We start from the raw sequence: 72,089 nt of genomic DNA on the forward strand, positions 1-72,089 counted from the left end.
GAAGCTTTATTCTAATTATAGTATTGGCATTTCCTATTGTAGCTAAGCAACTTACTAGAATTGTAAGTATCAAGTATATTAGTCCTAGACCTTAGTTGGATCCTAGTTTATGCAAGATTTTTGACCTAATTTATACTACTAGGTCATGGCATGTTGTGCATGAATGGTTATTATAAAGATGCATGAGTCCAAGAATGACCTGAATTGGCAGTTGTCACACTGGGTCTCGTCCCTACTCGGTGAGTCGGACCTATGACTCGCCGAGTCCAAGGCTAAAAATGGAAAATACTCAAATAAGATTTACATACCAGGAACCAGGTGCTACACAACTTCTACAATCAGGGCATTATCTAGTTTTTCTACAGGCAATGCTAATTTCCCACCAAATTTATGCGACACAAAGGAGTAGTTGGCTCCGGAATCACATAGTATATTTACAGGCAAACCATTTACAAGAAAGGTACCTGAAGCGACGTCTGCTGCCTCCTTCGCAGCCTCGAGCGTCATCTGGAAGGCTCTCGCCTTTGGCTTCGGTGGTATGTTGGGTCTTCCTGCCTCCTTCTTCTTCGGGCAGTCCTTCAAAATGTGCCCTTCTTCATTACACCCATAACAGGCCTTCTGGTTGAGGGTGCATTCATTGGCATAGTGCCCAAGCTTTCCGCATTTGTAACAAGTGACCCCTCCATCACACTTCCCAGAGTGCTTCTCCTTGCACTTGTCACACCACTTTGCTTCTGATCCTCCTCCTCTCGAACCAGACTTCGAGAATCTACTCTTCTTGTTGGACTTCGAGGATCCATCGAACTTCCGTTTCTCACCAACCTCAGCCCTTTCCAGACCTCTTTCCTTTTGTTAGGTCTCCACGTTCTTAGCTGCTCGAACAGCTGATTTCAGAGTGGTTGCCATCTTGACTGTTGGGCCAAAGTCAGCCGGTAGTCCGTTTGCGAATTTCTCAATTTTTGAAAGTTCGATTGGCACTAGGTATGGAAACAACTTCATCTTTTCCGTAAATGAAATAGCATAGTCATCGATGCTCATTCTCCCCTTCTTCAAATTTTGGAACTCATTGTTCAGATCAATTAGGTCTATCTTTGTACAGTACTGCGCCTTCAATTGTTCCAAGAACCCATCCCATGACATTTTCAGAGCTTCTCCTCGTGGCATTGTATCTGCCAATAGCTTCCACCAGCTCAAGACTCCAATTTTCAATTGTCTCATAGCAAAGACAGTCTTCTGCTTCTCGCTATAGTCGTAGCTCTCAAACACCATCTCTATCTCGGAGATCCAGTCCATAATCTCAACAGGCTTTGGGCATCCTGAGAGACTTGGTGGTTTCGCACCCAAGAAATTTTTGTACATCCGCCCATCCTTGTTGTTTCTCCCTTCTGGGCAATTCCTTTGCTCACCTTGAGTCCCTACTTGACTCACTTGGCGGTTATAGTTCCCTTCCTCAGATGGCTCGGGAACTGGCTCCGTCAGTTCAACATGTATGGTAGGTTCGTCCATATTTTCGTGGAGCATCCGTCTCATTTCCTCCCTTTGTTCAGCTAGCATAGCTTGAATCATGGCTTGAACTCCAGCCATGGTGACTGGCTCAGGTGCAACTTCTTCAACAACAGGTATTTGCTGAACCACTGGGGGTTGGTTCCTACCTCCATTCGCGTTCACGTTTTCGCTATGGGTCCTTGCCATCTTGATCTATACACCGAATAAGGTGAATTTAGATCTTTATTTAGGATAGACGTTTAAATCGTCCTTATCACTCCGAAACGTTTACATGTTAGTTCTAATATCGTAGTCGTACGTTTAGAATCCTAAACACATAAGGTTTCCAGATCCGGTCGGCAACAGACCATAGATCCGAACAAATAACCGCATATCATGCACAAAGCATTTAGCACATAAAAGCATTTTAGGCACAGTTCCTAAAATAAGCTAGTGCTCATACCTCACAATCATCGCTTAGCATTCTAAGTTTAAGTCTAGAAATCTGTCACACCCCCAAACCAGAACGGCGGAAACGTTCGGGGGCGGAGGACGTCATCTTCAGTATCATAACAGTTCATAGAAAGGAAAGTACACACCACCATATACATTAAAGTTTCCAAAATGTTTACATAATTGTATTCGTTACATGTTCAAAAGTTAACAACATAAACATCTTTCAAAAGAAGTAATTAACGTCAGTACGTTAATTCCCAAAAGTTGATTTTCAAATCTGCTTAGCGGTTCCCTGAGAATACAAGTCATTTCAAAGAAAAAGTGTCAACAATTAAGTTGGTGAGTTCATGAGTAGTGTTTTCAGAAAATGTACGCCATTCGAAAGTTTGTGTATGTTTTCCAGACAACGCAGTATTTCAAGTGTAAAGAGTTGTGATTTGGTGTGTTGAAAGTGAACGTATTAGAACCAGAAAATCCCATATTTTCCCTAATAGTTGAGATACGAATTGTTGTGTTTTCCAAGAAAAACCCTTATTTTCTTATAAAAGTATGAAATGCATATGGATGTTCGTGTTATAAGTAGTAAATAATTGCACAAGGAAAATCCCTTATTTTCCTATTAGTTGTTTGGTTTGTATATAGGAAAAACCCTTATTTTCCTAACATAACTGGCAGTCTCTAAGACCGAAAATCGAAAGAAACCGACGTTCTTAAAAGTTGTGTCATAGTTTTATATAATAAAGCTATACGAAGATCGCATTTGTTAGATGAAGAATTGTTTTAATAGCTACTCGTTCATAAAAGCATAATACCATAATAATTGTATATCCGATGAGTTTTATAACCATACTAAACATAATATGCCTGTAACGACGTTCCTCAAGCGTCGCAGCGTTATGACAACTGTCACCCCAAAAGACGGACTGTAGCTAACAGCCAGGGCGCGGGATCATGAATTCCCGTATAGATCTATACACATTTGACACGTTCTCCGAACGGGAGACTCTGGTTATAGACAGGACTTGCAGCATTACTTTCTAATAAAGAAAAGTAACGTTTGAAGATATACACGTCTCATGGATTCTCAACTAAGCCTGTATTAAAGTGATAGTTTTTGTATGCAAAGTTTATCCTTTTTCACAATGTTTGACAAAGCATAAATCATAAGTTTTTAGAATGTATAAAACGACTTAACAATGAAAGGTACTTTGAAATCATTATATACTTTGCATAAGTCTAATGTACACAAAGTATGACAAGAGTTTTCACATAGTAGTAATAAATCACAAGTGATTCGTTTGATAAAAACGAGTAAAGTGAAATTTTTGATGGAGAAGACAAGTTTGTAAACAAAACCTATATATGTATATGGTTATATATATGTATAAGTTTTAAAAGATGATTTGGTATGTTTCGTAATTGTTGATCATATTCTTACGTTTTTATTAGAAACTTTGCATGAAATAATTCTTAAGTTTGATACTAAATACCTTTTTGTACTTATCATTTTTGTAAAAATGGTAATTAAACATATTTAAATGATTGTGTTTTAACTTCCTTAATGTATAAACATTGCTCAAAAATGTTAGAAGGTGTTAATAAATCTATAAACCACTTTTGACAGTTTTACCCTTTACTGTCCCTGTTTTTAGAAAGCTCATAGAAAAATCCTCGTAAGTCAAAAACTGAATCCGTCACCTCTGAGAGTTTATAAAATGAGTCTACTTTGTTCCTAATTTTTATTATGATTTTTAGTGGTCTCAAACTAGTGTGAAAATGAACATCTTCACAGACTGGTCCGAAATCACTTCTGAAATGACAGACAGTTTTATAAAAATCACCATAAATTGTAGAAAAATCGTATGAACGGGTGCGAGTAGTCATTAGAAAGGTATAAACTTGAACTATTTTCATATTAAACAGTTTTGAAAGATATTAAGTTTAAGATGGTCAAAACAATCCGTGAACAGGACTCAACTTTTCTGTAGAAAGCTGTCATTTAAATTTAAGTTATGTTTAGTGTTCTAACTTGTATTCCCTGCCTTAAAACTTGAAGAAAACATGAAAATGTAGGGGTATGAACTCACCTTATGTGAATACTTGAAGAATGGAAGGTTGAAGATGAACTTTTGGTTGTTGGTTTGATGCTCCAAAACAGCCACTCTTTTGGCTATGTTGCTGTCACGAAAATTTCACAGCAAAAGAGCAAGAAAAAGGGTAGTTTACTCACTGTTTTGAATCAATAATTTTGAGTATCAAAACAAGTAACTTCCAGGGGTATTTGGTGGTAAAAATATCAAGCAAAAGGAAGGTGTAGATGGGTGAAATGGTGGCTGAAACACAAAAGGGACAACAGCCCTTTAGTTCATGGTTTTGATGGCTTTGGAAGGAAGTTCTTATGCTTGAAAATGAGATGAAGGTTGAGAGAAATTCCCTGGAGTATTTGCTGGTCAAATGAGGGTAAAATGAAGATGAAATTTCGTGATTATGAAGGAGAAAAGAGTGGAAGAGGATAAGGGGACAAAACCTAGACTAGCTTGTGATGGGATGTGAGTTGAAGTGATGTGATCTTGTCTAGCCACTTGCTTGGGTGGTTGTTTAGAGATAGAGTTAGTTAACTAACTAACTACTAGTTATTTAGTTAGTTAGGAGTTCTAGTTAAGGAGAGGGAAGGTCTTAATCTCGAAAATTAGAAGAGGGATTAATAAGCATTCTTAGTAAAATGTCTTAAGTGATTAAGCACTTATTAGTTAAGTTGGCACTTATCTCCACCAATTCTCTTATCTTAATTGATTTAGACATCATAAAACTTACATGAAATCACTTTAATTCATGACTCATAACTAGTCATTCACTAAATAATAATGCATATATAGAAATACATACATGTATACTTAGTATAAAATAACAATGTAGTTTTTGTGTATTTGAACTTTAATGTTTATGTTTTATTCTTTTTATTCAAAAACACTTAAATACATTTTAATTATACCTTATAATAATTCATTTTATATTTTAATTTATTTAAATATAAAATTTATTGAGCAATGTATAATTTCGTGACATTTAACCGGTTAACCATATCGTTAAACACGTTTTGTCACTTTGGTTCGCATATTTGTCAAATTTAGATCCTTCACATCTATTAAGCAAACGTTTTACATAGAACCTAACTTACTTATCAACTAGAGACATGTTGATACAAAAATTAAGTTTGTTGCGTTTAAATGATGTTATAAGCTAATTTCACAAACCGGTGATGGTTCGTAGTCATACATCATAACGAAATTATCGTTAGTTACTTGTTTTATATTTCACAAGAACTTATTTAAATAAAAGAGGTTAAATTCTTTCAACTATTCTTGATAAAATACTCATATTGTTTAATAATCAAAACATAGCATCGTACGATTGTTCTTATTTTTACCAATTGTTACATTCTCCCACCGTTAAAAGAATTTCGCCCCGAAATTCAACTTGTAGACGGGATATCACTAAACAATTGGGGGTGTTTCGTTTTTTTTATTTTTTTTTTATTTGATTCTCGCGTTCCCTAGTGAATTCAGGTCCTCGCTTGGCGTTCCAATGGGCCTTCACTATGGGTATGCGGCTTTGTTTCGTCCTTTTGACCTCCTGATCCATGATTTCCACCGGTTCTTCGATGAAGTTTAGACTCCCGTTGATTTAAATTTCATCCAGAGGAATAACAAGAGTCTCATCAGACAAGTTCTTCTTCCGATCCTGGGATGCCTTCAATTATTCACGTTTAAGAACAATCTTGTCTGTAGTTTCTCGTATGATCTGGGGGCTGGTGAGAGTGTTGTTAGGAACTTGCCTGTTAGCTATTTGTGTGTTACCTACCTCATCCCATCAAAGAGGTGATCTACACTTGCTTCTGCAGAGAGCTTCGAATGACGTGACCTTGATGTTAATGTAATAGTTGATGTTGTATAAGGATTCGATGAATGGTTCTTCCTCTTTGTCTTTCAGTTTGAGGGTGATAAAAAGGATTTCTTTAACGACTATTAAAATCACGAGGCGAATCGCCTGTCCCTTCTCCAAAATGATAGATAGTGGTATACTATGCAGTCTCGCAATCTTCTTGTGATATGCCCGTGTCAGCTTTTCTATTTTTCTTTGTAGCCTTGGTCGGTAGAAAGTGTGTGGGTTTGGTTGATTTGTCTACGATTGCTCAAGTGGTAGCATGTCCATCCACTGTCTTGGGTAACTTGTCATGGAGTTCATTTGTATGACTCATAATTGATTCATCTATCATCTCTTTGTGTTTATAAGTCGTATATAATTAAGATCGAAAAGATAGTCGAATCGGTGATTCTATTCTAAGCCCACATCCAAACAAGGAAAAGGATTTAAAGAGAAATTACCAACCCTAAGTCCGTAGAATCTTAATTATATAGGGGTCCAATACTTGCGGGCAGGCGTGAGTGCTTATGGTCCATTTGTTCCTCTTGTTCCTTTATGAAACTAGATCCTAATGTGCGTGTTTCAGCAGACCTTCATTACTCCGCCTATCACTTCGACCGATCGGGATCGTGCGGTTTTGGGTTTATTTACTTATGTTCTTCTAAATGTTAGCATATTCACTCGATGAATTAGGGCAACTATATTTTGAAGTTCATGGTTTTGATTCACTGCTAGTTTCTGAGCTTGGATTTGACTTGTTGTAAGCGTGGTATTTCTAGATGATCTGTTGGGGAATACTACGGGAACGTTGTAAAGATTCCTCATATGAGTACTTCGGGGTTTTGAAACTAGAAACCAATTGGGGTTTTGTGCCGGGTTTGTCATTATGAATCGATCGTGTCTCAATAGTCGATGTTTAAAGTGAAAAGGGTCTTTTATAACACATGGAACTGGTATGGGTAGGAGCACACCAATCCACGTCGAATGCCGATGTCGGTACTTCTCATTGTAAGCCGCTTGTTAGTGGGATAGTGAAATATACATATGTGTTTTTAGTGCTTTTTAGTCTATCTCTATTATTACTGCTATAAAGGTTTTGTTGAATGATTGGGGGTGTTTGTTCGAGTAGATTTCTAACTTGTGACTCACGGAACTCCCCTGCGTCCCTACTATCAATTGGAATGTATGCAAATAAGTTATCGAGGAGAAACGTACCCAGAATAGTCGTGGGGTCTGCAATAGCCTCCCCTTGGCCCATTGCGAATACTCGGCCTCCTTCACCAGCATTCATGACGTTTGACTCCGGGCAGTCCCTTCGGAAGTGTCCTGTTACTCTGCACTCATAACACACACGGTCTACTACTACATTTGTGGCTGGAGCAGTTGGTTGGGCTAGTTCTCTACAGTAGCGTACGGTGTGTCCCTTTTTATTGCACCTAACGCAATGCATTTCACGGCAGGATCCGTGATGATGAAAGTTGCATCGGTTGCACATAGGCTGGTTGTCGTTGTATGACCTTTTGGGTGTAGGAGTATGGTTTGTTGATTGCTTTTTGGCATTTCCTTGAGTTGATTTGCCTCCCTTCTTGCTCCAGGGTTGTCGTTTCATGTTCTTGTGTTCGCACCTTGCGGTATTCTTGTAGGTAGCTACTGGTAGGTGGATTCGATTGTTTCTTTGATTAGAATTTTTGATATCGTTTCCTTCCCTGCTTGAGTTGACAGAGTTATTGTATGCTATAATGGCTGCCACTGTGGCTATAACTGTAGCTTGCAAAGTGGCGGTGTCCAACTGTAGGAATGGGGTTGCGTTGGTAAGTAGGTTATTTCCAGTCCTTGCTGCGCCGCTAACGTTTGCTTGAGACAGTGCAGCTGTTACTGCCGCAGCGATAGCAGATTGCACTATGTTAGGGTCATATTGAGGAGGTGGTGGTGGGGTTGCGTTTCTACGTGTTGATCTACGAGGAGACATTGTTCTGATAAGGAAATAACAAGAAGAACTATAAGTTTTAATGATTCGAAAGTCGCGCATTAGTGATTTGTTATATCAGAAGTTTGGTTTACCCCTGAATAGGGTTTTGAGTTCGACTCATAAGGAGAGTAGATAAACTCATGAATTGGAGGGGTATGGAAAGGGTTTAATAAAGGAAATACATCACATATTATAAAACATGGTGCATTACATTTTGTAGTTAGGAAAATTTGACCTATCTAAAGGTTTCCGATTACAAGGTTAAGAAAAGTAAGGACTTTATCCGAGGTCTTATGCTATGACAAAATTTTGGAAGTAAGACAGGTATTATTTTTTACGTGAGCTGGCTACATGGGCCTTAGATTATGACAACTGACGCTCCATCTCGAGCATACGTAGTTCATGTCTTGCCTGGCGTGCCCGAAGTTCTATCACTTCAGTTTGAGTTGCCGTTAGCTCTCTCTGCAACGCTTCATTTCGATTTACGATTCTCCCGTGAGATAATCCTAACTATCGGATGCGAACTGTGTTGACTCCAGTGTTTGCATCATTTTCCTCAGTTTGATGGATGGTCGTCCGTCCTTGCTCACCAATGCGAGAAATCCGACGAACCAATATAGGAAGGGCTCTGTCTGCTGAGCCTCCCTCGCTTAGGTTGTAGAAGCTTCGATCTCTATTGAATGGAAGGGGTTGATCCTGTTCGCGGCTCCACCTATCCAGGTTAGTTGCCCAAAGGGGCGTCGAGCCATGAAATTCCGGTCGAGGATTAGGATTTTGAATTGGAGCCGTTAAGGGTAGGTTATTGTTCTCTGGATCTGAGTCTGATTCTTCTTGCATTCCTTCTTCAGGATCATTCTCTATCCCTTCTCCATTACCATGGTTGGGGTAGTAGGGGTCATCGGGGTGATGGAATCCAGCCATTTGAGTCTATACGAGAATAGGGTTAAGAATGGACTATAAGCTAAAGCACATGGAATTTACTCTTAAGTTTAATGGTTGAAGGCACTCGAATACTCCCTTAGTATTCTTTAACGATATGCTTTTGGTAAGTTTTAAATTTGTTGTCCATTGCAGACACTCCTTGGCATACGTTAGTCGGCTCTTGGACAAATATAGTTGATCAGGCTATATTCTTCCCAGTTCCGATTACATGTTCCAAGGCATACTTGCACTGCACAACTTATTTATAATACTTCTATATTGTTTTAATTATGATACTGACCATGTTATTAATATGGAATGAATGCATGCCTACTTTACAAAAACTAAATAAATTTAATTTTAAAAGTATGACTCTTACTTAGAGTGTTTTTGCCCAGTTGTGTTTATAGTTGTATACCAAAAATGGTTTTGATATACTTAATTCACTATAAACAATGCTCTGATACCAATCTGTCACACCCCTAAACCAGAACGGCGGAAACGTTCGGGGGCGGAGGACGTCATCTTCAGTATCATAACAATTCATAGAAAGGAAAGTACACACCACCATATACATTAAAGTTTCCAAAATGTTTACATAATTGTATTCGTTACATGTTCAAAAGTTAACAACATAAACATCTTTCAAAAGAAGTAATTAACGTCAGTACGTTAATCCCCAAAAGTTGATTTCCAAATCTGCTTAGCGGTTCCCTGAGAATACAAGTCATTTCAAAGAAAAAGTGTCAACAATTAAGTTGGTGAGTTCATGAGTAGTGTTTTCAGAAAATGTACGCCATTCGAAAGTTTGTGTATGTTTTCCAGACAACGCAGTATTTCAAGTGTAAAGAGTTGTGATTTGGTGTGTTGAAAGTGAACGTATTAGAACCAGAAAATCCCATATTTTCCCTAATAGTTGAGATACGAATTGTTGTGTTTTCCAAGAAAAACCCTTATTTTCTTATAAAAGTATGAAATGCATATGAATGTTCGTGTTATAACTAGTAAATAATTGCACAAGGAAAATCCCTTATTTTCCTATTAGTTGTTTGGTTTGTATATAGGAAAACCCCTTATTTTCCTAACATAACTGGCAGTCTCTAAGACCGAAAATCGCAAGAAACCGACGTTCTTAAAAGTTGTGTCGTAGTTTTATATAATAAAGCTATACGAAGATCGCATTTGTTAGCTGAAGAATTGTTTTAATAGCTACTCGTTCATAAAAGCATAATACCATAATAATTGTATATCCGATGAGTTTTATAACCATACTAAACATAATATGCCTGTAACGACGTTCTTCAGGCGTCGCAGCGTTATGACAACTGTCACCCCAAAAGACGGACTGTAGCTAACAGCCAGGGCGCGGGATCATGACTTCCCGTATAGATCTATACACATTTGACACGTTCTCCGAACGGGAGACTCTGGTTATAGACAGGACTTGCAGCATTACTTTCTAATAAAGAAAAGTAACGTTTGAAGATATACACGTCTCATGGATTCTCAACTAAGCCTGTATTAAAGTGATAGTTTTTGTATGCAAAGTTTATCCTTTTTCACAATGTTTGACAAAGCATAAATCATAAGTTTTTAGAATGTATAAAACGACTTAACAATGAAAGGTACTTTGAAATCATCATATACTTTGCATAAGTCTAATGCACACAAAGTATGACAAGAGTTTTCACATAGTAGTAATAAATCACAAGTGATTCGTTTGATAAAAACGAGTAAAGTGAAATTTTTGATGTAGAAGACAAGTTTGTAAACAAAACCTATATATGTATATGGTTATATATATGTATAAGTTTTAAAAGATGATTTGGTATGTTTCGTAATTGTTGATCATATTCTTACGTTTTTATTATAAACTTTGCATGAAATAATTCTTAAGTTTGATACTAAATACCTTTTTGTACTTATCACTTTTGTAAAAATGGTAATTAAACATATTTAAATGATTGTGTTTTAACATCCTTAATGTATAAACATTGCTCAAAAATGTTAGAAGGTGTTAATAAATCTATAAACCACTTTTGACAGTTTTACCCTTTACTGTCCCTGTTTTTAGAAAGCTCATAGAAAAATCCTCGTAAGTCAAAAACTGAATCCGTCACCTCTGAGAGTTTATAAAATGAGTCTACTTTGTTCCTAATTTTTATTATGAGTTATAGTGGTCTCAAACTAGTGTGAAAATGAACATCTTCACAGACTGGTCCGAAATCACTTCTGAAATGACAGGCAGTTGTAGAAAAATCGTATGAACGCGTGCGAGTAGTCATTAGAAAGGTATAAACTTGAACTATTTGCATATTGTACAGTTTTGAAAGATATTAAGTTTAAGATGGTCAAAACAATCCGTGAACAGGACTCAACTTTTCTGTAGAAAACTGTCATTTAAATTTAAGTTATGTTTAGTGTTCTAACTTGTATTCCCCTCCTTAAAACTTGAAGAAAACATGAAAATGTAGGGGTATGAACTCACCTTATGTGAATACTTGAAGAATGGAAGGTTGAAGATGAACTTTTGGTTGTTGGTTTGATGCTCCAAAACAGCCACTCTTTTGGCTATGTTGTTGTCACAAAAATTTCACAGCAAAAGAGCAAGAAAAAGGGTAGTTTACTCACTGTTTTGAATCAATAATTTTGAGTATCAAAACAAGTAAATTCCAGGGGTATTTGGTGGTAAAAATATCAAGCAAAAGGAAGGTGTAGATGGGTGAAATGGTGGCTGAAACACAAAAGGGACAACAGCCCTTTAGTTCATGGTTTTGATGGCTTTGGAAGGAAGTTCTTATGCTTGAAAATGAGATGAAGGTTGAGAGAAATTCCCTGGAGTATTTGCTGGTCAAATGAGGGTAAAATGAAGATGAAATTTCGTGATTATGAAGGAGAAAAGAGTGGAAGAGGATAAGGGGACAAAACCTAGACTAGCTTGTGATGGGATGTGAGTTGAAGTGATGTGATCTTGTCTAGCCACTTGCTTGGGTGGTTGTTTAGAGATAGAGTTAGTTAACTAACTAACTACTAGTTATTTAGTTAGTTAGGAGTTCTAGTTAAGGAGAGGGAAGGTCTTAATCTCGAAAATTAGAAGAGGGATTAATAAGCATTCTTAGTAAAATGTCTTAAGTGATTAAGCACTTATTAGTTAAGTTGGCACTTATCTCCACCAATTCTCTTATCTTAATTGATTTAGACATCATAAAACTTACATGAAATCACTTTAATTCATGACTCATAACTAGTCATTCACTAAATAATAATACATATATAGAAATTCATACATGTATACTTAGTATAAAATAACAATGTAGTTTTTGTGTATTTGAACTTTAATGTTTATGTTTTATTCTTTTTATTCAAAAACACTTAAATACATTTTAATTATACCTTATAATAATTCATTTTATATTTTAATTTATTTAAATATAAAATTTATTGAGCAATGTATAATTTCGTGACATTTAACCGGTTAACCATATCGTTAAACACGTTTTGTCACTTTGGTTCGTATATTTGTCAAATTTAGATCCTTCACATCTATTAAGCAAACGTTTTACATAGAACCTAACTTACTTATCAACTAGAGACATGTTGATACAAAAATTAAGTTTGTTGCGTTTAAATGATGTTATAAGCTAATTTCACAAACCGGTGATGGTTCGTAGTCATACATCATAACGAAATTATCGTTAGTTACTTGTTTTATATTTCACAAGAACTTATTTAAATAAAAGAGGTTAAATTCTTTCAACCATTCTTGATAAAATACTCATATTGTTTAATAATCTAAACATAGCATCGTACGATTGTTCCTATTTTTACCAATTGTTACAAAATCCTACAAATTCCTAGTTCGCTTAAACTATTGCTCTGATACCAACTTTGACATCCCCAAAATCACGGCCAGAAAAGACCGGTTTGTTTATGCTTTGTTTAAAAATCAGAGTTACATTTTAAATGAAAGTGTTGCGGAATTTGTCCCAAAACAAAATATGATAAAGATTTATCAAAAGCATTTCCATAGAAATGTATTTCATTAAAAGACTTGGGATGTCATGTTCGTACAGATCAAAAGCATAAACAGTACAATATAAGCCTTACTACATTATTTCATATCTACAGGCCTATATCCGTAATCCCTTGTCCAAAACATCACACCTATGCTCATGCGCCACTACCTGTAATACAAAAAACTGAGTGGGTCAGGCTTGGGAGCCTGGTGAGCACATAGGGTTTTCAACCCACAATAAATAAGTTTATTAATTTCATCGATCAACAATAACCCGATTACCCGTTCCCGTTATCCTCACTTTACATCCCTAAACACCTATCATAAGGGACCTAGCCTAAGGATCAGCATCGGGACGGACACTACTGCTAAGGGGATTCCTCAGCAATAAATATCCTAAAGGCAACCATGTGGGGGATGGAATACACCGGTGAACACATCGTTCACAAACACCTACAGGTTGCGAACCTGCTAGTGTTCCACTGGACTGTCTAGAAGAGTCCGTGGTCATCATCCATACTTCGCTAGATGACAGAATCAACAACATCAACATCGAGGCCTCTCATCATTTTATCACACATCACCTATTACATCTACCCATGTTTTACCCCAACATTTTCGTAGATATAAAATACATATACAGTTTAAATCATTTAAAACATGTATAACAACGTTCATCTAGCATAGATAGCAAGTATTCAGATACTATGCACACATAGCATGTAATTTATATAAAATACTTCATATTTACGTGTAAGTTGAAAGTAACTATGCACTCACTTGGAAAGGTGGTGATTCCGAACTCAGACAGCGCTTCGCTTCTTAAATAGAATTTTCTTCGACGAAACCTAGTATTATTACCACTAGAGTTTAGTCTATTATTCGCCGAGACTAATTAATAGTCTAGCTATTATTATTATTATATAAGCGTTAAAAAAATACTTATATAACCCATAATAATAGCCCAAGTATTTATTATAAGTTCATAATAACAATACTAATTTTAAATATAAGCTATATTAAAATAAGGTAAGCATAACTTACTTACAAGGGGGTTTTAGCTAGGAGTCGGGCTCTGTAGGGGCAGAACTTCATTGCTGAATCTTTCTAAGAAAGATTCGTGCATCGCTTTAGCGCTCACCTTACTATACTAAACTATAGAAAGAGAAGTCGAATCACGAGGGACCGAAATGCTCGGGGGATAAGAAGAGAAAGACTCTTGAATCAAGAGAATGGTGCAAGAAATATGAGAGCCCAAGGCTCTTATTTATACTAATTGAATTTTCAAAAACTACCCTCCATAATTACTTAATGACCTTTTAGTTATATAAACAACTAAACACCCCTTTATAATACTATTTTAAATGGATTTAATGATATTTGTACTAAACTAATGTCGAAAGAACTCAACATTAGTCTTATAATGACCGCATCGTCGATACCTTTCTAATGATATATACATATGTATATATATGTGTACGTATACATGATTTATACTTTATTTTAATACATAAATATGCTATTATAATTTGTAACTCGTTCATACGAACTCCGTTTTTGACGTTCTTTATATCCACGCGTAGGTGGAGACGTACTCTACAACTTTCGTTTAGACTGCTAAGGCTAAATCTTGCTCTATCGTAAATTCACTATTCACGCTTCCCGGTATCGTGTCGGTTCTGTCGTGAAACTTCGACAGGTCATAACTTTTTCGTTATAACTCGGATTTCGGCATTCCTTATATGCACGGAAACCTTGAGACATATTCTACAACTTTATGTAGAGATATCGGGATTATCTCACACTTTAATTTTGACGCTCAGTTTTATTCTTTATTAATTATACATTTATAATTAAATAATAAACACATAAACACACATAATTCACATAATACTCAAATATTTCATCTTTATTACTTCAAAAAGAGTTACAAGAGTTGACCTAGACTATTACATTGACAAAAATGCTTAGCCCTGAAACCCGGGCGTTACATAGGAATTGTATGATTTGATGATTGTCTGTGTGATATTCATATAGGGTTGTCAGTACTTGTGTTATGTTTATGTGTTTGTACGATATGATGGTATGTGCTAGCGATAGTAGGGGAGATAGTCCCCAGGTTACCGGTCGATAGGGCCGAAGGGGCAGTCATGCCAAGCCATGCTAAACAGATTACGTGATACGTGTTATGTGGTAGTAGTAGGGGTGAAATAGTCCCCAGTATCCGGTCGAAAGGGTCGAAGGGGAGACTAGCACCCAGATATGCTAGTCAGTATCCGGTCGAAAGGACCGAAGGGGAGGCCAACACCCATATATGCTAGTCTGTATCCGGTCAAAAGGACCGAAGGGGAGACCAGCACCCAGATGTGCTAGTTATTATCCGGTCGAGAGGACTGATGGGGTAGGTCGGGCACCCAGATATGCCTGACAATACTTGTATGTTATATGGTTATTTGGTATGCGGTACGTTGGGGGAACTCACTAAGCTTCGTGCTTACGGTTTTTAGTTGTTGTTTCAGGTACCTCTTCAGCCAAGGGGAAAGAGTTGGCGCGGTAGCGACATATCACACACACGCTCTTGTTTTTCCGCACTATGAGACATTATGGGATTTGTACTCTGATATTATTATGATTTATGTTCTGATTTACAAACGAGGGACATGTTTTATTAAATGATATGGTTAAATGATATTTTATTATTAACGTTTTGCAAATCACCTTATTAAAAATGAAATTTTTGGTCCATAATTTTTGGGATGTTACACACCTAAATAAATACGCGATAACTACGATGAGCCAATATACAAACTTTGGGCTTGGAAGTTTCAAATCATGCTTGTTGGGCCTTGCTAGCCCATTAACATGATCTTTGGGCCCAAAGGGAATATGCTTATGTGATATTCGGCCTCCTATGACCCGATTTCATGTAAAAGGACTTCAATGGCTCTAATGTGCTATTGGGCCCTAGTGGCCCATTAGTGCTGCTAGTGAGGTCAAGAAATCAAATGCGAGTTGGGCTAACGTGCCTTTCACATCCCCGGCAACCTAAAATAACTCATGGAAATAACGAGACTTCGTACTCCCTATTTTCCTCGTTTGTTAGGCTTACGAGCAATCAAGATAAACAGATTCAGGACGTTATTCAAGAGTAATCATGGTTATGGATTAAGTGAGGAGTAACAGGGCGACGCCTTTAAGGATCGTTCGAAATCTGTAGTTATAAACTAGTCATTTTCTAATGCGTGGTTATAACAACTCACAAACCCAAATTAATCCAACGCCACCCGAGTAATCAAAATCATTCGTCGTGACGGTAAAATATTTGAGAAATCACTGTATTTTATGTATTGGGAAAACATCGGGTTTTCCTAAGAAGTTCAACATTTTCACTTGTGTGATTAATACTAAAGTTCAACATTTATACATGTTTTGAAAATCAACAAGCATATATTTATGGATCTTCACACTTTAATTTTATAAATGATGATCTTTTAAGAAAATATTGGATTTTCTGGGTTTTACAACTACACCAAATCATTTTATCACAACATTGCTTATGAACTCACCAACATGTATCTATCAGATAACAGGTAAACCGAATAATAAGTACCAAGTAATTTTTGGGTGTTTTGCTTATGATATCTATCAGATAATCTATGTTATGAATTTGAAATGTTCAAAATAATGTACTGGATGTAAACAATATCAGTTGTATTATTTTAATGCATGGTGATGATTTATGTTAAGATTCATGTATATTCATTGTGATGGTATTTAATTTAAGTCACAAGAGCCCTCAGACGTTCCGCCGTCTGGTTCGGGGGTGTGACTGTTGGAATAGTGTCTAAGGCTATAACTATATTCGGTGGTGCATGGTCCTTTTGGGTTGCCTTCACCATAGCAACTTGAAGGATGATTTATTAAGAGAGAGAGTAAATATTATAAGGAATAATATTTAGCTATTTGATTAATATAAGTCATAAATTAATTGGTACTAATTTGGTGACTTAAAGAGATTAATTAAATAAGAGGGTATAAACTGTCAATTGTTTGATAGTTAGACTTTAGACTATAAATCCATTAGGATGGACTTTGGACGGATTCTAAGAGCTTTAGGATAGCTCAAAATCGTCCATAAGGATATCTATGGAATGGATTTGGATAGCCTTAAGAGAAGATTATCCAATTAGGGTTTAGGGTGAAACCCTTAAGGAGTCTAAAGGTATAAATAGGCCCTTGGGATGTGGAATTCGTGTACAACCTTTTAGAACCTAAAGCAAGGAACCTCTGGTCAAATTCCACCCCCTCTCCTCTCTCCTAAAATCATTTTGCTTGCTATTGGTGTTTGTAAGCCATTAGAGGAGTGACAATTGTGACTCTAGAAGCTCCAAGACAAGAAGATCAACAAGGAACTCAAAGGTATGATTCTAGATCTGTATTAATGTTGTTGTTTAACCTAATTAGCCATTAGAAGTCTTGGATTCAAAAGCATGTTTATTAGAAAGCCTAGATCCAAGCAATAGGGTTTTGCATGCGCACATAGGAAAGTTCTTATGGCTAAAACCCAACAGTGGTATCAGAGCCTAGATTGGTTTTCTTTAAATTGTTGCTTGAATAACTGAAACAAACCTGCAAAATTCGATTTTTTGGGTTTTGAGTCACTGACTCGTCGAGTTCCAAGGTGGACTCGTCGAGTAGGCCTGACTCGTCGAGTCCCCTTGTGCACTCGGCGAGTCCAAGCGTTAGGAATGGCCAGATTCGGGATTTTTTCATAATTATCTTATGGAAACTTACCTTAATCATATTAGATCAATGTAAATCCGATTTTTTGATAAATATGACTGTTATCTTGATCTAATTAAAGATATTTATCATCTAATAAAATATTTAATTTCCTTATATGATAATAATTAATTATTTTTGGTAATTATCTTCAAAGAAATCAAGATAAATCAAATAAAGATAATTAGAATATTAAATTGTTAATTGGAATTATTTGTTATTTGATCCTCCATGTTTTTAAATGTTTAAAACCTACCCTATAGTTTTGAAATTTATATTTGTGATTAAAAGCTTTAATTTAGACAACTTAAATTTCAAACCCTAGATTTTGAAAAGTTTAAAATGCAACCCTATACTTATATGATATTATTAGAATAATATATATATATGTATAACTAAATGCTAGTCTTACCGCTAGTAGGCCTCATTCACGAAGCCGATCTATAAGGTGGGTATAAGGTTGCGGCCTATAAAATGGCGCTTAATGGGTGTACACTCACACCCACCGCTTGCTTGATTGGTGAAGGGTCGTTAGCCGAACGGGTAGGATAGGGCAACCTCATCCTCTCATTAAAAGTATAATAAGAAATACGAAGTAACTAAACTTTCTTTTTAAATTTCCCAATCTTAGTTACTTTAGGAAAAGTGAATTGATGCAATCCCATGAAATTACACTTTGCACCTTGCTAAGATGTTAGTGGAGCGTGTGTGGTTTACCGGCACACTAATTGGTTCTAAGCGAAGGTGGCAAAGGGTGATTCATTGTTTATCATAGTTCGATGGAGCGTGTGTGGTTTACCGGCACATCGAATAGGTGATCGTAACAATGAAGGCACCATGTAAATTTGCATGGTAATTCACACCCGCTTTGTGATCCTCGGCATCCCAGTCACAAACAAGAGGGGCATATCGAGATTTAAACATGCCATTGAATAGTTCAATGAATCTCATCCGAACCTAGGAATTCTCAAAAAACACTTAGGACTAAAAGTTTAAGTTTTGTGATGGAGAATTAGTGAATCGTCATTCACTTACCTTCAATTTATTTGCATGTTGGATTACGGCATCCCTTTTCTAGTATGTAAATGTTATTGTTGGATCCTAGCCCTAATTTTTCTTATTGGGTGATAATTAGGGATTCTTGTTCTAATCTATCTTTGTCCTTTCTATAGATGTTAAACGCAAACAACGCTGCTGCTAGTTCTTTCACGTTGATGAGCCTTTGCCAAAAGGTCACCTTCGATGGAACGAACTTTGGCGAATGGATAAGATACATTCGCACCATTGCTCGCTATGAGGATAAAGAGTATGTCCTCGACGAGAAGCTCGAGAAAATCAACCCAGAAATTGCTACTCCCGCCGAAATCACCGCTTTTGAAACCCATGAGCGAGATGCGACGAAAGTACATTGCATCATGATCGCCACCATGAACTCCGAGTTCCAAAAGTCCTACGAGGACATGTATCCATACGAGATGCATCAAGACTTGTTGGAGAGGTACCACCAAAACGCGAGACAAGAGCGTTACGAGATCTTCACTAACATGATTTCCGCTAAGATGGGTCATGGAGAATCTCTTACCGTGCACTTGCAAAAGATGCAAAGGTATGTCGACCGCCTTCGCAAGTTAAATGTTGACTTCGGCGAAGACTTGGCGATCGACATGGTGCTTCACTCTTTGCCTCCAATGTATAATCAATTTAGGATGACCTACCACATGAACAAAGAGGAGGTCACTCTAAGTAAACTCCAAGGTCTCTTGAGGGTTGCTGAGAGCAATTTCAAGGACAAGTCTGTTGCACCAACTCCCAATCCGTCTGCTGCTCCTGTCTTGGCTATTGGTCAAGGGAAGGGAAAGAAGAGGAAAGCTTCTTCAAATAACTATCGAAAGGTGAAAGCCCGAGATGGTTCCTCCTCTAGTGGGACCAAAGTTGATCCCTCTAAGCCCTGCTCTAACCCGAAGGAGGCAGAGTGCCACCACTGCCACAAGATAGGACATTGGAAGAGAAGCTGCCCGGATTACCTGCAAGCCATCAAGGAAGGAAAGATCAAGCCATCTTTCGCAGGTATATATGCAATAAAATCTAACGATTCTAATCATGCTATTTCTTGGGTTCTTGACACCGGTTGTGGTTATCACATTTGTTCTAATGTGCAGGGACTAAAAAGTAGTAGGGATGTGGAGCAAGGAAGGATCAATCTAATCATGGGGAACAGAAGATCGTCGCCTGTGACCAAGATTGGAGTGTATTCTTTGGTGCTTAAGAATAGTTTAGTTTTAGATTTGAACAATTGTTGCTATTCGCCAGAAATGGCTAGAAACATCATTTCATTTCATGGTTTATATAGACAAGGTTTTATATTTTCTTTTAATAATGAGAATGGTTCTATTTTGGCTTATCTAAATGGTGTCTTTTATTTTGAAGCTATACCATGTAATGGAATATATGAAACTGTTATGATTGTTGATAACTTAGGAAATGATGTTTTGAATATTGATTCTTCCACTAGTATGGATAAAGCATCCTTGTGGCATTGTCGTCTTGGACATGTCAACAAGAAACGCATAGCCCAACTCCAAAAGGATGGAGTGTTGGAGTCATTCGACCTTAGGGAAGATGACACATGCGAGTCTTGTTTACTTGGAAAGATGACTAAGTCACCCTTCACGAGTACTTGTGAAAGGGGTGAGGGACTATTAGACCTAATACATACCGATGTATGTGGACCTTTTAGATCAACCACGAAGGATGGGAACCGCTTCTATGTGACCTTTACCGATGATTATAGTAGATATGGGTATATCTATTTAATCAAGCAAAAGTCAGAAACCTTTGAAAAGTTCAAAGAGTTCAAGAATGAAGTGGAGAATCAATTGGGCAGGAAAATCAAGATGCTTCGATCCGATCGAGGAGGAGAGTACCTAAGTCTTGAATTCCACGATTATCTCAAGGAGTGTGGAATAGTTTCGCAATTGACGCCTCCTAGGACACCACAATTGAATGGTGTGGCAGAAAGGCGTAATCGAACCTTATTGGATATGGTTCGCTCTATGATGAGTCGTGCTTCACTACCTATCTTCTTTTGGGGGTATGCCTTAGAGACTGCCGCCCATATCCTTAACCGAGTCCCTACCAAGAAGGTTGCCAAAACACCTCACGAGATGTGGACGGGGAAAGCTCCCTCGTTGGCACATATCAAGGTTTGGGGTTGCGAGGCTTTCGTAAGACGAGATACTCACGACAAGCTTGAACCTCGAAGTGAGCGATGTATTTTCATCGGCTACCCGCAAACTTCCTTTGGGTATCTCTTCTATAGACCGAAAGATAATGTTATCTTTGTTGCGAGGAGAGGAGTTTTCCGAGAGCGAGAACTCATAAGCCAAGGAGATAGTGGGAGGCAAATCGAACTTGAAGAGATTCAAGAATCGATAGATGAAGGAACCTCTACCGCTGGCGTTCAACCTGAGGAGGAAACTCCGGTTGAACCGATTGACGAATCCTTACCTCTTAGACGTTCCGATAGAGTTAGAGTTCAACCCCAGTTTTATGGTTTTCATATTACTACCGAAGGGGACACGTATATTAGTGATTGTACACTAGTAAATCTTGATGAACCTAATAGCTATAAGGAAGCCATGGCAGGCCCGGAGTCTGCGAAATGGAAAGAGGCGATGGATAGCGAGATCCAATCCATGTACGATAACCAAGTTTGGAATTTGGTTGATTACGTGCCCGAACGTAAGACCGTAGGGTGCAAGTGGATCTTCAAGAAGAAGACCGACGTGGATGGGAACGTACACACGTATAAAGCGCGATTGGTTGCGAAGGGCTTTACTCAAACTCCCGGAGTTGACTATGATGAGACCTTCTCACCAGTTGCGAAGATTAAATCTATTAGAGTGATGCTAGCGATTGCCGCATTTCATGATTATGAGATTTGGCAAATGGATGTCAAGACCGCTTTCCTTAATGGAAAGTTGGCTGAGGATGTTTACATGGCTCAGCCAGAGGGGTTTGTGGATCCAAAGCATCCGAATAGAGTGTGTAAGCTTGAGAAGTCCATTTATGGACTTAAGCAAGCGTCTCGCAGATGGAATCTTTGCTTCGATGAGAAAGTCAAAGAGTTTGGATTTGTACGAAGCGAAGACGAATCTTGTGTATATGTCAAAGCCAGTGGGAGTATAGTAAGCTTCCTCGTTCTATATGTCGATGACATATTGCTCATAGGAAACGACATCCCGACTCTGCAGGAGGTTAAGTCCTGGCTCGGGAAGTGCTTCGCTATGAAGGACCTCGGAGAGGCTTCTTACATTTTGGGAATAAGGATAGTAAGAGAAAGAAGTAAGAGACTAATTGGACTTAGTCAGAATACTTACTTGGAGAAGGTACTAAAACGTTTTAGTATGGAAAACTCAAAGAAGGGAGAACTACCGATACAAGGAAATGCCAAGTTGAGTAAGACTCAAAGTCCGAGTACCGAAGCCGAGATAGCAGAAATGAGCCGAGTACCATACGCTTCCGTAGTTGGCTCAATCATGTACGCTATGACTTGTACTCGCCCTGATGTAGCCTTCGCTTTGAGCATGGTTAGTAGATATCAAGGGAACCCTGGCAAAGCACATTGGATTGCGGTGAAGAACATCCTTAAGTACCTTCGGAGGACGAAAGAATGGTTCTTAGTCCTTGGAGGGAGTGATGACTTGAAGGTGCGAGGGTATAGTGACGCCAGCTTTCAAACCGACAGGGACAACTACCGTTCGCAGTCGGGCTGGGTCTTTACCCTAAATGGAGGAGCAGTGACATGGAAAAGTTCCAAGCAGGAAACCGTAGCTGATTCAACGTGCGAATCAGAGTACATCGCAGCAAGCGAAGCGTCGAAGGAGGCAATATGGCTGAAGAACTTCATCGGTGATCTTGGAGTTGTACCGGCCATAAAGGAGCCCATGGAGATTTTCTGTGATAACGAAGGTGCGGTTGCTTTGACCAAGGAACCGAGGGATCATGGTAGATCTCGACATATCGACAGAAAATATCACTTCATTAGACATCGTGTAGAAGAAGGACAACTCGTAGTGAAGAGGATATCATCAGAAGATAACCCAGCAGATCCGCTTACGAAGGGACTGAGTAGGGTTAAGCACTTACAGCATGCTAGGAGTATTGGGCTGAAGGATGATATTAGCATAGATTAGATAGTATTAGAAACGTATAATAGATACATGTAATTAACATTTGATGATTAAATAAAGAAGTTTTATTTATGAGTAAAGTTACTATCACATGTTAGTTGTTTAACTATTGTTTCACTTTGCATGTTTTGACTTCCAGAATAATTGAGTTTATTAGGAATAATCGAATTATTCAAATGGTCCACAATCGTTCATATGTTGGGAGTAGATATGAATGAAGATTGTCGTGAATTGGTGTGTAGAGTGTCTAAATGGTGTTAGACATAGCAAGAGTTGCCGCAACGTTCATGAGTGCTTATGAACTGGTTTTGAGCATTGGAATAAACCCGCGCTTGCTGGAATCACCTTATGGAATACGATATAAAAGGTGATCGCAAGACGATAATATCATATGGTCTTAAAACCTAGATATATGGTTTATTATTTGTTAATTGATTGTGCATTGATAATGCGAAAACGCATCAGTAACTTGATGTTATAAAACACATTGTTGTGTATAGTTGGTTAATGAATAAGTAAATGCATATAAGTCGAAGTTTATCTGTAAATTTTATCCTAAGAGGGTAGAAGAGATATCTTGACCACTCGATGATTTGATTTGACTTATGTGCTGGGCCCGGTCAGAACTGAATTGATGTGTTCGATTAAGTTCTATGTCAAATAAATCGAAGATCGAGAAATCTAAATGATAGACTAACCATTCCATAGGATTGTCAGCATGATATCTAACAGAGGACTGTACGATCCCTTATCTAAAGGACAAGATTGATTAGATCAGAGTTGACAGCGTCTTTGAGAGCTACGATTGCAAACCGTATTATACTTGTATAGTTACTAGACTTATCCAAGTGGGAGACTGTTGGAATAGTGTCTAAGGCTATAACTATATTCGGTGGTGCATGGTCCTTTTGGGTTGCCTTCACCATAGCAACTTGAAGGATGATTTATTAAGAGAGAGAGTAAATATTATAAGGAATAATATTTAGCTATTTGATTAATATAAGTCATAAATTAATTGGTACTAATTTGGTGACTTAAAGAGATTAATTAAATAAGAGGGTATAAACTGTCAATTGTTTGATAGTTAGACTTTAGACTATAAATCCATTAGGATGGACTTTGGACGGATTCTAAGAGCTTTAGGATAGCTCAAAATCGTCCATAAGGATATCTATGGAATGGATTTGGATAGCCTTAAGAGAAGATTATCCAATTAGGGTTTAGGGTGAAACCTTTAAGGAGTCTAAAGGTATAAATAGGCCCTTGGGATGTGGAATTCGTGTACAACCTTTTAGAACCTAAAGCAAGGAACCTCTGGTCGAATTCCACCCCCTCTCCTTTCTCCTAAAATCATTTTGCTTGCTATTGGTGTTTGTAAGCCATTAGAGGAGTGACAATTGTGACTCTAGAAGCTCCAAGACAAGAAGATCAACAAGGAACTCAAAGGTATGGTTCTAGATCTGTATTAATGTTGTTGTTTAACCTAATTAGCCATTAGAAGTCTTGGATTCAAAAGCATGTTTATTAGAAAGCCTAGATCCAAGCAATAGGGTTTTGCATGCGCACATAGGAAAGTTCTTATGGCTAAAACCCAACAGTGACAAGTTCTTAGGATAATTGCTTTGGTATTCAATGTTGTTGTGTTCATAGTAGAAAAGCATAGATCAAAGCAATCAGGGTTGCATGAACACCATAGGAATGATGTTATGCTCATAACCCAACACCACCATCATCCCAAACATTGCCACCATGACACTGCCCATCACCACAACAATTGCTTTTAATTGCCTGTTATGATATTCCAACTTGTACTGGAGACTGATGTGATCAACACGACACATAATAAAATCTTTACCCAACTGATCTTTGAGCCTCTGCATCTCGATCTGGCTGGCAACAATCTTGTCTCCACAGTCGCAAACAATAGTATGCAAGTTGTTGAGGTTGAGAAACTCCCATGAATTTATCGACTCAGGTGAAAGAGGTGGTGGAGCCGACATTGTCGGTATTTAGGGTTTTGGTCGGAATTGTGTTTGCCCAATTAAAGTAAAAAAGTCTCGAGAATATGCTAGGTTAAGCCCCACGGGTTTGTGATGGTGCTATATGCCCCCATCACCGATGATTCCTTGTCATCTAAGGGTGGTTAGTGGGTGTGTAGTAGTTAATGAAGGTATTAAACCGGATTAAGTGTCGACTTGGGTGGAAGACGAGTCCACTCGTCTATGATTGGATGCTGACTCACCCACTTAGCTGACACTCCACACAGTAGTATTACCTTCAAATGTGGGTTAAAGTACCAAAGTGACCGGTCATTTACAAGTAAAAACTATTTAAATGTAAAAAATAATTACGAAGGACCATTTAAACCAATACACAAAACATAGTTAGTTTACAATGAAAATTTCCCTTTTTCAAAAAGTAAAGGTGCACTTGATTATGGAAAAAATTCCATTTTTTTCATAAAATTTTTCAAATAAATATAAAACTTTTAAAAACACGGTTTGGTGATTTAGTTTTTAAAAAATCAAAGAAAATAAAAATCTTCTCTTTTCAAAGCTTTATATAAATTAGAAAAATATTTTTTCAAAGTTATCCAAATATTCTAAATTTGTAAAATAAAAATAAAAACTCTCAAGGTTTCAACAAACATATTTTCTTACATGTTATTTTATGTAATTTTATATATTTCAGCTAGTTTTACCAAACGTTATTTTTTATCAGTTAATTTTTCAACTATCAGCTAGGTTTTTATTTAACAACTAGCTTTTTAACCATCAGCTAGTCCGCTAAATATAACATTTGTCTTCCGAAAATATATAAAAAAAAAAGTTTTCAACAAACCCTAAATGTTTTCCTTAAAAATATATAATAAAATATCAAAGCGATGCCAACCCGAAATTCATAAGAAAGCCTAAACCTCTGAATTCTTTACACAATTTTCTGCTTCTACAGTCTTTCAGCAGCGACGCCCAACATCTCGCCGTTAATCTGCTAGTAACTTCTCTCCCACTCTCAGATTCATCTCCTCTACTCAATTTAAAGGCATAATTTTCTTCCTTTTACTTCAGGTTTAACGACAATTCCTGATTGTTTCGTAAAACGCGTTTATCGCAGTTCAACAAATGGGTAAGGTTTTCTCTATTTCAATCAGTTTATAGTTTTGTTTTCAATCCGTTTTAATCATTGTTACATCGTTCATATCTGTTTACTTGTAGTTCACTAATCGGATTTTCTTTTTTTATTTTGTCTCTTAATCCCTAAATATTTGTAAAATTTAAGCGGAATACTGAACTTTTTTTCTTTCTTTCAATCGCAGATAATATCGAGGAGGACATTCGCGCTTTGCAACTGGACTCATCTGGTAGGTTTCCTTGATCTGATTTCATAAGCATAAAGAGTTTTTTGTAGATTCGTACTTTCTGATTTTAGGAATTGTATAACTGATCTGTAGAAGTTCTTCTAGACTTAGGATTTAGGAAATCTCTTCTTCTAGTTATGTTTTCGGATTTTGTTCCCTTGTGGATTTGTTCTGAAAAATAGTTTCGTAGTAGTACTCTCAATGATTGAAGTATAAAGGAGATTCGGAGATACTTAAGTTTCTGTGATGTTATTATATTCTTTTGTTTAAATGCTAGGTGAAGATAGCAACATGGTGACTAATGAGAATGGTGGGGAGCATCAAGAATCCATAGCTCTGGATAAATTGGAAGAAGGTATGGAGAATCTGTTCCTTCAGTTTGGCCTTGTTCTATCCTCTTCTCTTTTCTCTCCCTTTTATTTCAGTTGAGTATTTTTGCCATGAATCTAAATAGCTTTTACCTTTTTGTCTGTGCAGATTTGAGGAATGAGTCACAAACCGACTCCCACATGGAGGAGGATGCTAACCCCCACACAGGGCATTCTGATCCACAAGCTGCCATTGCAGGTCTGTTATATGATAGATACTCTTTGTTTATGTCCACGTTCCATTTAAGATGTTTGTTCTAAAGCAGAGATATGTACTTTTCTGAATTGTTTCAAGATTATCATTATCTAATTTCTCAAAAAGCATAAATCTCATTTGATTCCAGTGAAAGAGCAAGCAACTTCTGCTCCAGAACCTGTTGATGATGAGAAGAATAAGAAGAGACACTTAAATGTGGTATTCATCGGTCATGTTGGTGAGTTAATTTCTTAAGTTGTTAATTTCGTAATGCGTATGAACTAGTTTTGATTTTGACATATTGGCTTTTGATCTAGTTATTTATGTACTCAAACTTTTTTGGGTTTTGCATAGCATACTTTTGATCTAGTTATGATTCTAAATCTTTCATTCTCACATTTTCAACTTGTTCTTAATAGCTTTTGCTTTGATTTATATATGCAGTTTTGAACTCTTAATCTAATGCATATTAAAGTATTAAACACATGTTTCCATTTTCATAGCTGATTATAACATGTTATTTTGTTTATGTAGTCCTCCCTTCTCAACTCCATACTTTACTTATGAGTGTTTTCATCTTTTTGATTACATGAATCTTTACAATCAAACTATTCTCTTATGTTGTCTTCAATGACAAGTGTCCTGTTTTAGGTCATTTTTTTTATCACAAGCAGTACTTCATGAAACTGTTTTCCTCTCTCATTCGTTTTCTTTGTTATATTTAATTGTTTATTCAGGCAACCATCTTAACTACCTAGGACAAAATATCTTTTAAGTTTTTTCTCACATTCAGTCGTCTTATAGCACAACAAATCAATTTTTTTAGCCACCTTAATATCGAGCTCTTGTAATTCATCATCTGACACAAATTTGTTTCATCATATGTACTAAAGATGCTGGAAAATCTACCATTGGAGGCCAGATACTTTACCTCAGTGGCCAAGTTGATGAGCGTACAATTCAAAAATATGAGAAAGAAGCCAAGGATAAGAGTAGAGAGAGCTGGTAAGTTGTTCTAGTCTTTTAATAATTGGCTGCAGATTCTGGACTATCTTTTTACTTTATCTTATATGGTTATGTGTTTTTATGTTTTTAACTCATGTGATTGTTTATTGTCAAACACTTTTTTCACAATGTTCATTTGTCTTTTCACAATACTGTTGTGTGGGTGGATATCTGCTTCTAACAGGACATGTTAAAAATTTCAAACTAACAGATCTTTGAAAAGCTTAAACAATACAAAGTGTTTATTATTCTAGTTTGTCTTGAATAGGATGTGATTAACAGTTGAATCTACAGATTTACACACAAATAATCATCAACTAGCAATGTTTAACAACATATAAGAAAGGATTTCTTTTGTTTCTATCTAAGCCGATATAATGTAATCCTTTTAATTTTCCAATATAGTCAGCTATTTATATTTTCTACACATTTTAAGTTCAACCCTTTAGTTTCAATCCTATTGCTTCTTTAACCATTATCTTTTTAACTTGGCTGCTTTAAATCCCAACGTTTCTCTTTTTTTAATCAAATCCATGTCATCTGCTTTTTGATTCCAGACTTCCTTTTTAAACAAATCAACATATTAAAAAATTAATCTTTATAACTAGACAAGATTGAATCTAAACCATATTTCTAACAGGACACACCAAAATTGATTAGAGGGATGACTATAATAAGGGAAAATCCACCTAGGAGATGCAACTTCATGACGTTTGGAAGATATTTGAGTGAGTTGTGATGGATAAATAATGCTAAAAGTTTTTAAGTTCTAATTAGTGAGGGATAAAAAGCAAAGTATACTGAATTGCTTAGTTTTTTTTACAAGAGTTATGTTCAATGATTGATTCAGTATCTTTTTTAAAACCCTACAAGTCAAGGGGCATATTTCTATGCCCCCTTTTGGACCTAGAAGAAAATTCCAAAACTACCCTTTACATACCAATTTAGGCCTAACAGAATCCTTCATTGTGGAATCTTTTGTTGCTTTTTTAGATGGTTAGGTATGATTTCAAGAATCTACTTAAGAATCTACTCACATAAAACAAGTTTGACAGTTTTGCCCAGGGTTTATGAAATTATTAAATTATTGGGGTTTTCACATTTCATTGAGGCGCTTTGTTTCATTTTTCTCATGATGTTTTATTTTTTTCTCACTTTTAATTCACACTAGGTACATGGCATACATTATGGATACCAATGAAGAAGAGAGAGCAAAGGTATTATTAATCTACCCTCTTTCTAACTCGAATTAATTATTCGGAAGATTTATAAATTTATTTCAATTATCAAAAGAATAAAATTTGAGCTCCAAACCTTAACCTTGTTTAAATTTCATGCTTACAATATGCATTTCTATAATGTCAAATACTCATTGCAGGGAAAAACAGTTGAAGTTGGACGTGCACATTTTGAGACAGAAACTACACGTTTCACCATATTGGATGCACCTGTAAGTAACTCTTTTTGCCATTATATTTTTGAAGTAGCAAAATAGATAATAGAATATATATTATTTGTTTATACTTTATAGTCATCATGAGAAAAAAAAAATGCAATTACTCAGATGTCTCTGTTAGTATTTCCTAAAAGGGGCTTTTAATAAAAGATGCCACTCGAGTGGTTTAATTTTTGTCAAATGTAAGAAATAGTAAATATGCTTTCATTGAATTTTTTATTAAAACATCCTACTTTCATTTATCCCCATGAAAAATCTATCAACTGTAGCAATTTCATCTAAATATAAACCAAGTTTCACTGCTATAGTGTGATAGATTTTTCAAAATACAGTGTTCTAAATTTACAATTTTATTACTTAAATTTACACCCTAGTCATATGTAGATACTAATTTATTTTGTTACTTAGTATATTTGAAAATATATACAAAATAGATTTAAATATATTTAATCGAAAATCATATCAAAAGAAAGTAACTGTCAAAATTTTCAAATGATAAAAATACCAAAGACTAAAAAACATTACCATAAAGTAACATTTAATAATTTTTTCTTATTTTAATGTTGATATTAACTAATGTTATTCTTCAAAAACATGACATATACTTCAAAAACTGTAAAATCATATGAGGGTAGTTTATATAATATATGATGATTGATGATAAGTATAATTTAATTAATTTTTAAAAACTGGAAGTTCAGTGCAATAAATAGGTAGATTTTTCAAATTACAATGCTGTAACATAGAAATAAATTAAATTAAGTTGCTGTTTTTTTTTTCCATCTAGCCCTTCAATTTCACTAATGATATGAAAGTGTTTTATCTTTTAGGGGCATAAAAGTTATGTACCTAACATGATTATGGGTGCTTCTCAAGCTGATATAGGAGTACTGGTAACCTTTTTTGCTTCAAAAAATCTTGTTATTGTTTTTTTACTTTTCCCTTTATTATGATAACTTAATTATATGACAACTTAAATTGTTATTACACATGACATTATTTATTAGGTCATATCTGCACGAAAGGGTGAATTTGAAACTGGATATGAGAGAGGTGGACAAACTCGTGAACATGTTCAACTTGCAAAGACTTTGGGTGTCACTAAGCTCTTGGTTGTTGTCAATAAAATGGATGATCCAACTGTTAACTGGTCAAAAGAGAGGTGTTTTATTTAGTCAACCACTATTTTTTTTTTCTTTCTTTCTCTTTTGTATATAACACGAATCTAATTCTTGTATTTACTAAAATTCTTCTTGTTTTTCTAGGTATAATGAAATCGAATCGAAAATGGTTCCTTTCTTGAAATCTTCAGGCTACAATGTTAAAAAAGGTAAAAATGTTTACATATTTTTGTTAGTTGTGTATAAGACAAAGTGATAGTATAGTACTACATTTGGCAATTGATCTCAATCTCATTGGTGCAAAAGACATGTATGCCCTTCTCACCCTAGGTTGTGATTTGTAATGAAAATGTAATTTTGGGGTTTGTTTTCTCTTTAAATTGAAGCTGATTATTATGAACTACAAACCCTTTTAGGGTGTTGTTGACATGATAGTTTATATAGAGAGAAGATTAAAAGGCAACATGGATAGTAAAAGAAGTTATTAAGAATCATTTAGGTTGATTGAAATAAGATGAAAGTTGTTTAGGTTGGGTTAAATAGAAGCTAATATATAACAACACACTTTATTTTATTTGTTTATTGTTTAGCATTAGCATAGGACTTTAATTACAACATTATTCTTTGACAAAATCTACCTAATTTAATTATAATAATTTCATGAAAATACAAAGCAGTTTTCATTGCTATGATTAGCTAGATTTTTCAAAGTACAATGCCTTAAGGTTTAACTTATCCAATTCCAACCAACTTTAAGGTTTTGCAGATTTTTTATACTGTTGTTTTCTGGTAAGGTTTTATAAATAATGTTAGCTATATTTTTTTTATAAAAAATTGTTGCAGATATTCAGTTTCTTCCAATATCTGGTCTTTTTGGAACTAATATGCAAACAAGAATGGACAAAAAAGTATGCCCTTGGTTCAGTGGTCAATGTCTCTTTGAAGCTCTTGATGTTATTGAAGTTCCTCTTCGTGATCCAACTGCTCCATTTAGGTAATATATATATATATATATATATATATATATATATATATATATATATATATCTTTCTACTTATTTTTCCTTTTGTTTTTTAATCCCTTCTATATGCCTTATTAGTAAACCATATTGTTATTGCATTACTTTGATGCTGGACTTGGTTGATTGTTTATTCTGTTAGTTTTTAAAAAAAACGTACAGAGGGATCATTTCTGTAATTTTTTATAATTTTTTTTACACATGGACCATATCTGAAGTTGTTTCTCAAAACAGGGACCATTTGTGTCATTTTAAAAAAGTTACAAACAGTGTCCGTTTCTATTGGTTTTAAAAAAATGTACAGAGGGACTGGTTATGTAATTATGTATTAGATGAGGACAGTTTCTGTAGTTTTTGACACATGAACCATTTCTGAACCTGTTTTCCAAATTAGGGAGCATTTCTGTCATTTTCCAAAAGTCACTGTTCCTTGACACGACCTTATGAACAGTAACTACATTTCATCAAATGTTATATATAGAATGAAGTGAAAAATTTACATATATTTATTTATTTATTTTGTAAGTTGATATATTTTTTAATTATAAATATTTCAGAATGCCTATTATTGACAAGTTTAAGGACATGGGAACTGTTGTTATGGGAAAAGTAGAATCTGGTAGCATACGTGAAGGCAATAACCTTCTCATAATGCCAAACAAGGTATTCTCAATTTATTTCCATTTATTTATTTCTTTAGAAAAATCTACTCAATTATATATATATTTTATATTATACCAATAGTCAATAGCATAGTAGTAAAATTTGCTTGCTATAATAATTGGGTAGGTATTTCAAAGTAATAACCAATAGAAGTAGAAAGATATTTATTGCATTTATTTAAGGCTTTCATTAATAGATCTAAAAGGGCATATTTGTAAATTCCATATGCAGGTTCAAGTGAAAGTTCTTGCTCTCTTTATGGATGAGGATAGAGTGAGGAGTGCGGGCCCCGGTGAGAATCTACGTGTCAGAGTATCTGGGATTGAAGAAGAAGACATACTTTCAGGCTTTGTTCTTTGCAGTATTGGTATTATTATGTTTTCTTTTCCTTTCTAATATCAATAATAAATAAACATATATTTACTTTAATAAAATGAAACAGACTATTGATGTTTTTTTTTCTTTTTTTTTGTTTGCAGAAAAACCAATACCAGTGGTTCATGAGTTCATAGCTCAGTTGCAAATCCTTGAATTGTTGGAAAATGTATTCACCTTAAATAAATCTTTCATCTTGGATTTAATTAATTATATTATTTATTGTTTATGGGTTTTTTTTTGTTCTTTTAATTTTAGGCTATTTTCACTGCTGGATACAAAGCTATATTGCATATTCACTCTGTTGTTGAGGAATGTGAGATCATTGAGTTGATGCATCAGCTTGATCCTAAAACCAGGAAACCAATGAAAAAGAAGGTGCTTTTTGTCAAAAATGGTGCTGCTGTCATTTGTCGTATTCAGGTTAGTTTTCTTATTTGTCAAAAGACCCTTTTGCCCCTTGCCCCCTTTAACATATCCATTCTTGTTTTTTGTGTAAATTTTAGTGGGACAAATCTTTTTTAAAAAAAAATCCATGATTAGTAAAATTACATTTTTTTTTTGTAAAGGGTTTTGTTATGTTACAATTTTTTTTTAAGACATAAAAAGTTCAATAATTATAATTAAATTATGTATAAAGTATTCAAATACTGTCATTTGTTTTATAAATTTAAATTTGTTGAATGACATTAATTTTTATGGTTGTTTGTTTAATATTTTCCCCAGGTGACTAATATGATATGCATTGAGAAATTCACAGACTTTCAACAACTTGGTCGATTTACACTCCGCTCTGAAGGTGAAAAATTCTTTTTTCAATATTTTTAAATTCTAAAAGGAAAAATACAAAAAAGTATTTTCACTTTCACCATTTTATTAACTACTTTCTGTAGTGATTAAACCATTATATTCTTGTAGACCATTTAAAAAACCACTTTTCCCATCATTTTATCGATTTAGTAAGTAAACTATCTTTTTTATCATTATTAAATAATATTTCAGTGACTAAATGTATTTTTCTTTATTTTTCCCAAAAATATCAAAACCAAGTAATTCAGAAAAATGTTTTTTTTTTTTAAACAGTCAAAAAAAGTATAATGGTTTACTCGTTGACTATATCGTTTTAATGGTGAAAAATACACATGTTTTGTTTTTTTATTTAAAAAAAATATTATTTTACACAAATCTAACCTAAATGATGTCATCAATTAAACAATTAAACAATATCTTATACAGGAAAAACAGTTGCAATTGGAAAAGTTACGGATCTTCGTGCATAAACAATTTTGAAACAGAAGGTAATTCCGTATCCAATGTTGAGTTTGATATATATAAATTTCATTGTTAATATTATTTGGTTACTTTTATAATCAATTTTGAAAAGTTACAATTCAATCTTATTCTTTATACAGGCTAAATGTGAGCAGAGTCTACAATACTAGGTGAGTGACAATATATTGACTTTTTTGTTCTAAAAAGTTGCCAAAATTGGTTGTGTTTGATAGATGGTGTCTTGTTTTTCATGTCACTATGATATTTGCTAGATGTTATGTTGTGCGATGGACATAGAAATGGCTATTATGACTTAACATTTGGAAATTAGGTTTAACCATGGGATTTAATGTTCATGGTTATTGGGTTTGCTAAGTCTAAGTCTACTGGAAGAAATTGAACCTTTTAAATTTGTGTGTTTTTGGGCATGTTTTGTAAGCAAACAAATGGAGTTTACGTGTCTTTGTGTAATGTTTTATGAGCCAAGAAGAAATGGAATTTAGGTATTATATTTTATATATACTCATAATCCTATCATCTTACAATTTAAACAATAAAAACTTGCTTAAATGGAGATGACATACAATAGACTTAATGAGATCATGGCTTTCGTGCACATTAACATCAGTTATTGTTGAGAACTACAAAATACACAACAGTTGGATCATGTAACGAGCCACTGTTGTGTACAAAGAGACTTAACATATAAGATTATGCAATGAGACATTACACCTGTTCCTATAACATGCAACACTATAAAACACCCATTTATCACAACATACTAGTAGTTCATGTATTTTTTAGTAAAGGACAACTACTGAAAAAAAATTATTAACAAGAGAATAAAATAAAATTACAATAGTAGGTTGTGGACATCCCACCAATGGAAAGACATAAAGACTACATAGAACAACCAAAAAAGGAGGCCAAAAGAACTTTGATACATAAACATAACTTTTTGATGCACATGCTTTATGGTGATATCTTCCTTCCAAACATCCCGAACTTTATCGACATTTGTTGTGTACTTCAACTTCATGCTTAGGATTCCAGAATATTTGTCTTGACCACTGCACCGTAATGTCAATCTCTTGCTCTTGGAGATCCCATTGTTTCTTGGCGTAGGTGGTAGACGGTACCAACAAGCACTAATCTACGAATAATAGATCAAATGTGATAGGTTTTCTAGATACTAACACATGATTATGTGTAACGAAAACATACAACAATTCTTATATGTTCATGCAACCTATAGAGATCTAAGTTTTATTTTATTATTGCAATTACGTACCTTTTTAGAAACTAAAGATATTCTTGTTTTGGATCTAGCTCTTGCCACCACCTTTGATTGGATGTAAGGATCCAAAGTAGAATCTCTCTAATGGTTCACAGTTAATGATACCAAGAGAAAAACAAAAGAAACCCTAGGAGAGGGGAGGCTAACTCGAAAATTCTACAAACCATAAAAGGATTAAGAATTTCGTCCCGTTAGGGAGAGGAGCCGAATTTCTAAGCAAGGAATGAGTATCAAGGATTTGATCCCCAACTCTTTATTTATAGGCTTCAGTTGCGTAATCTTAAAGCAACTTTAAAACCTTGATAGGCCTTATCTGAAAATCGTCCAACCATATCCATAGGAGTTCTGAAATGTTTAAATTAATTAAACCTTTTAATTATTTTACATTCAACCCCTTTAAATAGTTGATTCTTAATTAATTCCAAAATAGTTTCTAATTAATTTATCTTAGCATGACAAATTAATAAATTAATTTCTTATAAATTCTTTTTTGTTTTTTAGTTGTTCAAATGGGTCTTAAGGGTAACCCAAAAACACAAGTTATACCATTGGAAACTCTTTCCAACAGTCTCCCATTCAGACAAGTTATCAACTATACATCTAATACTTCTCAAATAAAATCAACAAAGAGTATGCCATCTAATGCAATTGCTGAACTCTTGAGCAAATTAAAATTTAACCCTTAGATAAGTGATCAACTATTTCTTTGTTCTACAAGATACCTGTATCCTGAGACTTGGATAAGGGTCAATCTCAGTGTTCTTGATTATGTTTCCCGATAAAGATTTGTGACGACTACATCATACTACTAAATTGAATTCATCAATTTTTGTCAGGGCTCGACTAAGCACTTTATATGTCAACACTAAATCATTGAGGAGACCATAGATATCACCTTTTCTATTAAGGAAAAAGTAAAAAATAAACTCTGACTACATATTTATTGTCTACTCACCATGTTGTACATGGACATACCCTTTATTACTACCAATAACGAATAACATTGGGGCATACCAATGCACAACATATTTGTAAAGCAAAAATCTCATGTATCTCTGTTTGAAGAATAAGAGATGTTATCGTCTTAGAATTGCTCGTGACTTTATCCATGAGTAGTCTCTAAGTGCAAGTTGTCCAAATACTTAATCTCCATTAAGTACGCATGAGTGTTAGTCACAATCTCTATGCTATGTCCAATTACTATAAACAATCTACTAAGATTCCATGACAGTTTTATATCATTACTTACTTCGAGGAGTATGACCGACTATGTAGGATAGAATAAATTAATGATCGGGAAGTGGGTTCTTAACATGCAAAACGGAACACAATAATGAATTAACACAAAATGGTAGGAAACCAACTTATTATTAAATTGCCACAAAATAATCACCAATTCAGTTACAAATTATATTGTATAAGCTTGAAAATATCAAACTAACAACTAAAAAATGATGCCATATCATATGAAAATCTAATACCGACTATCATGCTTGGTCCTCGATAATGGCTTCGTGAAGGGATCATCTAGATTCTCCCCCGACGATACTTTGATCACTACAATGTTTCCTTCCTCAACTTGCTTCCGAACGTAGTGGTACTTCCGGAGTATATGTCTCAACTTCCCATGATCCTTAGTTTATTTAGTCAAAGCGACTGCACCCTTGTTATCATAGAAGATTTCAAGGGATTCATTGATGATAGGAACAACAACCAAGATCACCAATGAAATTCTTTAACCATGTAGCCTCTTTTGCAGCTTCATTAGCTGCTATATACGCAGAATCGCATGTAGAGTCTGTCATTTTCTTCTGCGTGGAACCATTCCAAGTTACCGCTCCTCTATTAATCATGAACACTCATCCTGATTGTGAACAAGAATCATCCCTGTCGGTTTGGAAACTTGCATTACTGTAACATATTACTCTTAAACCTTCCCTGCATCCATATACTAAGAAAATATCTCTTGTTCTTCTTAGATACTTAAGAATGTTCTTTACTGTTGTCCAATGAATATCGCGAGGGTTGTCCTGGTAACGAAACTCACCATGCTCAAAGCATACGGGACATTAGGTCGAGTACATTTCATGACATACATGATTGATCCTATAACAGAAGCATATGAGAACTCGACTCATTCTATCTAGTTCTTCACTGCTATTGTGACAATGATCTTTACTCAATCTTATGCCATATTGCATGGGTATAAACCCTTTCTTGGAGTCTTGCATCTTAAACCCCTTCAAGATCTTATCCAAGTATGTACTTTGGCAAGTCTAATTAGACACATTGATATTTCTCTATAGATCCTTATAAAACGTATATGTATGTTGCATATCCTAGATCCTTCATAACGAAACATTTACCAAGTGAAGTCTTCACATTTTGCAATGTTGGGATATTGTTTCGTATAAGTAGTATGTCATCAACATATAATACTATGAAGACTATAATACTCCTACTAGCTTTGACATATACACAAGACTCATCTTCACTTCTAGAAAATCCAAACTCTTTGACCTTTTCATGAAAGAAAAGATTCCATCTTTGAGATGATTTTTTGAGTCCATAGATGGATCTCTCAATCTTGCACACTCTATTTAGATGTTTAGGATCCATGAAACCCTCTAGCTATGCCATATACACATCCTCTATGATTTTTTCATTAAGGAAAATGACTTTCACATTTATTTTCCATACTTCGTAATCACAAAAAGCAACTATGAAAAGTAATATCCTAATAGATTTAATCCTCGCTATTGGGGAGAAAATTTTCTTATAATCAATCGATTGATTTTGAGTATAACCCTTTGTGACCAGTCTAGAGTCAAACATGTGTACATTCCCATCCACATCCCCTTTTTTTTGAAGATCTACTTACACCTAATTTTTTTTGTAACACTCCGTTCATTTATTTAATAAATAAATAAATAAATGTACGAAGGGTAGCCCAAAAATAAATAATTATATATCAAAGGATGGGCTCGAGGGGATAATTGTCAGTTTTAGAAGTTTGGAGGTTAAAAGTGTAAGTTCCAGGATTTATTTTGTAAAGATTTTAAGAAGACAGGGGGTATCTGGTAAATTCTGGGCCAAATATGAAAAGCATTGGTGGGGGAAAGGGCTGTATTGTAAATCTCGGACCTAAATTGTATTGTATTTAGATGGCAGGAGGTTAAAAGGTAAAAGATGGATTACATTTGAATAAAAGGGGCATGGAAGGACTATTATTGCCATTATGGCAAAGTATTGAGCGGAGCCGGGTATAAAGGGTTAAGCAAACCCTAACCCTAGCTCATTTCTCTCTAGCCGCCGGGAATGCTCCTCCAGCCGCCACCATCGAGTCCACTCACTCTCCGACCACCCATGGCTGCCAGCGACCTCAGTGCTACCACCATCCCTCTGTGAACTCCTCTTCTTCTCCTTATACTGGCCTTTAGCCACCAGTTTGTTCCGTCGGACTTAACTGCCACCATCTTGGTTGATCGGTGATGTCCTTTTTCCCTCTATGTCGGAAGGAGTTAGGCAGTCGGAGAGAGTGTGGGGCATCGGGTCGTCGCACCACCGTCAAAATCATGGTGGCCTACTGCAGTAAAGCCGAGCAACCACCACCCCCATTTATGTCATTGCTTCCTTCTCCGGCGGGGAGTACCGTCGTGGCCGCTAGGGTTGCTGCCCGCCTCACTGTGCCCATCGCTGCCTCGCTGCTAGTTTATTCCTCCAAGGTGTGTGTCCGCCGCCACCTTCTTCTCTTCCTCGGCCCCGTCGTCAGCTACGACTTGCCACTGTCGCCATCGTGAATCAGCCGCCGCCGTGGGCCACCAGGTGGGTGGCACCCTTTGTGCAACTGGAAATGTGTTGGTGCAATTATGGATGGTGTTGAAGGCCGGAAAACATAAAAGATACCCACTATGGCTGCCAGCCATGGTGGCTGCCACCACTGGCCACCGCAAGGTGGCTGTGTATGTGTGAATATTTTGTTTAGTATGTGTTTATTTTGGATTAAAGTTTGTAAGATGTAATTAGAAGTCGATTAATGAAAAGAACTTGAAAACCACCACCTTAGGGTGGTGGCTGCCGCCTCCTGCCGTGTCGGGTGGCAGTGTGCTTTGCCTCGTTGTGATTGATACGTTTGGGGTGCTTGAAACCCTAATGGGCCCAAAGAAGCCCTAATGGGCCCAAGGAAGCCTAATGGGCTTAGTGAAAACCCTAATGGGTCTAATGGACTCTAAGTGACCCAATGAAAACCCTAATGGGCTTAATGATACTCTAGTGGGCCTGATAGGCCCCTAATTAACCTAAAAGCCCAACAAATTGATAAATGGGCTAGTATGTGGGTTGTAAACCCTAAGTAGGGTTTGGAAAACTATAATGCCAATAAAACCCTAATTTGGGGAATTCACCGGGACATGCGAGAATTATTTGATAACTTGAGATATTAAATAATAAGCATTGGAAAAAATTAATCTAATCATATTGGACTTAATGGATTAAGTCCTTAGTGGATTAAGTCTTTAATGGGTTAAGTAGGAAACTTAACCCTAATCACCATTTTATGAGAAACCCTAATTTCACTTTGGTTTATTGTTGGGCCTTTCTATTGGACTTTGATGATTGGGATAATAATGGGCCATCCAAAGTCAAGCAATTGGATTAGAATAATTTAATAGACCTAGGGTAAGGCCTATGTAAGGGGTTTAGGCCGAATTTGGAAAATTGGGCCGTAGATGGACCACAGTTTGGGCCTTAATGATTATATGATGTTGGGCTTTAGAATAAGACCATGTATAGGCTTGGGCCCAATTTGGAAAATTGGGTCATACGTTGGGCTTTGATTCCTAGTTGGCTTTGGGCCTATGGATTGGGCCTTGGGCTTAAATAAGCCAAGCCTGGGTTAATGTAGTAATTATCCAAGTATGTATTATGGTTATGTGTTGGGACCTAATTATTAATTGGGTGTTGTTTTGGTGTTGATAGTTCGTGAATCTGTCATCCAACAACTAAGGTTGAGTCTGCGGGACTTTAGCAAGTGTGGGATTGTGTCTTCGGGACTTCAGCAGTGTGAGGTGAGTTACCTTCCAGTAGCGGTAGGTCTACGACCACAATGCCGGCCCACCAGTAGGAGTTGTATGTTAGATGATTGTCTTTGTGATATCATCTAGATTTGCTACTACCTGATATGTTATATGCTGGCATGATATGTTATATGTGATAGTAAGAGTTCGATTGTTAGGACCGAAGGGTAGGTTAGATACCCTAGATATGTCTAACAGTATGTGATGATATGTTTATATGCTGGCATGATATGTTATATGTGATAGTGGTAGTAGGAGGGGAATAGTCCCCAAGTTCAGTTGTTAGGACCGAAGGGTAGTTCGGACACCCTAGATATGTCTATAGTATGCTTATGTTATGATATATATGATAGTAGCAGTAGGGGGTGGAATAGTACTCGAGGGTCGGTTGTTAGGACCGACGGGTAGGTCAGCACCCCATAATGGCTTGACATGGGTAGGTCAGCACCCCAGAATGGCTTGACATGGGTAGGCCAACACCCCAAAATGGCTTGACATGGGTAGGTCAGCACCCCATAATGGCTTGATAGGGGAAGGTCGACACCCCAGAATGACCGTACCGGGTAGGTCGGGCACCCCAGAATTGCCCGACAGTACGTATGCTATGTGATTGTATGGTATGTGGTATGATGGGGGAACTCACTAAGCTTTGTGCTTACAGTTTTCAGTTTTGGTTTCAGGAACGTCGTTTTTGAAGGAAAGGAGCCGACTTGATTGCAGCGCATCACACTATGGTTTTCTGCACACAAGATCTTTGGGATTACACTTTGATATTATTTTATGATAACATCTTTTGATCACTTCTACTTGGGTTTTGACATGACTTGATATTATGGATGTTTTCTTATACTGTTGGTTTTATAATAATGTATTTAAAAATGAAAATTTTGGCCTGTATTTTTGGGATGTTACATTTTTAATGCTAGGTGTATGATCAACCAAATTCCAATCTTGACTAACATACATGGACTGAATCTCACTCTTCATGCTCTTATTCCATTTGCTAGCCTATGGGCTTGTCATTGCTTCCTTATAGTTGGATGTCTCATCCATACTGACTAGTGAGTCATCACTAATCATCACGTCTCCTACAATAATATGGATGCCATAAAAATCAAGAGGAAGATGAACTCTATTGCATCCATATCGACACACTATGTCATGTGGATAAGAACGAAACACCCAGACTATAATCTTGCCGTTGATTGGGAATCAATACTAGCCGTTGGATCAAAAATTTCTCTACAATAAATATCAATCCTCACCCTATCATTCTCTTATTGCTCTCCAATCTCTCTCTCTCTCTCACTCTCTCTCTCTCTCTTGGTTTTCCGGTGAAGAAAACCAATGGGTGTCACCTCTGACCATCAGAGCACTGCAAGCCACCACCTGCTGAACACCGTCTTCCGCCCCATCTTCGACGTGGCTACCACCAACAATTAGATTATGGTGATCCCAACTCACACATTCCAGTGAGTTTAAAATGTTTATAAATTCATGCTTACAAATTTATGAACTTTTTTTACAAGCTTATGCTCAATAAATCATATTGAAGAACTTATGTTTATGGAATTATGCTGATAAACTCTTGCATTTGTATATGATGTTAAACTTATGTCTAAGAACTTTTGTGTACAAGTTTAGGCTTACAAACTTATTGAACATATCATTCAATGGTTACATGAGACACATTCATGAACTAAGTACAATACTTAAAAGTCCCTTACTTATAAGCATTAGTTTTCACGAGCGAAGGAATTATGTATAGATTTATATAGGTTGAAAACGTCACCTATGGTTGCTAGCTACAACCTTGATGGCCGAGTCAAAATAGGTGATAATTGTCTTTACATATTACGACATCCCATGAAGCGTCAATGGGGACACATCTACATAGTCAGATCTCGGTTATAAGTATTCATTGTAACGTTGAAAATGTGATTAATTCACTAATAAAACTATGTTAAAAATGATTTACAGTTGATAAACTGCTACACCTAAAACCACTTCAGTTCAAATACTTAAAACCTATGAACTCACCAAGATTATGTTGACTTTCTTCAAAACACATGTATTCTTTGGGAATTAAGAGCAGGAAGCCTATGGAATAAAGTCTTGGACTCACAATCGCCTATAGATTGGTAATGCAGTTTTAATTAAGTACCCTATTGTTTGAGGAAATCTTATGTACTTCAAGGTATTGTAACTCTAGACGTGTATCAATGTAATTCCCGTTGGTAATAATATTTCCACTGTTATGTTATTTGTTGTGTATGTTCTATGTAATTTAATGACTGTGATCCTGTAACACCCATTCCAGGTATGAAATGTGTAGATGTCTTTTTTGGGTGGCCACGACGTGGTGGAGCCTCACCACGATGTGGCAATAACTTATAGACAACGGAGATTTAATGAACCCCCATGACGTGACAATAGGTGTGATATGGGCATATTTAGTTATAAAATTCATGCATGATCTTAATACTTTATGTTGATTTTATCACATTTAATGAACAAAAGGTGCTTAATTAGTTTAGAATTTCATTTTTCAGCAATAATGACATGCTCGGATGGAAAAAGGAAGCGGAACTAGCGATTGGAAGCTTGGATCTTGGATTTTGAAGAAAGAAGGACGTTGCTGGACAGCTTGACCCCTCGTCAGTGTTTTGGCCATATCTCATGAACCATAACTCCGATTGACAAGATTCAAAATGTTCTGAAAAGTAGACACAATTTCGGATGACTTTCGTGTTTTGAGAAAATGCTGATTTGAAACGTACTCGGCGAGTAGGTCCGATTACTCGCCGAGTTGGTCAGAAGTTTCGCGATTCTGGACACGCTGACTTGCCGTACACGGGTTTTAAGTGATGGACTCGCCGAGTAGCCCCTGTTTTGTGAAAATCTATATAAAGGGACTTTCAGATCGATATCATAGCATATAGATGAACCTTTGGAGGCCAATTGTCGACTAAAGGTGCTGCTAGAGCGTGGGAAGCAAGGGAATCAACCCTACATTCAATTTTAAGGAGAATCAAGTCAAAATCAAGTTTACTCTTACCTAATCTCTTGTTTGAACTATCTTTTTACCAATTGATTTCGTTTTTGAGCTTGTTTCTGCTGTAATCATGAGCTAAAAACTCATAACTTTTGTTTAGGTAGATGAATTTGTGAACATGGATTGATTATTTGATTAGGATTAATTTTAATTGGTGATTATGTTTTATTAAGCTTGTTAAAGAACCTTATGTGTTAACAATCACTATTCTTCTGTTAATAAATTAGTAATTAAGTTGTATGAACATCTCTTAGTTATTAATTTCATATGATTTATTGTGACCACATAGTTGTATGTCTAGGAATAACGAATGTGAAACTAGAATTAACTAGAAGATAGGTAAGTTAATGTGTGAGATTGTTTGATGAACATCAACAAGAGGTTAATTGAAGGGCCAATTTAATTAACCATTACAAGTCTTATTTAACCCGAATCAATAACTAGGAAATTCATTAATTTAGACAACTGGCCACTGCTTGAGTTAATTTGTTTCCTAAGGATTAGTAATAGCAAACGTGAAACTAATCATCTTAGTCGGTAGCCAATGAAGAATTAATCCGATACATTGAAATCATCCATGGGAACAAATGAGTCGAACCTAAACAGAAGTCCTCTTTATTATTGAATTTAGTTGATTTTTATTTGCTTAGCTCTTAGTTTCTTAGTTTAAGTTTTAGTTAATTGCTTAAGTTTCTAGTCTTGCAAAACTAGAGAAAACCCCCTTTCTATTATTTGTTTTATTTAGATAATATTAGCATTTATTTTAATTGTTTATCGTTCCCTGTGTTCGATACCCTACTTGCTTGAACTATATTACTAATCGATAGGTACACTGCCTTTCGTGTATTTATTTTGTGTCTAAGTTAGTAGGATTAAAACTAGTTGGTTTTACACACATCAAGGTGCCACGACGTGGTGGCCGCTATTGGAGAAAACCCTAAAGTTTAAGGGTTTGAGCACTATTTAAACAACCTTAACCTTTTGTAGCCTCCCTCCCATCATCCACCATCCCTCATAATTGTCCCTTGCAAAACCTAGACCTCTTTTGTGAGTTTTTAGCCTAAATTGTATTTTTGTTGCTAGTAAAGATAGAAGGTGGTGGTAGAGCATCTTGGGAGTCCAAAGCAAGGTACTTTAGATGATCGAGGCAAGGTGAATGCTTGATTGTGCACATCCTTCAGATTTTATGATATTTGATCTTGGGATACTCTGATTTGTAATTATAACTTTTGAAAATAGTGTTTTGTACACAGTTATAGGGATTAGGTGGTTTTTGAAAAATAAAAATTTTACCATGATTTTTGGGATGTCACAGATCCATGACGTCGTCCCACTGCCTAGCATTTTTTCCGCCGGATGAGGGTGTGACATATTGGTATCAGAGCTATTGGTTATAAAGAGCTTGTATATTCCTAAATGATAACAATTATAATTGCCGGCTCATAAAATTAGAACTAGGTTTATCCTCAAACCTAAGTATAAAATTATTGTTAATTATATTACTGATTGATCTAATCATGAGGGTGATGCCTAGGATGGACACATTGTCTGGGTTGTTGGATTTCAAAAAAGCTATATGCCGAAATGGTCCTGGCCTCCGACTGTCTTGATTGGTCAATCCTTATTTGATAGTCATGAAGTATTAAAATAAAAATATTAATAAGTTCAATATATATAATAATATATCATTTAACATACAACAAACTCGAATATTCTTGCAATTTTCAAATATAACTAACAAAACTCAAGAATTTAGGTCAAATACCTTACTTAAGGTTAGTAAAAGTACATAGGCTGAACGAACTACAACTAAAGGTAGACTGCACACCTAGGTTTAATTATGGTCAGAACAATCCACAACAAACTGGTATACGGTAGTTGATAAACTAGACTTTTGAGAATTCCAAAAATTTAAAGAATAACTCAATTATTTAGGATGTTAGTTACTTAAGCATAAATGCACTACTTAAGAACCAAAATGATACTTATAAACACTTATACTTGAACAATATATGCTTATTTCAACTTAGAAATCCTTAGGATTTCGGAAAAACTTATGTGTTTACAACTCATGCTAATGATTATGCTTAAAGTACTATAATAACAAATACTTTACCTACGACTATCGTTGTAGCACCCGATTCCTGGTACGCATTTATTTCAAGCATTTTTATGTTTTTATCTGGGACTTGATGAGTCGGAGGACCCACTCGTCGAGTAGAGTCGAGATCCGCAGACATCTTAAGTGATCTACTCGATGAGTCGGGAGATGGACTCGATGAGTAGGTGCTGTACGAGTGAAACCCTAAATATGAGGGTTTTCACCTATATAAACACCTTAACTCTGCCTCCCTTGTCCCTAACACTCCCTTAGAGTTGGATATCGAAACCCTAGACGTTTGTGTGTGTGTGTGTGTTAAGGCCATTTTGGTGCTCTTGGTTGGTTTGTGAAGCTTGGAAGGAAGGAAGAAGCTGGGAAATTCGAGTTGGGGCTTGTAGATTTAGAGATCTTACTTTATCTCCAGCTTAAGCAAGGTAAATGCCCCCTGTTTTGGTCTTCCTTTTTGGTTGTTCATCTTTAAGGCTTAGATTCATGGTGCAATTAGGGCTTCTTAAGCCATTTTCGGATTTGTAAGGTGATTCATGGGGTTCTACTTCCAGATCTGAGTCATTGGAGGGGTCTCATGGCATAAAGGTGCCAACTCTATGGCCATGAGAGCCCCATGCACATTTTAGATCACCTTCTATGGACTTTTGAGCTAAAAACCCCATGTATGTGCATCAAGTTTGGAAATTTACGTATAAAATGGACATTAGGAGGCTAGATCTATGGTTTTGGTGTGTTAAATCCCATTTAGATCGACTGTATAGAAATGTTCAAGGTTGGACTCGATGAGTCGGTGCGTCTTCAGCCATCTTAAACCCTTCTACGATGGTCAGTTGTTAGAAAAGGGAGTCCCATAACTGTTTAGATGTGTTGGGAGACCTGGAGTTCATAGGACTCGATGAGTGCTAGAACAGATTCGGCAAGTCCAAGGCAATCTCCTAATGGTTGAAGATGAACTCGACGAGTTGTTCATACAACTCGGCGAGTCAAGGACATGACTTGTTCATCAGAAGAAGGTGAACTCGACGAGTTGTTCATACAACTCGGCGAGTCGGATGAAGGTTCATTTGATAATCATATAGATGAGGAACTCGTCGAGTTGTTGCTAAACTCGACGAGTATAGTCGTGGATAAGGACGAGTAAAGGTTTAGGGACTCGACGAGTTGGCGGCCCAACTCAGCGAGTCGGGTAAACTGGAAGTTGACTTTGACTTGGACTTGGTTAGGGGTAAAATAGTCATTTTACCCTAAGAGTAGATATCAGATTCCGACTGAGTGTTTTGTGGGGATTATAGCCGGAGGATTTCTGGAGCAGCAACAGACAGAGGTTTCTCGTACAGATTATCAGCAGCTACTCGTACGAGGTGAGTTACCTTTCGGTAGCGATGGGTCTACGGCCACAATGCCGGACCACCAGTAGGAGTCGTATGTTAGATGATTGTCTTTGTAATATTCATCTGTGTTTGCTAATACCTGATATGTTATATGATGGCATGATATGTTCTGTGATAGTAATAGCGTTCGGTTGTTAGGGCCGAAGGGTAGGTTAGGCACACCAGATATGCCTAACAGTATGTGATGATATGGTTAGCTGCTAGCATGATATGTTATATGAGATAGAGGTAGTAGAAAGGGGAACAGTCCCCGAGGTTCGGTTGTTAGGACCGAAGGGTAGTCATCACCCAAAAATGGTTTGACATGGGTAGGTCAGCACCCCAGGATGGCTTGACACGGGTAGGACGGCACCCCAGAATGGCCGCATGGGTAGGTCGGCACCCTAGAATGGCCTACGGGTAGGTCGGCACCCCAGAATGGCCGTACCTGGTAGGTCGGGCACCCTAGAATTTCCCAGCAGTATGTATGCTATGTGATTGTAAGGTATGTGGTACGATGGGGGAACTCACTAAGCTTCGTTCTTACAGTTTACAATTTTGTTTCAGGTACCTCTTTAGCGAAGGCGAATGAGTTAGCGCGGTAGCGGCACATCATACACACGCTCATTGTTTTATGTACCATGGATATTATGGGATTTTACTCTAACATGTTACTAATTATATGACTTGGGTTTTCAGACATGATACATTGTTTTATGAGATGATGTGATTTCACAGTATTTTCTTATGGATATTTTTATGAGTCAGTTAATTAAAATGAAGTTTTTGGATTTGAAAATTGGGTCGTTACAATCGTCTTTAAAAATTTATAGTAAGTCGAAACCATGCCGCCAAGAAGAGGTATGCGAGTTCGCCCAACGCCACAATAAGAACCAACACTACCACTAGATTCAACGAAAATTGAAATAATGATTGTGCAATGAGTTACCGACGCTCTGGCCACTTATGAGGCCAATCGGGGAAAGACCTCTGGACAAAGTGGTGGTGGAGGTGGAAGCGACATCCATGGTGACAATATAAGCAGTCCAAGATCCTTTTATGAAATGAAAACCAAGATCCTTTTATGGAAATGAAGGAGTAGTGGTCTGATCCACTGGATTGAAAAGACCGAATGGTTTTCCACATCAACTACTGCACTGAGGATTGCCGTGCCAAGTTTTCCACCCACACATTTCTTGATGCTACCCTTACTTGGTGGAATGGTCATGCCAAGACTATTTTCATCGACATTGCGTATTCCATATCTTGGGAGGAACTAAAGCATATGCTCACAGATAAATACTATCCTAGGAAATAGGAATGAGATGCAGACCCTGGAACTGGAACCGTGGAACTTAACCATGAATGGATTGGATATTGTAGTCTAAACCTATCGATTCAACGGCCTCTCAACTATATGTCCAAGTTTGGTAACTCCAGAATTCAAGAAGATTGAGAGATGCATTTGGGGTCTGTTCCGATAAATACATGGAATGGTTACTTCTTTTAAACCTGACACTTATAAAAGTGCCAAGATATTGGCCTGCAACCTAATGGATCAAGAATTCCATCAAGAAACCATGGTCAAGAAGGCTGATACTACAAGTGTTGGGGATAACAAGCGAAATCATATGGTGATTCCAGTGGAAACTTCTAACAATTGGTATAAATAGGTCAAAGTCCACTGGTAAAACCACCAAAAATACAATTGTAAATGACCTATTGTCTAGTATTCCTTGTTCTTCAGTGCAATTGAAGTTATTATACCTGAAATTGCATATGGAATACCTTAAAATTTTCAAAGTTGATGGTCGCTAACAATCGGATAACAATTTATAAAATAAGTATTTATTAATGCCCTAAAAATAAAATTTTCACATTAAGTGTACTTGAGAGCTATAGATAAGAAATTTGAATAGATTTTGTTCTCCTGATTCCGTGGATATAAAAAACATCCAAAACAGAGATTGTATGGGGAAGTTATGATTCTTTCAAGTTATAAAATCAGTATTTATCTGATTTTTCTGAAACGAACTTTGCACTGCTTCGTTTGAAATAACTACGAAACTCGTAAATTGTTTTTGAACATGATTTTTTGAAATCAGAATGTGTTAAATTATTTAATTTTATTTTTATCTCAAACAAAATCAAACCCACAAAATTTGTCGAATCTGAAAAAATTAATCGCGAAACTTTAAACGCCATTTCTCAGAGTTTTGTATATCAGAACTAAATTCCTTCTGCATTTTTGGAACCACCATGTCCGGGAAAATAAGCAGGCACTTCCAGAAAATTTTTATGAAACGGTATGATGACACGGGAATTGAGAAATGTGATTTAAATCACAAAAGTATATAAGATTTGATTTTTTCTAAAAACATCTATTAAAAATTCAAAGGAATACTTGGAAGTGTTCAACCATTCTTCAAATAGAAGCTATCACATTTCTATCAATATCTCTTTCTTTACCCTCACCTCTCTCTCCTACCTGTTTTTCTACAATCTCCTACCCGTTGGCTGTGACAACCTCCTTCACTCTCATTCAATTGTTGAGCAAACCCACAAACCCCCACCTGTTGCTGTGCTGTTCCGCTGCACTTTCCTTCCTATTTCTTATGCATTTTTCTGCCAAGAAAACCCCGCCGGAGATGGAGCTTTTTTCTGGTAAATAAAGGGGACAACAACCCTTGCATCTTTCCCTTCATACTCATCGATTTCACAACAGCCAAAACTCCCCACCTGCACTATTGTTTTGCTGTTCCTTTCCTTCATGATTCACTGTCGAAACTGAAGCAAGTAGTCGAGAAGCTGCTTGAGCAACCCCTCGTTGCACCCGCGAAGACCGACAACAACCCCGATACTTCCGTTCTTATTTCCTTTTTTGGTCTCTTTTCACCCGCGATCCAACAATCTCAAAGCCTTCCTCAATCTCTCCTTTGTTAGTTCTTCTTCTCTAATAAACAGAGAACTAGATCCCACCCCTCTCATTTTCATTTATTTGACCACATCATCCCCTATTTGTTCAAGTTATTACAAATCAACCCCCTTTGTTTAAGTTATTACTAAACAACCCCTCTTTTGTGTTAATTTGATCAAACCTCCCTCTAATAGTTTGGTTTATTTAAAACAACTCCTTCCCTTTTAATTGGATAAAAAACAATACTAATGGTTTGTTTTAGCTTAAAAAAGGTGTTGATTGTGGTTTCTCACATCAAGCTTCATAAAAACGAACCTAGATCGAGATCATGCATCAAGGGTGAGTTTCTACGACCCATATTTTATGGTTTTCATATTTGGGGGAGAATACATGCGTGTTTGTCAAAGTCTTTATGTTTTACAAGTTTTTATACATAAAAAGGCATTATACTTTGTTATCGGTTAAAAGTTATGAAATAGCAATCTAAAACGTGATAAATCACTAATATTTCTATTATGTTAAAGTAGATTGTTAAAAGAGGATATACTTATGCCTGTGTGGAATATGAATATAAATATTTAGAAAAACCACAAGATTAAAAGTAGATCCCTATAATGATACAAATATATTTGATGATTTATAAAGATTATGGTATTTGTCAATGGTTTAAAACCCGGGTTAACTCGGCCGGTTCAACCGGTTGGACCGTGACCCGGGGTAGAAGGCGAGTCAATTGAGAGCAGTATTTTGTAAAAATACGGACGAAATCGAACCGGCCGGGTTTCCCCTAAACCGTGGTTCGTCCGCTTATGTCGAACCGGTTAAAACCGGATTGACCCGCTTTAATAGGGCTTGGATAGTTGGATACAAGTAACGAACGCCAAAACAACGAGCCGTTTGCGGTTTCTTCAATGTTTTTCAATGTTTAAACTTTGTGGACATCAAATTATTGACTTTATATGTCTATACAGTATGCAGGAAAGTAAAAATATATAAAAATAAAGAAAGACCATACATCGGGTTGACCCGACGGTTCAACCGGTTGAACCGGTTGACCCGTGAACCGGTCATCAGACTGGGTCAACTAAAAACCCGGGTTTTAAAATATTATTATTTGTCATATATAAGTTTGAGCACGTGAAAAATATATAAAAATATATTATATATAATCAAGAATATGATTTAACATATTTAGGTATAAAAAGAAAGTACATTACCTTAAATAGTTGAAAAACAAAGTTTAAGAAAATATAAAATGATAAGTTGAAAATAGCAAAATTCAACTATTATTATTTTACCTTTTTACATTATGTAAAAATGAGCTTAAAAATATTTTAATATATATATTTTTAATTATTACAAAAATATAAATCATTTTTACTAAATTGTGAATTTGTCATATATGTTTGTATAATTGATTTCTAGATTTTAAGAATCATATTCTAAGCAATTATGTAATGTATTAAACATGTAACTTATCAAATATTCTGAGAATTGCGTTTCATATTGATTGAAACCCGAAAAATGTTACAAAAGTAGCCATTATGCTGCCTAAATTTCGTTTTAATAGAAAATAGAAATTTGGAAATCCTTTAAGTCTTAGAAATCTCAAATACTAAAAGACTTTAATAAAAAATTATCCCTAAAAAGAAAAATTGTAAGTATTAAAAATCTTATATCGTAAAGTTTAGGATTAGGATGCTTAGACACGTTGTTAGGATCCAACATACACAAGAATTTCTATATGAGCTATGTTTGTTTCTAAAAGTCATAGGAGCTAGGATAATTTACTATGCTATATGGGCTATGTTATTGTGAATACTGAGATCAAATGTCTTAGTGAAAATTCCTTTGTGCTATAATCGTTAATCTGTATGGAATGCAAAATAGATCAATGACACTGATCTATATGGGTGTACATTCCACCCACATGTTGTTAGCTACAACCATCGTCTGACAAGTCGAGTCTAGCGTTGACATTTCTATTTTATTTACTCAAATATGTTGATAAATCGTTGGTGTGGAACTTTTAGCACGCCCATATTATGCTGGCACGGAGGCCTCGTGTCGTAGTTCGGTTATGAGCTCATTGTAGATCCCGAATTTGTTTTGTTACCATATAGAATCGATATTGGGTTTATACAGGGTTTTTGCTCACTTATGCTAGTTAAAAGAGACTATATGTAGTGGGATAGTTTGTGACTCAAAATGATAAGTGTCCATACCTGAAACTATGTCATATAACACTTAATTAATAACATGACACGATTGGTCAAAGTTTATTAACTTACATTTAATAAGTTATTTATAAAAATCCTACATTTTTGCACGAAAACACAACATTTATGTGGGAGGATTTTGTTCCACTATTTTGGTGTCAGTTCGCAAATTAAGTAAGATTATACTTAATAACTACTAGGATGCGACTTTACAAAATTTATCAACTCAAAATCTAGGAGTTTACATATAAACTATAAAATTGCTTGTATGAAATTTCAAGAGTAAAGCAGGTTGATTTATGTTTTCACAAAGCTTGGCACGTCATATTTTTATATTACCTGGTATTCAAAATCCTTATATAAAAAAATGCATTTTGGTCATGGGAACCGTAAAATTTGATACAAGTCTGACTTACTTATATGTATTTTGCCAAAATTTGTACTTTTTGACTTTGAACAAACGATATTTATAAATGAGTCAAAATCACTTTTATAACTAATTTATTTTATTCTTTTTTAAAATCCTAAAATTTAAGATTGATTTCTTAAATTAATAAAGTGAATGAAGTTTAGAAGTGAAAATAATGACATTTTAAAAGTTGAAGGACCAAAAGTGTCAAACTGGCAAAGTGATCTGAGCAAAGGGTTGACTCAATAAATGGGATGGACTACTAAAGTTACATAACTGATGGAGGAAGGACTTATTATGTCAATACTTAAGTTTAAATCACAAATGAGTTCACAGTGGAAATTGGATAAATGAGCAAACTTGAGGGACCAAATGGTAAACTTTTGCAAAATTAGATGCATCCTACTTCCACTTATTCATTAGAACGTGTTTTGCAAGTAGGAGGAAGTGAAATGATGATTCAAGCTCAAGTGAAACCCTAGGAGTCGATCTAAACTCTTCTTGGTTCATTCGGTGTAAGTTGTGATAAAATCAAGTGGTTTTGATGATCCTAATCTCAATCTAATTACCCCATTGATGGATTTGAGGATTTGGGTGAAACCCTCATGAACCCTAGACATCCAAATTGATGATTTCTTGTTTATATGTTAAATTGGAATGGATTCAATGAACTATATGATATTTGATAGCATAAAATACAATTGGAATGCTCAAATTCATTAATGATGGTAGAATGTTGCATAAACATGCTTAGGCGACTTTGGGGAAAATGTGATGAAAACAATGAAATTATTTTTATGTGAGCATCTGATGAGTATATGATACTCATAAACATGAGTTGGCACTAACAAATTATTTTACTTCCAAAACATAAAGACTTCAATGATATCTACTTGAATTTATGAAGTATTTGGCCATAAGGGCATTTTGGGAATTTGCTATGGAATTTAACAATCCTTTCATTGATAAGAGCTTGATATGTGATAGGTTTGTGTTACAACATGTTCTATGCACTTGCTAATACCTAATTATGAATTAAATGATTTGGGATTAAGTCATATAGGTTGAAGAACGTTATTGAGTAATTTGAGCTCTAAACCCTTTCAGTAAAGTATTTAAAAGCATTTGGAGTGTAATGATGGAATTGAGGATTCAATGGTTAAATTAAATAGTTACAATGGAATTGGTTGTGGTTTTATGTACTTAACAACTTTCATATGAGTATTCATTGATTTAGGAAAAAAATATATGAATTTTAGAATGTTCTAGTGCAAGATAGACTAGTTAACCTTTCTTTTACAACTTGAAGATCATAATGTTCTTAACGGTTCCAATGAGCACTTAATGGATTAAGTGGGGTGTTTTTCGATGATAAGACACCTCCTAATCATTTGTGAGAACCTAAATAAACGATACAAAGTGATTCGGAAAAGGTTCTTCAATAATTATGCAAAGCAGAGTGTTATTTTGAGAAAAAAACTGTTTGTACCCGACTTAAATCGTCCTATGTCTGGGTAAAAATTGTGACAACCCGAAGTTGTTCCATCGCTGCAACCCGTTCCGTCCGTAAAACTCGTCTTAAGAAAATTGTTCCGATTTGTTTTTGGATTAGGTCATTTAAGTTAAGACTTTTATTTTGACCTCATAAGTATCCAAACACGTTAGAAACACATGAAAACGTCCTAAACTAGTAATTAGAAAAATTTTAGTTTCGACCATATCGGGTGACGACAACTTAATCGGGTGCGACCAAAAGCCTCGGTTAACGTCAGTATCGGGTAGAATTCCACCGTGTCTTAAATCAAAACCATATTTAAAGTTGTTTAAGCCTCATTTGAAGCCTTTTCACTCTCTTTCTAACCTCTCTCCTCAATCCAAGATCTAGGTCCAAAAATCATTCATTTCAAGCTTCAAATCACCAAGGTAACTATCCTAGCTTCTAGTATAACATCCTTAGCCTTCATTTTCATGTTCAAATCATGTTTTAGGACCATAAACATGTGTTTACAGACCTGGAACACTCTTGGGCCGTGAACACATATAAAAGGGGTTTTTGAGCCTTAAAACCCTTCCAAACCACCATTGGAGCTTAAATATTGCTTAAGGACTTATTGGATTGGACTTAGAACACCTTAAACTCATCATTTAGGGAGTAAACATGATTTTACTGCCCAAGAACATGCTTGGGCCGTAAACTCCATATCATGGGTAGTAAACTCCTTTTTAGGTGTTAAAATGCCATTTACACACCTCCTAAGCCTTGAACTAATAACTAGAAGCAACCGCAATCGAATTAGAAGCCTTAAAATTGATGAAAACAACTCCATAAGGAGTTCACAGCCGTAAACCCCCTAAGAATGGGTTCCTGGGCCGTAAACTCCTATAAATGGATTAAATGGTGCCCTAAATTCACCCCTTGGCTTGTAAAAATGAGTAGAATCGCTTGTGATTAACCTATGACCTTCAAAGCACATAAGAATTGAGTGGGTGAGATTTTACAGTTGTAAACTCATAGTTTACTGCTGTAAACTCATCAAATGGTCCATATGATTGATTTAATCCCTTTCTAATGCCCTAGAACCAAACCTAGCATCATCCCTTAAATGATATAAGACCTTTTAGCACTTAAGAACACCACTCATGAGTTTACGGCCGTAAACTCATGAGGATGTGGTGTTTAGGGCCGAAAAATCTTCTAAGAGTTTACTCTTGAAGAGTAAACTCCATATCCGAGCCATATATGTCCATAGATGTCACCCGGGTCCCTCCAAACACTTGAAATGAAGTGTTTTCGCGACTAGAAGTGTATATCCTCAATTAATTAGGGATTTAAATCTAATTAGATACATTTGTGTATCATTTAATATTACATAGGAACCTCGCATGTTTTCAAGCCTCGATCCAACGTTTAGCATCCTAATCGACACATTCCTCGTCTGGTGAGTTCATACCCCTACCCTTTTTCAATGTTTTTCGCTGTTATCAGAGGGGGGAATACAAGCAAAGTACAAGTAATACTTGTACTCAAAACTTGTTTTATAAGTATTGTGTTTCATATTACATGTGTTTTTAACACTGACAATCATAACAAATAACCTTTTGAACTTGCAGATCACATTATCATATTATTTGTGAAAAAACGTTATAAATTGTCGTGTTTTATATTTTCACAAATGGTTTTCCACATTATAATAGTTAAAAACATAACCTTTGAACTTTGAACATGAAACTTAGTATATTGTTTTGTCCTCGATTACACTCCACAGAGATACACGAGTGGAGGATCGTCTTTGTAGATAGAACATAAACAGGATATTGCGCATTATTACTTGTAGATTTGTTATTCCTATAAATTGGAGACACATCCTCGGAGAACACTCCACAGAGATACGTGAGTGGAGGACCGCCCCTGTAACCAGAATCTCTTAGATAGGGAGCGTGACTTGAGTGTATAGATCTATACGGGGTTGACTACCCTGCACCTGGCTGCTAGCTACAGTCGAACCAAAAGGTTCAAGGGTGACAAAAGTCATAAATGATACTGGCCTTCCTTTTCCATATCTAGTCTATAGTATGGTTATAGAAATCGCAATTTGGATAACAGAGATTTAATTTCTAGTAATAATGGATATAGTAAATTAATAACCTTAAGAATTAGTTTACTATGTTGATAGTTTTATATACGTGTTAAAACTAACATACACTTCACAAGGATAATCAGATTTTCAGTATACATCTTTTACATTACATTTTGGGTTGGTAAACTAACACACACTTCACAAGGATAATTAGGTTTTCAGTATACATCTTTTACATTACATTTCGGATTGGTAACCAACTTTTAGGAAAATATAGGATTTTCTTGGGGTAATAACTATTCATAACCAGAATTGTGTAACATAATGGAAAACTAAACATTACTTTTAAGAAAATATGGGATTTTCTTGGATAACCACTTTTTCAGAAAACAAAAGGAATCTCGTTCATTTTTCATAAAACAAACCGTTTATGAACTCACTAGCTTTATGCTGATTTTTAAAATGCTTGTATTCTCAGGTTCTCCTTAGACAGGTATCCCGCGTTCTTTTGCAGAAGACGTAGCATATGGAAGTCACGTCTTTCTTTTGTTTAAACTTATGTATCTATGAAACTTGTATTACTTTACTTTCAAACTGATGTAATGAAATCTATGTAATGTAATGTTTTGTGTTTACTTCGCTTACTATGTACATTGGTTATGATATTCACATGAAGTCACCTCCGCTCCGGAACGTTTTTGCCCTGGGTTTCGGGGTGTGACAAAAATCATCCGAGTTAATTTTGACACTTTTAGGAAATTCTAAAAACGTTCATAACTTTTGTATACGAATTTGAAATCACGCATGGTTTTCACCTATATTCATATTTTCAAATAAGGGATGATTTGAGACAATAAGTTATAGAAATATAATTCATGAAGGTATTTTGGTCATTATATTAACTTGAACTAGTATGATGTAGGAAGCATTTAGAGAAAGTTTACTTGGAGGACCGATGCTTGAAAGGGAGTAGCTACCCTTCTTGTGATTGAGGTGAGTACGTGTTGGCATTTTCCCACTTTGGGGTACACGGAAAAATGAATTTATGATAATGAAATGAAATGCTTTGATATATGAAATGTTTTGAAATAAAAGTGTTAAATTTTTTTTTTGAAAATAATGTTTTGAAAGAAAAGAATATTTTAGAAGAACGAATAATTGATATGTGAAATGTGTCTTTTCAAAGTATATCTTCCAAATAAGCTATTTTGTAATAAATGATGATATGAATATTGATAATAAGGTGGGTTGCACCTGATCCCATATCGGATTGGAAAGGGAACGAAACATTTCCTTATAAGGCGTGTTAATACCTTCCCTGACACAACGCGTTTTAAAGCCATGCGGGCAACAGATCCCGTACGAACTCTGCAGTTAGGTGTGCCTGGGCGAGAGCAATTCAGGGATGGGTGACCCCCTCGGAAGTTTTCGTTTTGGAAGCCCACAACGGACAATATTATGACACTAGAAAGAGGAGGATGTTACAAATTGTATCAGAGCTTGGGCACGAGTCGATTTGTTCGATGGGAACATCGAACCCTATAATGGGGGAGATGGGGTGAAGGTGGGTTGCACCTGATCCCACATAGGTTGGGAGGTAGAACTAAGCATTCCTTATAAGGGGTATGGATACCTTCCTTGTCGCAACGTGTTTTAAAGCTGTGAGTGCAACAGTGCCCATAAGAACTCTGCAGTTAAGCGAGCCCGGACGAGAGCAATCCAGGGATGGTGACCCCCACAAGAAGTTTTCGTGCCGGGAGCCCAAAGCGGACAATGTTATGATACGTGCCAGAGGGGGATGTTACATGAAATCTAAAAAGAAAGTAAAGAAACAATGAAAATTACCCGTTCCATGATACCTCATAAGAGTCACTAGAGGAATCTACTGGGTTGGTACCTTCCCAATCACGAAGTAGATATCCTAATTGTAACATCCCAATATTTGTCATTTATAGTCCCTGGGAATGGAAGGGTGATGCCATGAAAAGCCTAAGGGCTAAATTGCAATTTAGGAATCAGGAGGAGTACGCTGCGCGTACATAAGGGTACGCTGAGCGTACACTCGTGTACGCTGGGCGTACTCATGTCAGAAGGAAACCCTAATATTTAGGGTTTGAGTATTATATAAACATCCTTATAAGCTCATAACCCTCCGTTACCTCAACCTCCACCGCTTAGAGCCGTTTTCCCAAACCCTAATCCTTTCCTTGAGTGTGTGAGCTTATAGAGTGTGTTTTGAGTAGTTGGAGAAGAAAATGTTGCATCAAGAAGTTGGAGAAGGAGAACAAGTTTATAGATCTGAAGATGTTTGGTACCCTAGAAGCTCCAAAAGGTAAAAAGTTTCAAACTTTATGCTTGTATGATATAGATCTTGCCATTTTAGCTTTATGGAACTATTTCTTGTCCCAAAAGTCCCAAATTGGTGCATGATATGATTTGGATGAGATGAGCTGTCCTTTCAGGCCCTTGAAGAGGTTCTAAGTGATAACAATGATGTCCTAGTAGCTATATGTGCCTCATGCATGGAATAGGAAGGTATTAATGGATTATGACCACATGTTAAGAACTTTTTGGACGCCTAAAGTGTTAAAGTTCAAGACTTTATGATAATTAGGCATATTTGGTCGATGGATCTTGAATTTGGACTGAAGTGCTTAAGCCATTAAGCACTTATTAGGGTTTTGGAAAAACCCCGCGTACGCCCTGCATAAATTCTATATGCCCAATGTACTGGGTCAACCACCCCGATGGTGGTCAACGTCAGGCAAGAGTACGCCCAGTGTACCATGGGAGTACGCCCCGCGTACGTCCTCTGTTGGATGGTTGTAGGACTCTTGGTCAAGATTGATATTCCCATTTATTGACTAAAGCTCTGAAATTTCCTTCCATGCATGATCTTTTAGGGCTAAAAAGACCACAAACTTGATTTTATGCTTGCATGGGGCTTCCATGGTCATAAAGTTTGCACCTTTATGCCATGGAACCCTTTTTAGATCCTAGATTTGAGATATAAGTCACTTGGGACATCCCAACCCCAAGGACCAAGGTTCTTGACCCAAAACTTTCATAATATGGAGATAAATAGATATAAGAGAAGAATGATCAAGTTGGAAGCTTGATTACTAGAAAATGTAGCAAAAGAAGTGTAGTTCCTGGATCTACTCCTTCCCTCTTAAGTTTTCTATCTTCAATTTCTATAATAGGGTTTGGAGGTGATGGAGGCTGGAATGGAGGCCAGATATGATGCTTAAATAGGGTGCAAACCCTAAAGATTAGGGTTTCATCCAGCCTATCCTACTCATCGAGTCCGGGCTGCGACTCGTCGAGTAGATTACTAAAACCCCGTGCACAATCTGCCCTCTACTCGACAAGTGGGGGATACCAACTCATCGAGTCTCTCTTTCAAAATAAATAAATACTTAATTAAATACGTACCGAGGAACCGGACGTTACATCGTCGGTGGTTCACGATGGTAGCCACCACCTCATGATGGTGGTGGGGATTTTCCTTGATTTTTCGGACAAAGACTTTGCTCCTACACCAAAACACACACACACACACAACCACCTCCCACGGTGGCTGGTGGCTGCAAGCGGCAACCACCATGGTTGGCGGACATGGTGGTTTCTCACGATTTCCGGTCAATAGAATACACACACACACACATCCCGAATAACAACAACAACACACATACCTTCATAAATCCACTGAAACACGCACCTAACACAGCCACCCTCGAGGCAGCAGGCGGTGGATGGAGAACATCAACAAAACGAACCAGCCGCATGGCAGCGCCGACGACAACGAGCCATAATGGCAGCAACAAAGAGGATGAACTGGGGGGGGGGGGGTGCGCCATCGATAATGAGGGACATGGAGGCTACAGAAGACGTTCAACTGGTCTCCCATGACCACAGTCGACTCATAACTCTCGCATTCTCCAGCCATGAGAGTAGCGTCGGTGAAAATAGGCGGTCCTTATATGACTAGGGGTAACGATGGCTGAACCATGGGGGTATAAGGGTGGCAGCTGGACGATTGTGATTAGGGTTAGGGTTCACTCCATGTTCCTTAAGCATGGGAGGGAAGGGTAGTGACGGGCTTAAACCCGTCTCCATCACAAACTTCATTTCATTTTTACAATAATGGTCCTTGACTCCACAAACCCTTTTCAATTTAGCTCCAAATTTTAACAAACACCCCCTGTCTTCTGAATTTCTTTGCAAAACCACCCCGAAAATTATAATTTAACCCCCAATATCCAAAATTATGAAATTTAACTCCTCGAAGCCAACACCTTGCTAAATTATTATTAATTTTGGCTATAATAATATAAAATAATAATAAAAAAATTACATCTCGGGGTTTTAGAGTTTATTATTTATTTAATTTCAAATGGAATGTTACACAACCAACTCGAAGAACTTCTCGATAAAGGATTTATTAGAGCAAACTTCTCACCTTAGGGATCATCGATCTTATTTGTCAAGAAGAAGGATGGGTCTTTCCGAATGTGAATTGATTTTTTGGAGTTAAAAAAGTTTACCATAAAGAATCGATATCCACTCCCAAGAATTGATGTCTTGTTCGACCAACTCTAAGGATCCAACTACTACTCAAAGATCGACTTGAGATCAGGATACCACCAACTGAGAGTACAAGATGAAGACATTCTAAAAACAACAAGTAGGACTTGTTATGGTCATTAAGAGTTCTTAGTTATGCTGTTTGAGCTAACCAACACACCAAAAGTTTTTATGGACCTTATGAACCGTGTATGCAAATCGTACTTGGATAAATTTGTGATAGTATTCATCGATGACATACTAATATACTCACAAACCAAGGCAGAACACAGACAACACTTGCAACTAATCTTGGAACTGTTGCGAAAAGATAAGTTATATTCCAAATTCTCTAAGTGTGAGTTCTTCATTAGAGAAGTACACTTTCTAGGTCATGTGGTCAGCAACAAATGAATTCACGTCGATCCATCAATGATAGAGGCAATAAAGATTTGGGAAGCACCAAAGACACGAACTGAAGTACGCTAACTCTTAGGTCTTGCAAGATAATATCAGAGATTTATAGAAAACTTCTCCAAATAGCCAAACCCCTCACCCTATTAACACAAAAATACAAGAAGTTTTCCTAAGAAGACAAACAAGAATAGTCGTTTGAACAATTAAAGCAGATGTTGTGTAATGCGTTAGTCCTATCTATCCTTAGGGAAAAACGACTTTTTCGTGTATTGCAACGCATGACATATGTTGTGTAGTGCGTCACATCAAGGATTGGGTTATGTGTTGATCTAAAGAGAAAAAGTAACTAAATATGCTTCAAAAAAATCAAGGTACATGTAAACAACTACACTACCCATGATCTTAAACTAGGAGCTGTAGTTTTTACCTTGAAAATTGGAGACACTACCTTTATGGTACAAAGTGTACTATCTTCACCAATCATAAGAGTCTCGAATACATCATTGATCAGAAAGAACTCAATGTGAGACAACGAAGGTGTATATAATTACTGAATGATTACAAATGTGAACTTCGTTATCACTCTGTAAAGAAAAATGTCGTAGAAGATTCCTTAAGAAGGAAGGAAGGAACAAAACCCCTCCGAGTGTGGGCACTAAAAAGACGATTCATTAGAATCTCATTACAATGAGTTCTCATAATCAAGCTTTTGACTTGATATTTTCCCCATACAACACTTCATCAGAAGTCATAGTAGATAAGAAAGTTATCCCTAATTTGACACTAGCACCAAGGTTGTAGCTAGTAGCCACATGTGGTAGTGTCAACTCCGTATAGATTTATACATACCTCTCCCATCCACTTAAGATTTAACAGTTATACCCCGGGTCCAACTAAAGTTTTGATTAGCCTTATATGAATAATTGTGTCATTAACATCTGTTTTGATTAGCATCTGTTTTGATTAGCCTCATAAGAAAGTTATCCCTAATATGAATAATTGTGTCATTAACATCTGTTTTGATTAGCCTTATAATATACTTTTGTTTGATTACCTTGGTTACATAATTATATATAACTATATAGTTATATTAGTTTAGTTGATTTGAATGAGTATTCGGGCAGAGTACTGCCTAGATATAATGTTATTTGATGAAATTTGACAAGAATAACAGTTAGACATGATATTATCCTCAAGATTTGGGCAGAGTAACTACCATGCATAATATAACAACTAAGCATAATATTATGCATACCATTTGGGCAGAGTATTTCTTACGACGGTTGGTGATGTTTTTCCTTCAGTTGTCACACATTAAGCATTATACAACCATAACAAGCAAATACAAATTACATCGATACCAATATTTAAGGAACTCAACAACTTCCACTCCATTTATCACGACACATCATCTAGCTTCTATCAATCAACACTCTCTCCTTGCGTATAACCTGGGATACATGGCATACAAGAGATATGTAAGAAAATAATGTCTCGTGAGCTATGCAAGTTTATGACCCAAAACATTTCAAAGCATTTACATGAAAAATCATTTCACTAAGAACATAACATAATTTCAGACCATAAAACGTTTTCAAGAATTTTCAAGGAAAACATTTTTCATACACATCATAAATATCATTTATATCTTATCATTTCATTTAAAAAGACACCTTTCCACATTCCATTATCTTTTATCATTAAGGATAAATTTCATTAATAAACCATTGCCATTTTTATACTTAGGGTACCCCCAAGTTTAGACCAAGGTTGAAAGAAAAAATCAATGCACCAAGGCATCATGCTGATCAGGACATCTACTTCGCGAAGGGGAATATACCACTTAATAGATTCTTCTAGATCCCGTTAAAGGGACATTAGGACATCTACTTCTTGATTAATATATTCTTGTCATTACTTTCCAATTCTTGTCATTACTTTCCGTTTCTTATCATTACATTCCATGATTTACATATTTCATACGTTAGTATCAAAATACTCATTTCAAAAGTAAAACATCAATACTTCAAACATTTCAAACATGTTATCAAAACATTCGTTCTTTCAAAACGTTTTTTCTTTCAAAACATTCTTGATTTCAAGACATTCTTTTCAAAAGTATTTAACATATTCATTTGAAAACGTTTCATGTATCAAAACATTGATATTTCATTATAATAAAATCATTTTGTCATGTACCCCAAAGTGGGAAAATGGCAACACGTACTCACCTCAATCATAAGGAGGTTAGATAGTCGTCTTCTAGTTCATTTCCTTATAGTAACAATCTCCAAACACTACCTATATAACATATGAACATAAGTCATTAAAGTGACCAAAATACCCCCAATAGGTTTTTAACCTTTAGATAATACCCATAAGCTTAGTTACTTCCTATTAGCTTATATATAAAGTTTGAGGGAAACCAGAGATCGTTTAGTAGGCTTTCCATGAAAAAAATACAATTAAAAGAACACTCTACATGACCCTGTGTCACATCGCACTACAATGACTCTCCACGTGTCATGCCTGACACGACGTCGTGTCACTTATACCTATTGTGACATGCCCCCCGTGTCAACCCTACTGTACACCCACTTTTGTAAAAGTTTACTAAAAGTTTTATAAAATGTTTTCTATACCTCCAATGGCTACCAAAATTCACACAAGGTTACTATGGACATAATAAAGGTTATCAACTTCTCAAATACTCAATTAATCCCTATCATTATGATGAATTAATCATTAAGACCTTTATCAAAATGCTAAGTTCATAATGCTTACACACAATCAAATAAAAGGGGTTAAGAGCTCAAGTTGATCACACTCGTTAACCAATATGACTTATTCCCGAAATAATAATACATCATCGGGTGTTTCCAAGTACATAAAACCACAACCAATCTCATTGTAAGTACCTAATGTAACTATGGAATCCTCAATTCCATTAAATGTTCCCAAATTACCATTGGGCCAAAGCAATCACTAGAGCTAGAAATTTACTAGCATTCCTCCATGTTTATGTTTCAATATTATATCTAAAGTGTCAGTTCATATTCATGAATGTCATTCACTTCTTAGATACAATCTTTATGTAGTAATCCATAGATTTCCCAAAATGCACTCGTGGCTTAATATTCCATAAATTCATTTAATGATCATTCAAGTCTTGATGTTTTTGCATTAAAATCATATTATTAGTAGCAAATCATATTTATGAGCATCATATACTCATCAAATGCTCACAAACAAAACTTTCCATAGTTTTCATCACATTTCACTCAATTCCATTCCAATTCTATCATATACATGATTCTACCATCATGGATGATGTTGATCATTCTAATTGTATTTTTTGCTATCAAATATCATACTGGTCATAGAATGCAATCCCATTTTATCACCAATTACAATATCCCTAATTTGGGTTTCTAAGGTTCATGGAGCTTTTTACCCAAATCATCAAATCCATCAATGAGATGAATGTATTGAGATTAGAACCATGGAAACCTCTCAAGGGATGTTAGAAAAATAAATCCTAATCATCAATTGAATCCAAAATTGACATTGGGATTCAACCCCAATCATGAAGTTGAAAATAGAGTTAGAGGACGAGAACTTATACTTAGAAAGCCTTTGATTCCTCTTCTTTTTGCTTGGATGCACAAAACTCCACTTGAATCAATCTCTAGAAACTCTTGAGATCAAAATCACCATTAGAGGAGGTGGTGAGAAGCTCAACCATGTTTTTCTACTTATGAGGGAATGGATGTATCTTATTTCTCCAAAGTTTACAATTTGGTCCCCCAAGTTTGCTTCTTTTAGCCAAAACCCACCAATCCTTAATGCTTGTAATTTTAATTTAAGTTGACATAACAAGTCGTTTTCCATCCATTATGTAATTTTTTTAGCCCCTTCCATTAATTAAATCAAACCTTTAGCCAATTCACGTTGCTAATTTAACACTTTTGGCCCTTTAACTTTTAAAATGTTACTATTTTCACTTCTAAATTTCTAAACTTCATACCAAATAATGATATGACTATTCCTTGACAATTTAACTATATAAATCATTTTTCATTTATTTACTTTATAAATTTAAGAATCTAGTCTTAAATTTTACGATGTTACATAACGTGTCCAAGTGACATGTTTATTCTAAGGTCAAACTTCCCAAAAGTGACCCCATCTCACCAAGCCAAGCTACTATGCTACATCTATCGATCATGGGGGTGCATAACAAAGAAACAAGTGTCAACACTTGCTTTGTGAATCAATAGGAGTGTATACAATAAAAGAGAAAATTTACAATTCCTTAACATGCCAACATTCAAATCATATTCATGTATAAATTAACCGTTTCTCATCAGTGAATCAATTTTATTTAATATATTAATCAATGATATATCATTCAGTCATACATCATTCAATCGTATATCATGTATCGTTCAACCTTATATTATCAATCGTATTTCTTGCATAATCATATCAACATCATGGATCAACATACTGAATGCATGTATCATAATCTTATATGTAATGGGTAGTCTAGTAGTCATATAGAACCAAAAGGGAAATACTGCATTCGCTAATAGTTCTCCCGACCAACAAAACGCTCAAGGTGATTCGTGACTCCCACCGTAACATTGATCCCAAGACACCACTTTCACTACTCTGACTATTCAATGTACAAGTACATCGCGATATCATTCTGGTGTCGGTACACGTGGTGCCATTCGTTTGACACCTCCTAATGCATACATGATGCTTGTATAAGCCTCGTTCCAATGTCCAACATCACTCCAACCTGTACCACTAGCATCTATAAAGACCAAGCAACTCTTTAATGGCTTAAAATCTTTTTCTAGAAGACATTTTGCAACCAACCGGCCCGAGAATATCCATATAGGGTTTCAAGCTAAGTGCAATGTTCTACCCTTGCCCTCAATGCATAACCCCACAAAATCAATCATAAATTAAGTACAAGCATGAAATATTCATGTAATCACAATCGATGATTATAGCATGCATACAGTTGGAGATACTTATCATAATAAAAATTAAATATCAATCATTACATGTAACATGTCATATTTGCAAATAATCGTATCGTGTACCCAAAATAGGCATATTAACCAAATTTCCAAAGCATATGATTATCACATAAGGAAATAAAGTGGCATATCTCATATAACACATATTGGCATGATCTCCTAAGTTGACTAACCAAACCGTTTCCGGAATGTAGTTTTCGACTTTGTACAAGGTTTATGAAAAGTCCAGGGACTCACCTTTGCTTTAGGAACACTTTATTCAACTTGTCATTTTGTAATCTCTTAAGTTTGTTAAAAAAGACTTAAATCGTATGATAAAAAAGTTATATTTAATGCAGAGTTTGATTTGGTATTCAAATACCCAAAGTAAGATAAAAAACAAGGTGCGACAGACCAAAAACCATGCTATCAAAATTCTTTAATGGTTAATGAGGTGGTGTTGAAAGTAGAGATATAAAGGGTGGAATTAGAGGATACTTGCTTTATAGACTCAAGTTCAAAACCAAATAACAAGCATAAAGATAGGCGATGTAGTCAGCAAAGAAGAACACCCCAAACTGTTTCTTCAAACGTCAGCTACCCCGAAAAAATGTAAACAGCCTCAAGACATAAAGAGAATCCGATGACGGAGAAAAAGAACTGCAGAAGAGGACTTCAAGCATCATCCCATTAACTTTTTAATTTTAGTCCTTATTTCAAGGTTCAAAAAACCAAAATTGATAAGAAACCTTGATATTAGGACCAAAATTGCTTGGGTTTTCAGTCCGTCACCTCAGAATTATATATATAATGTGTGCTAAAAATAAATTTCCAAAAGCAAAGAATGTAAACTCATTAACGAAGGAAGAAAATAAAAGTTTCAGTTGTTGAAGATGGAAAATGCAACATGACAGCAGAACATAACAAATACAAATGTTTCAGGTGGTGGAGGAACATCAATTCATAGCAGCTTTAATCTTTCGAACTGTGCCTCCTATTAAGTTGCTAATGGTGGCCACCGACTGTGACCCTAGTGTCTCCCCTGGCAAACTGCTAACCACCATCTGTAACACCAATGTAACAAGCGAACCTGTTGATGCTGCACTACAACCCTCCTTCCTGCTCGTTGACATGGTGCTCCTATGGCTGCCATCTGTGCTTATGACAAAGCCTGATGGCAACAATGGAACATAGACTTCTTCCCCATTCATGGCCATATTGATAACAGGTAAGTCAACCGGGTAGTACACCACTAGTGATCCTGATGAGTCAGTGCAACTCTCTTGTAGGATCAAGATGTTGGTATCTCTTGCATTTGTAACCTGTTACATCAATTGCCAATGTTAAAACAGACTAGAAACATAAGTAGCCTGATTTTTCTTGCCTCAAGCATTAAGTCAGCTTAATTAATTACCTGAAGAACAGATATGCAATTGCCAGGGTGAGCCCTGTTTGTGATACGTGTAACCTCTTGGACAGGTTGGTTGTTTGTGAGCACGTCCCACTATCAAAATTAAACAAGATGTAGTAAGGCGTTGTTTCTTTTTTAAGTAATGAATTTAATGTGGATAAAGCGTTGTCTGGATAAATAAGTTTGAAAAAATATCGAAAAAGATGACGGTATACTTAGGTTTATGGAAGCGAAAAATAATTAAAAGTTAGTACCTTTTTCGACTTTATATAAAAAAATCTTGTTCATAACAAGTCGTTAAAAGTAAAAAAAATAGAAATAAACGATATATAGCTTAACAGATTAAGTTGCGTATCTGTTGTGTAAATTACTGTAAAAAGAAACAACACCGGCAATTTGGTAAGTTATATATGTATATATGAGTATGTTTATTATTAATTACTTGATCAAGAATAAATAATTTAATGATAGAGAAAGTAAGGAAATGTGGTTTTCTTAATAAGTTCTTTGGCTATGTGTTGGATTTATAGTACCTTGGGGCGATTCTTTTCGTCTCGAAGGAAATCAAAGACAAACTGGGGAGAAAGTGGTAGCCAAACAGTGGCAGCTGCACTAAGAACTGTGGTGTTCGGCTGAACACAGTCTGTAGACTTGTAAAGGTTGGCATGGATCTCAAAGTCATCAAAATCCAAGACACATGACCATAGATGATCATCAGAAGGACTAATAATCACACAAAAGTTGTTCACCATTCGTTGTGCGAGATTCATCATGCTTTTCTTACCTTCGGCTGATGGAATCACTGTTCAAGAATTCGAAAAGATTACGAAAAGATTAATAGTTCTAAGTCTTTAAGATCACGAAAAGATTAATGAACATTATACCTCCTACTAGTTTACAAATCCAAGAATTAGTCATTGTTTGACAAGCAATTCTTTCACATGATCTTTGAAGACAAGCAACCCATCGTTCGGCTCCAAATGCTAATCCGCTGTAGATAAGATCTCTGTAAAGCCTATGAACCGCTGTTTTCTCTTCGATTTCCACATGTTCAATCCAAGTAACCTGTCATTATCAAAACACAAAGGGGTTCTTGAAGATATTATGTACATATGATAATAAGGTAAACCATATATATAGAAGATTGGGAAACCTTTGAGTATCCGTTAGGCAGGCTTTGGATCAAACATCCAGAAGGAAGGCGTCGAGAATTGAATTGAGGATAAGGCAAGTTGCCATCTTGAGGAAGATGATGTGAAAAATCAACAAATGCCCAAGTTTTTTGATCGATTTGTTGACAAAATCGAAAGAAAATGAATTGCCTTATTGGCACCACCGGAGAAGCCACCTGCAACTCTTCATACATCTGCAAACAATTGTGGATTTGTGATCATTAACTGGTCCCAATGCCTACACAATGTTCCCATACATGATACATGATTGAACCTTAGACCTAACTTATGGATTCTCACATCTTTATCAGCATAGCAATTGGAAAATTACAAGGTGTGTATGTGCATTGTAAATATTTTATTGAACCCAAAATTGTCTCTCCAAAAAAAATTTGTGGAGAGATTAGAGACTCCAACATATATAACCACTAATATTACTGTGTTGCACCGATGTAGGATACACTAACATGCATAAACCAACAACAGTATTGTCACGCAATCTTGTCTTAAAAAACAATAAGATAAGCAAACGAAACCTTAAAAACTGAAGAAAATTACCAGTTGTAAGGAGCCACTTTTGTTGCCAACCGAACCAGATGAGATCACTTCAAGAGTTCTTGCTTTTAACACAATAGTTGGAAACAAATCACCCCATTTAGTCTGATCAAGTAAAGCTCCATTATGGTTAGTGAATAATATAAACACAAATGGAAATAGATCATGAAAATGTAGCATAAAGAAAGAAAGATACTTAACCGAATCACTAAACATTTCCACAAGTTGCATACTATCCATCATCACACCAACCGTAGCACGTGATGCTTCAATCCATAGATTATGGTTCTTCATGGAATCATTTGGTTTAGGGAATATCCGCTGATAATTATCAATATCTAGAACATCCCTCCCATCAGCTGACTTAGTCCAAAAAGGCTCATTAGTTTGGATTAGCCTCATCAACTCATCTAAAGCACTAGTCGCGATATCAGCAATTAGAGACTTGTGCATGCCCAAAAGGCGCGAAGTGTAGCTCGGATGAATGGTGTTGCTAGCTGAAGCTCTGATGTCATTAGAGGTTAGAAGATCAAGGTCAAGTGAAGGAGCTTCACTATCAATGGGTATCATTCTTTGTTGTGTAGCACCAACATAAGTCACCATTGATAATTCTGGTGAAGATAAGTGGCTTTGTTCCATGTGAGCCAGTGAAAATTGAGATGCTAATGGTCGCCCTATATGGTATGAAACAATGCTGGATACTCTCTGCAACTGTGGAATCGTATGTACAAATAGATATATATATTATCTGATTATCAAAAGGTCATATATATATAATTGGTTTCTTATGATGTAATCATTGAAGAAGAACGTAAAATTATTTATATGCACTTATTTTATGTATTAATGTGTGGCTTTAAATGATTGGATTGATGGATTATATTTGGATATACCTCCTCTTTTAACTGAGCGTTTTCATAACGAAGTCTTTGTTTTTCTTGACAATCAGCTTGAACACTAGGAGGAGCTGTACCACAAGTTAAGCATATCACATTCTTTAAAGACTCTTTAATCACAACGTTTTCGCTGCGAATTTTATCGTTCTCGGCCTTTAGCAAAGAAGTATCCGCCATTTCGCTTTTTGCCTGCACTTGTTCATCAGTTTCACATGAATTAAAACCTAATCTGATCATTTTTGATAAAATCCAGAGAAAAAATATGTGTTTTTATACTGAATGGATGATTTGAGGTTTATGTTAGTCGTATGTTACAGTCGAAAAGAAAAGCAAAAGTAAAACAACTGTTATAAGCGTAAATCTAGCACATAAAGATTAGATAATTAAGATATAGATAAAGATTAACATAATCCTATATATCCTATAGAAATCAAATACCAAATAGAAACACGCACATATAGATACATCTATATATGTATATCTATATATGGAGAGAGGAAAAAAGATCAAACCTTCATCTGAGTTCTTCGATTTTGAAACCAAAACTTTATCTGTCGAGGAGTCAAACCCAACTGCTGGCTCAAATGTAACCTCATTTTTTCATCGGGGTGAGGACATTCATTGAACGCTCTACAATTATCCACGGGAAAAAGATATCAATGTCAAGGATTCAAATTGAAATGCTATATAAATAACAAAGGGAAAACCAGTAGAAATCTCTTACGCATCAAGAAGCTGAATCTGATCCTTTGTGTACCGGTGGTATCGTTTCTTGGCACGCCTATGATTCGGGGCTTCATGGTGGTCATCATGGCCTCCTCCGCTAGTACCCTGAACTAACATAACTCTCCGGCAATGTCAACAACACAGTTTCCAGCAAACCCTTTAATTAAGAAAAACAATCCTCACTACTACAGGCTGTATACCATTTATAAGCAGTGCCATCATCCTACTTAACCTACGAAAAATACAAAAAGCGTGACCATGGGAGCATGCAAGAACCACGAGGAAGAGAAACACATGTGTAACGGCTATAGATTTCAAGAATATACATACAGCACGAGATTGAGATTGTGAGCATAGAGAGAGAGAGAGAGAGAAAAAAAGGAATACTAGGAGAGAGAGAGAGAGAGAGAGAGAGAGAGAGAGAGAGAGAGAGAGAGAGAGAGAGAGAGAGAATGTGTGTGTGTGCTGGAAATCGTGAAGGGTGTAGGAATTATGGTGTGAGGGATACATGTTCATATCACCACATGAGTTGTTTTTTTGAGCGTGTTTTGTTTTTGTGAGTATAACAAACATATACTAATTTTTGCTAATTCTTCTTAATTTTTTGTACATATCACCACATGAGTTGTTTTTTTGAGCTTTTTATTTTAAAGGTGTTTTGTTTTTGTGAGTATAACAAACATATACTAATTTTTGCTAATTCTTCTTAATTTTTTGTGCCAACCTAAGTCCAATGAACTCATTTAGTTTTTTTTTTCTTGAACAAAATTGGAACTTAGGACACACTTAAAAAAAATAAAATAAATTGTACCATCTAAACGACCGATGCAAATCTATCCAAAGACTTATCTAGAACGACAAAATTTTATGTAACCGAGATTAAAGTTTCCTTTTAGGACTTATAAATTGTTGGTATTCTTATTTGAGCCTTGCATTTACAAGGTCAAAGAGGTCATATTGCAAATGGGCATTTTTATGCAATGTATATGGAAGGTTTGGCATATAAATTCTTGATGTTGGTGATTTGAACCTTGTATTACAAGGCCAAAGAGGTCATACTTGTAACCGGACGTATAGGGTAGCGTTTGTAATGATATTAAACATAGAAAATTTTAAATCAAACATTGGTTTATTCGTAGTACTAATTAGCTTTAGCTTTCATTATGAGTATAATATTATCTATTTAAGGTAACCACTTAAAGGTAGTCGATGATCAGTCATAATTGCGAAGGAAAATATAAGACGTAGTAAATTTAAAAATTGGCTTTGATTTATGTTGTGTCATTAGTTTTAGGTTTCATTATGAATAAACTTGTCTTGTTATTAATGAATGTTGATTATTTTAATATCACTAATAAATACGATGATAAAAGGATGATTTTGCTTTAAATTATTCAAAGACATGTAAGAGACGGTTCAATAACCTTGTTTTGGGAGAAAGTGTGGATTAGTGAGTCGTCTTATGTTAAAATTTTTTGTTTACCTTTTGGAAAGAGAAATTGATTGTGTAATAAAACATAAGTGGAATGAAGGGAGCATATGGATTTGGAGACATGAGATCAGCGCGGGAGTTGAAGAAGAGTAAATGGTTGATCCGACTAACTTGCTTCGGTCCTTCCAGTCTTCAACTAAACATGATGATTGGTAGTGGATGCTTAATAACTACAATAGTTTTAGGATAAGTGTAACACCCAATATCTCATTAT

General features: G+C 35.9%; 1 protein-coding gene, 1 long non-coding RNA gene and 1 pseudogene across 4 annotated transcripts; 1 reads left to right on the plus strand and 2 right to left on the minus strand.

Annotated features, from left to right (window-relative positions):
- The first annotated feature begins 25,613 nt into the window (after positions 1–25,613).
- On the plus strand, positions 25,614–34,097 carry LOC145030835 (Translation elongation factor EF1A/initiation factor IF2gamma family protein). Of its 2 annotated transcripts, XM_078979261.1 has the most exons (21): positions 25,614–25,738; positions 25,813–25,870; positions 26,061–26,105; positions 26,380–26,457; positions 26,580–26,669; positions 26,815–26,904; positions 27,560–27,671; positions 28,843–28,888; positions 29,050–29,121; positions 29,958–30,020; positions 30,135–30,289; positions 30,393–30,457; positions 31,092–31,242; positions 31,825–31,930; positions 32,162–32,297; positions 32,410–32,474; positions 32,564–32,728; positions 33,032–33,104; positions 33,542–33,603; positions 33,718–33,747; positions 33,850–34,097. In XM_078979261.1, the coding sequence occupies exons 2-19, from the start codon at positions 25,867–25,869 to the stop codon at positions 33,583–33,585; spliced, it is 1,560 nt and encodes a 519-aa protein (XP_078835387.1). In that variant the 5' UTR covers positions 25,614–25,738; positions 25,813–25,866; the 3' UTR covers positions 33,586–33,603; positions 33,718–33,747; positions 33,850–34,097. The 2 variants fall into 2 exon arrangements, with proteins under 2 accessions (XP_078835387.1, XP_078835386.1); XM_078979260.1 differs by having other exon boundaries at positions 33,718–34,097.
- A 257-nt stretch (positions 34,098–34,354) lies between these two features.
- Positions 34,355–35,085, minus strand: LOC145030836 (uncharacterized). The gene is made up of 2 exons (XR_013676717.1): positions 34,869–35,085; positions 34,355–34,730 (listed from the first exon to the last, which is right to left on the minus strand). It is a non-coding gene; the product is annotated as an uncharacterized LOC145030836 (long non-coding RNA).
- A 31,476-nt stretch (positions 35,086–66,561) lies between these two features.
- On the minus strand, positions 66,562–70,528 carry LOC145028825 (homeobox-leucine zipper protein HDG11-like; annotated as a pseudogene). Its single transcript, XR_013676201.1, has 10 exons — positions 70,382–70,528; positions 70,170–70,287; positions 69,655–69,846; positions 68,963–69,472; positions 68,765–68,866; positions 68,188–68,400; positions 67,919–68,099; positions 67,568–67,836; positions 67,038–67,127; positions 66,562–66,945 (listed from the first exon to the last, which is right to left on the minus strand). The product of XR_013676201.1 is annotated as a homeobox-leucine zipper protein HDG11-like (transcript).
- Positions 70,529–72,089: the final 1,561 nt, after the last annotated feature.

Source organism: Lactuca saligna, chromosome 2 (genome assembly GCF_052625555.1).
Source record: "Lactuca saligna cultivar CGN05327 chromosome 2, ASM5262555v1, whole genome shotgun sequence".
NCBI classification, from domain to species: domain Eukaryota; kingdom Viridiplantae; phylum Streptophyta; class Magnoliopsida; order Asterales; family Asteraceae; genus Lactuca; species Lactuca saligna.

What these genes read in the sequence shown, in the direction of transcription:
- LOC145030835 (XM_078979260.1), top strand. An exon ending in TCACCATATTGGATGCACCT is followed by an intron (nt 29,122 to 29,957) that starts GTAAGTAACTCT and finishes TTTATCTTTTAG; the next exon opens with GGGCATAAAAGTTATGTACC. An exon ending in AGGCTACAATGTTAAAAAAG is followed by an intron (nt 30,458 to 31,091) that starts GTAAAAATGTTT and finishes AAATTGTTGCAG; the next exon opens with ATATTCAGTTTCTTCCAATA.